We start from the raw sequence: 59,923 nt of genomic DNA on the forward strand, positions 1-59,923 counted from the left end.
TACAGCTACAGACTACAGTTACAGATACAGACTACAGCTACAGACTACAGCTATAGACTACAGCTACAGACTACAGTTACAGACTACAGCTACAGACTACAGCTATAGACAACAGTTACAGACTACAGTTACAGACTACAGTTACAGACTACAGGCCACTATTAGAGTTACAGACTACAGTTACAGACTACAGTTACAGACTACAGTTACAGACTACAGTTACAGACTACAGGTCACTATTAGAGTTGGGGCCGAGCTTAATGGTACATGTCACGAGTTTAGCCTTTAGCAGCTAAGTACATCCGGTCTTGCCCTGTTCATGGACCATGCGCAGTTGAGCTACCCCCATGAGACTTTGAGAGTCCCCTTGAACTTTTGACTGGGATCAAAAATATTACTTTGTCACAAACTGCCAAATTTCAAATGTCTTTGACAAGCCCCATTCAAATTTTAAAGGGAGCACTGTAGACCAGTTTTATATCATAGCTGTACATCTTGTACATCATAGTGTCCAGTTTGTCAGTGGGCACAAATGTTTTATTGGGTCCGACTCAGTTTGACATCACCTTTGAAAAATGCACACATTTTTATGCATTTCAAAATTATCACTAACTTATGGAAAAAAATATTGAAAAATTACTCCATAGCTCCCCCTAACCACAACAATTACATTTTTTGATAAAGTTTCTCATAGACATTTGAAATTTGGTACACATATTCCTCCACATCATACTGAACAAAAAACAAATGAGCATATACCTGTATCTCCAACCATGCAGGTGTGACAATGTCAGAAACATTAGAATGAATCGAATAGTATATATAGACGCTGATTTTGGGGGGAGGGGCCGATGTAAGTGGGGGTGAGAGGTGCTCCTTATGGTTAGCTATATGAGCCTCTACAAGACATGACGGTTCTCGATAAATATACAATAACGTGATACAAAACTGCACACAATAACTTGACAAACCATTTTACTTTTTATTGAGCGAAGCTTATAAAACATGTTAATATGTTGTTTTAAGTCAATATAACATTTTCAAAACAATAAAGGGTAACATGGTGATCTAAATATTTTATGTGTTAGCAATTAGTACCACATCGAACTAAAATACCCCTCTATAACCTGCCCTAAGTATTTATATAAATGCAGTCAGAGCTAAATCTTGCTCAAATTTGGACCTGGCCCTGGTTTCTTTGACACGCTCTGGCCCCGCCCCTAGCGCTGTAGTATAAAGCCTCTGCGGCCATAAGCGCCTGAGGCACCGACATGAGCGCGTGGTGGAATTTCCTCAGGCACCCGCTTTGGGCCGCGTGCACTCTAGTGCTCGCGCTCGTGGTGCGCGTGCAGAGGACTAGGCGATGGGACCCGCGCACGTGCCCCGTGAACCTGCGCGGGAAGACGGCCATCGTGACGGGTGCAAACACAGGTGCGTGCACGTGTACACCCTCGCGCGAGTAGTACTACACTTGTGCATGCGCGTACTATCTCTCCCCTTGGTGCGTGCGACTGTTTACTGATAACCTGCTGCTAAGTGTCTGAGCAGTTTTATATATTGTACAGTGTAACAGTATCTTATTTGAGTAAAAGTCGAGGTTGTGATTAACTGAAAAACTGTTGGCTGCTACCCAGACTGTAATGTTATTTGAGAGGGACTTATTTAACAGCACAAATCAGCTCACCTGTTGTAGTTCTGGATAAGTCAGCTCTTTATTGGGTTACAGAACAGAACTAAAGATTGTGTTAAACCAAAGCTCAGATTAAAGTCCAACTTGAGTAACAGCTTCAGATAGAGCAGAGCCTTCAATTACCTTCACACCACAAATGCTGATGCATCAGCTGCAAAGTGTCAATAGAAACTTGGACTTTTCAGAACCTTGAAGAATCAAAGACGTGAGGGGACACAGGTGTTTTACAGAAGCTTAGATGAGGTTTTGGTCTGAGTTTGGTCTTGGTCTAACCAGTGTATAATGTGGAGGAGCCAGGGGCAAAGTGATTGCAGTCGTCAAGTGTGAGACTTGGGAGTCCACAACACGACCGAGTCCAAGACGAGACCAAGAACACAAAAAACTATCTCAGGGCCGGTCGCAAGGCCAAGACCGGTCTGGAGTACTATGACACTTAATAGTACTTGTGTACTTGCAGGTATCGGGTTCCAAATCGCTCTGGACCTGGCTCGCCGGGGGGCTCGGGTCATCCTGGCATGCCGGTCTCTGGAGAGAGGGCGTGCTGCTCGAGACCAGATCCAAGTCCAGACCGGGAACCACCAGGTCCTGCTCCGGATCCTGGACCTCGCATCCTTGCACTCGATCAGGGAATTTGCCCAAAAGATACACGAGGAGGAGCCAGAGCTGCACCTGCTTGTCAACAACGCCGGAGTGTCAGGTAAGCGGGGGTCAGGGATCAAAGGTCAACATCAGGGTGTCAGATGAACAGGGATTAGGGATCAAAGCTCAACAATGCTGGAGTGTCAGGTGAGCAGGGTTCAAAGGTCAATAACACTGGGGTCTCAGGTGAGTGGTGGCCTTGGTGTCAAGCAGGTCAACGGTGGTTGGGAGTCAAAGGGCAGAAGTATCAGTAGTAATCGCAGTGGCAGTAATAGCAGTAGTGATAGTCACAGTGGCAGTAGCCGTAGTAGTAGTGGTGGTAGCAGTAGTAGTAGTATAGCAGATATTTACACTTTTCAGCATATTGGCTATCGGCCTTAAATCTACAGCAGAGGCCAAGATTTTGTTTGGGTCGGTGCTTAAACAATATGCATAAAACGCTTCAGTGCAACAAACTAATAATAATAATAATAATAATAATAATACATTTTATTTATATATATATATATATATATAACGTATAATATATATTTTATATATATAACTAACGGCACTAAACATGAGTACACAGCTCTCTTATAGGTATATGGTAAAAAAAAATGTCGTCATGGAGCCTTAAAAGTGAAAACAAAACTTTGGACAAATCGAAGCAGGAGCAGAGCTTAAAGCACTAACTATATTTACATAAGTTAAGTAACCATGTGCTTCAGGCTTCTGTCTTTTATAGGCCTCAAACATAAATAATATGGTGAAAAATACTAAAGCATCACCTAATGTCTTTGTCGCTGTCTTCTGAACTGCATTATTTTTTAAGTAGGCCTTTTTATACCTGGTAATAACTTTATTAAAAAAAATTATAATAAAATAAAAAAAGATAAAAGATCGGTATAAGAATGAGATCAGTATCGGCAAGTGTAAATATTAAAAAAATCTGGATCGGGAGCCAAAAAAATCACCTATAGTATTTCAAATGAAGCTCTTCGAGGCTAGCAGTTATAGGAGCTAATTTGAGGCCCAGTTACATATTTGGATTTCTGAGCTCGTGTAACATGGCAATCAAAGAGCTAATCAGGAGCAAGGCTGTTGAAAGTAACGCCCCTTTCCGCCCGCCCCCTGCATGTTTAGCAGGGGGTATGGAACTGAAGCGTGCCCATGCTCACTTCCTGTTTGTAATACGGCATATAAAGGATTAGACACGTCTTTTTATATTGACCTTATTCTGCCACACCCACTTTGCTTTAAATGGGACTATACCTCACTTTCTTTCTGATGGCACCTCCGGTTAAGTGGGAATCCAACAAGTCAGCACTGCACTGATTCTCTGGAGCCTTTAAAACGGCTCCATAGTCCTATAGAACTGATTTACTGTCAGGATCAGCAGCCCCAATCAAAATAATAATAACGCGAATGACAATGGTGGCACTGATAGCAACTTCCCAAATAAGGTGAGTATGTGGTCTATGGTCTCCCCCCATATGTCAGTGCAGTATGTCATGTATGTACAGTAATACTGCAGTTACATGGAAAGGAGTGAACGGAGTGAGTCAATTCAGTGTTTTCACAGCCTCTCACTGGAATGCATCCAATTACCTTATCTCACAGAAAGCATTGTCTGCTGCACACAATAACATTTCCTATTTCTGAGGAAGTAAACATGTACCAGTGTGTCAGCTGAATGTGTATCAGATGCCCTCCCTGTGTGTCAGATGCCCTCCTTGTGTCTCATAGTATTGGTAATAGTAATAGGAGCACCAGTAGTAGCAGTAGTAGTAGCAGTAGTAGCAGTAGGTAAAAGGAGAGGGAAGAGATCTATTGAAAAGTATAATATTGCAGTTGTTTTTGTAGATATTAAAATAATAATAAAATAAATACCCAGTATCTTTGCTGTTCCTAGCACTGCACTTTTCTGGACTGAGATGTCTGTTGTCTTTCCTGGGATCTGCTGTAGCCACTCACTGCCCCGAGTACTCTGATGACCATGGGCACCACTGATGCCTTTCCAGGCCTCCTCTAGTTCTTCTTTGAGCCCCTGTTTCTTTACATTATGCCTCTCCATGTATGCTTTCCCTGCCAGCATCTTACACACTGCAGTTATGTGCACAGCCTACACCTTGGGTCTTGTCTGGTGTGGTAGATCTGGGCCTGTATTGCTCTGGTGCTCAAGGCCTGCTCCTCTGGGATGAAACCTGCCATGCATGGTCAGGAGCTTAATTTCTTAATGTCTGTGGCCTGTATCTCCTCCTTTTTGGCCAGCTTATGATTCCTGCTGGGTATCTGATTACTGGCAGGGTGTAGCTGTTTATTGCCTGGGTCTTGTTCTTGCCATTGCGCTGACTCCTTAGGACTTGCCTTGTCTGAGGTATCTGGCCATGGCTGCTTTCCTTGTTTCCTCTTCAAGGTTGCCATTTGCTTGTGGGATACCAAGGTACTTGTAACTGTTCTCAGTGTCTGCTATTGTTCCTTCTGGGAGTGAGACCCCTTCTGTGTGGACTACTTTCCGTCTCTTTTTCACCATCCAGCTACACGTCTCAAGCCCTAGTGGTGTGGAATGACAGCATCATTACAGCTTGATGTCATCCATGTAGAGGAGGTGACTGATGGTGGTCTCATTACTGAGTCAGTATCCATAGCCAGTGTTGTTGATGATTTGGCTGAGGAAGTTCAGACCTATGCAGAACAGCAGTGGGGACAGTGCGTCTCCTTGGTCTATGCCACATTTGATGGTCACTTGTGCAAATGGCTTGCCATTAGCCTCAAGAGTGGTTTTCCACAACCTCATTGGGCTCTGAAAGTCCTGCTGATGTTGTACAGCTTCAGGTATTAAGTGATTTGTAGTCAAGGCGTAAGCTTTCTTGTTATCAATCCAGTGCACAGGTTGGTCTGACAGGCTCTGCGGTCTCAGGTGACTGTTTGATCTACCAGGAGCTGGTGTTTGGCTCCCCTGCTATCTCTGCTGATGCCGTTCTGTGCTGTGCTTATGTGTTGATCCATGTACCCACTCATCTTAGCCGCAATGATGTCTGACATGAGCTTCCATATTGTGGAGAGACAGGTTATTGACTGATATTTGGATGGGACTGTAACCTTTGAGTGATCCTTCTAGTTCAGGATCATACGCATATTTACACAAAGACATGAGAATATTTTCTTCACAACATAAATACACATACATTTCCATCTCAGTAGTACCTTTTCCTGCAGTACTTTGTGTATATGTAGTACATTTACTGCAGGACTTTGCTTAATTGCAGTGCTTTTACTGCAGTGCTATGTATTATATTTTCAGGTATGCCTAAAAATATGTCAGAAGATGGTTTTGACTTGACGTTTGCCATCAACCACCTGGGCCCCTTCTACCTGACAAACCTCCTGCTGGGTAAGACCTGGTTTAAGCCTGGTTTACATCTGATTTAGACCAGTTTTGACTCGTTTAGACCTGATCTAAAACTAATTTAGACTGGTTTAGACCAGATTTAGTCCTGATTTAGACCTGTTTTAACTTGTTTAGACCTGATCTAAAACTAATTTAGACTGGTTTAGACCTGGATTAGACCAGATTTAGTCCTGGTTTAGACCTGTTTACATCTGGTCTCGACCTGTTTAGACCTGGTGTAGGCCTGATCTAAAACTAATTTAGACTGGTTTAGACTTGACTTAATCCTGCTTTGGTCCTGGTTTAATCTTAGTTTAGACTTGGTACTTCTGAGTGTCTTCTTTCTCTTCTCAGACCTGTTGAAGTGCGGTGCCCCGTCTCGCATCGTCATCTTGTCATCATCCAGTCACAGCAGGGGACAGGTGGACTTCAGACACTTCAGGGGAGAGCATCTGGTTCACAAATCTGACAGCGTCTACTGCCACACCAAGCTCCACAACATCCTCTGGAGCAACGAGCTAGCACGAAGACTACAGGGCACAGGCACGCCTCCTCTGCACCATTTCCTCTGCACCACCTCTGCATCCTCTGTGCCAGGATTCAGAGGTGGTGCAGAAGATGCAGAGCATGCACAGGATGCAGAGGTGCATCCTCTACCATCTCTGCATTCTCTACACCACCTTTGCATCTTCTGCACCACCTCTGCACCCTCTGCATCATCTCTGCATCCCCTGTACATCTCCTCTGCACCACTCTACATCCTCTGCACCACCTGTGTGTGTTCTGCTCCGTCTCCTGTGCACGAACTGCAGAATTGGACAGTACTTTTCTGTATATTTGCTGTAGGTCTGTGACTGTACTGTATGTGTGTTGTAGGTGTGTCAGTGAACAGTGTGCACCCCGGGGTGGTGATGACAGAGGTGATGAGATATCACTCGTTCAGACTGCAGCTGATCTTCAAAACCCTGGGATTTTTCTTCTTCAAGGTACCAAACCCACTGATATTAAAGAGGTGCTATTCTGCTAAATCCATGTTTTCTCTGTCTACCATGTCATAACATTATTCCGTCATCAAATACATGCCTCAAGAGATTTTCGATGTCACCCATGCATGTTTGAGTAATCTAACAATCTCTCCTGGGCCCTATTCAAGTTAAAGTTAACAGTACATGTTTGTACAATCAGAATCAGAATCAGAAGACTTTTATTGCCATAGTCTGTGAACACAGTTCACAAACTAGGAACTTGATACAAGGCTCCCCCCTCATGCCTACATCATGCTCCCACGCGACAATGCTCCATAAATCTACAAAACTGTAATCAGCAACTTGACAAACTTGATGTGATGTGCAGTAGTTTCATTAGTGAGATGGATGCTGATTGTGTTGTGATAGTGCTCTGAAGGGGGAGTGACTTAGTGTGGAGAGCAAAGGGAGGGGAGACTCAGAGCATTAAAAACGAAAGTGAAACTTTTAAAACCTGTTAATACATTGTTTTGGGTGAAAATAACATTTTCAAAACAATAAAGGGAAACATGGTGATCTAAATATGTTTGGTGTTAGCAGTGAATACCCCATAGAAGTAAAATACCCCCTCTTTAATACCCCGTAGTAGTGTAATGCCACTCTTTAAATTCCAACCCCCCCATAAAAAGTGTCTCTTTAAGTGAGCCAATGTTCCATCAGACACCAGAGGAGGGCGCTGTGGCTCCCTTGTTCTGTGCCGTATCAGAGGAAATGGAAGGTGTCAGTGGGAAGTACATCGACAGTGATCTCAACATGACCCTCCCCTCAACCATCGCCAGAGACTCCGCCCTCGGACAAGACGGATACGAGTACTGCCTGAAACTCACCTCCAACCTCTGAAAACCTGGACTGAAACTTGAGTGAACCAGGACTGAACCAGGACTGAACCAGGACTGAACCAAGTCTGTTTTCATTATGTACAGTATTGCCAAAGACCAAACTGGATTTTTGTAGAATATATGTTTATTAAATCATTTTGTGAAGCATCTGTTCAAATAGAGACTGTCCACATCTGCGGAGCGGGGTCTATTTAGCTGTAAAAGACACAAAACATCATGTTGACTTTTTATTTGTGATGAAGTATTTTTAAACGTATAATAAAGAAAAAGTGTTTAACCTTTCTGTCGTTCCTCCACGATTTCATGGATAAACTCTTCCAAAACTGGACCCATGTGATCTAGTTGTCGTGGAGACAAGCGAACGGTGACCTCCACGGCCTTCTCCTGGGAAATACAAGGGTCAAAAGTGAAAGGTCATCTGACAGTTTAATGTTTTGTCAAATTATGACCTGGTCTGGTGGGATAGTACCATAGAGTATATAAAGAAGAGTAAGATGGGAGTGTGATGTCATCCACAGCGCTGAACTCCATTAAAGCTCATTGAGGCTAGTGGCTAATCTGTAACCAGGGACCATATTTGGAAATACGAGCCCGAAACTAAAGAGCCAATAAATTGCAAGGCTGTTGAAGGTACACGCCTCTTCCTGTATGCAACATTGGTTTGGCAGGGGGGAGGTGCTTAGCAACACTGTCAATCAAACCTGTTGCTAACACTAGTGGGAGTGACCTCGGAGAAGGAAGGCACACGATTGGTTTGTTAATGATGTTCATATCTTGATTCATGGACAAAATAGTGAAATAAAAACCACAAGTTGATATGAACATTTTAAGGTCAGAATAACGAGCCTGACAGCAACAGTTCGAGAGAAAGGGTCACGTTTTTTCAATAGAAAGTGAATTGAAGCCATAGTCGATGGAGCAGAATCATGCCCTTGCTCACTTCCTGTTTGGAACACGACAGCTGAGGCATGAGCTATGCCCATTTATATAAACAGTCTACGGATGCCATCTCTGCCAGAGGTGGCAGTGCTCACTTTTAGTCAGTTACATTTACTGAAATAACTTTTTAAATAAACTGTTCTTTTCTATCAGCATACTTTTACTCTCACTTGAGAATATTTTTTATTGAAGTAGCAGTACTCTTACTTGGCTAATATATAGTATAGTGTAACAGTACTCTTACTTGAGTAAAAGTTGTGGTTCCTTTTTATGTCGACAATATGAAATGATTTGAATATTGGTGTTTCTTGCTCCTTTGGATATGATTTAGTTTGGCATTTTTGTGTCCGTTTGAAAATAACACTTTCTATGACTTATTTCATGTTTTGTCACATCCACCAAAATTTAAAATTAGACAATTACTCTTTAAGTTACTCTTACTTGAGTAATTTCTTGGACCACTACTTTGTACTTCTACTTGAGTAATATTATTTTTGAAGTACCATTACTCTTATGTGAGTAAAATGTTTGAATACCTGATCACCTCTGACCTCTGCTAAATATTTGCCATAGTTTTACATCAGATAAGTGGCAGTTTGTGAAGAAAAAGTACAAAAATACAGAAAGTAGTGCTGTTCTAAAACGGAGTCCCTCTCCCTGTGTCATCAACAGTCATCAGCTCCATCCACCTTCAGCTGTTGTCATTTATTTGTATGAGTCTAATCATAACTACTGTGTCATTTAGACAGGTTTTGGCCCTTGTTTACATTACAGTTGCTAGGTAACAGTTATGGAATTACCTCTATGTGTGTCACATCTGCTGCACATGTCCAACCATTTTTGTAACTTGACAAACCTATCATATGCTCTTTAAGAATAAATAATAAATAAGAACAGACAGAAGCAGAGACAGAGGAGCAGAGCCGGAGGAGCAGAGCCGGAGGAGCAGAGCCGGAGGAGCAGAGCCGGAGGAGCAGAGCCGGATGTGCAGAGCCGGATGTGCAGCGCCGGAGGAGCAGACAGGAGCAAACAGGAGCAGGGCCAGAGGAGCAGAGCCAGAGGAGCAGAGAGGAGCAGGCAGGAGTAGGTTTCTCACTGGGGTTGCTCCGTGCTCGATCTCTGGCTGTTGAAGGTTCACTTCCTGAAACTGTCCATCTTCAGATCGAGGCTCCATGTCCTTCTTCCCCTCGCGTTCCTGAGGAAACGAAACCACAACTTAATCAGGACTAAACCAGGACTAAGCCAGGACTAAACCAGGACTAAATCAGGACTGTTTAAAGGTGCACTGCGGAACATTTCTGATGGGGATCCGCCATCTGATTGTGTCCGAATGTTCCACCGTATGGCGCTAAATCGTTTTTATTTCTCATAGATACCTTGAAAAAACTGTATTCTTACTATGAATGGGCTCACTTTTCTCCCCAGATCTGATCTGTAACTTGGCCTGCCATTGTCACCTCTTTGTTTATTGGAAAGCACCATATACTGTATACATAAACGGACATCGCTAATCTGCTTCAGGCTCCATCAACTCTGGCTCCAATTCACTTTGCATTAAAAACTGTCATCCATCTCTTTGTAACTGTTGCTGTCAAACTCGTCATTTTGGTCTTAAAATGTTTGTATTAATCCGCTCTACATGATCCTGGTGTTTTTGTTTCACAATTTTCAAATCAAGGTATAAATGTTAATAACAGACAAATCAGGCGCCTTCTTTCACTGAGGTTGCTCCTGCTAGCTTTAGCAACAGGTTTGATTGACAGCGTTACTACGTGCCTCCTCCAAACCAGCGGTGCAGGTAGGAAGGGGCGATACCTTCAACAGCTCCTCCAACTCCTGATTGGCTCTTTGGTTGCTATGATGCTTGTAGACAGAATTCCAAATATGGAACTTGGCTCCAGATTATAGCTATAACTGCTGGCCTCGATAAGATTCATCCAGAGCCGAATATTGCGGGTGACGTCACACTAACTTAGTCCACTTCTTTATAGAGGCTATGGAAAGATCTGTGGAGAGGAAAGCTCACTCACTGTTGAGAACAAATGTTGTTCAGTGTATATATATATTTTTTAAACTATTTATTTACATGATATTTCACAATAACAAACTGAATACATATCTATTGATAACCCAAATATAAAAAGGAAAAGGAAAAAAAATATATATATTCATATACATACATATACACATATGAATAAAATAAATAAATAAATAAAATTTAAAAAAAAAAACGCACACCAAACACCAAATAAATACACACAAGGGGGACAATATCATACCAGTAGGAGCCTTTATAACATAAAATATCAGTAATCTGGTCTACTTCAGATTCACTTCACAAAGAACCACAGGAAATCTATTGCCCATTTACTTTTTAGTCCATACCTATATGTGTTATTGTCTGCCATTCTGGGCCTAAAAAGTCACGCAAGGGCGACCAGTCCTTAACAAAAGAGTCTAGCTTTCCTTCAAGGACATTGTAAAGCCTTTCATAGGGCAAAATTGATAGGAGTTTTTCACACCAGAGGGTGAGGGAGGGAGATTGTTCCTGGATCCATACCTGGAGTATAGAGAGGCGTGCAGCGTACATAATAATATTAAGCATTTTTGTTTCTTGAGTATAGTTGTTTATATCTAATATACAAGCCTTAGGGTCTTCAGGTACTTTTAATCCAAGATATTTTTCAGTTTCCTGAAGAACTGAAGACCAGAATGAAAGAATAATTGGACATGACCACATTAAATGAAAGTAGGTTCCTGCTTCCTTTTTGCATTTTAGACAAAGTGTTGTGCAAGTGTCGTATTTACTCCGAGTTACAGGGGTCACATGCATTTTATTAATAATTTTATACTGTACTTCATGAGATTTATTTGATTTAGTGATTCGTTTTGCATGGTTTAGTACTTTGATCCACTGTTGGTCATCCAGTTTGACACCAAAGTCATATTCCCAACTTTTCTTAATATTAATTACTACACCTGTATTCATATTAATATGGTCATATATATTTGTTATAATTTTATCTTTAAACACAACAGCTTTTATAAAAATATAAGAGGAAAGCTCACTCACTGTTGAGAATAAATGTTGTTCAGTGTATTTTTGACAAAAAAGAACATCTATGAATGAGTAAATTTAAGATAGATAAGTTTAATCCCATACTGTGGGACATTCCAGGCAAGTTCCACAGTGTAGCTCTAAACGCTCTCCCTGCTATGGAGTTCAGGAGCTTCACTTATGTCTCAAAAAACATGGAGGCAAGTGCAGTTTTGTCTGTTGAAAATGTAACACCAAAGAAAAGATTAAACCAGGTCTAAACCAGGTCTAAACCAGGTCTAAACCAGGTCTAAACCAGGTCTAAACCAGGTCTAAACCAGGTCTAAACCAGGTCTAAACCAGGTCTAAACCAGGTCTAAACCAGGACTATTCTAGGTCTAAAAGTGGACTACAAAATTTCCACTGCAGTTTTAAACAAGAAATGATCCAAAGGAGGACAAAAAGTGGATAAAAAGAACTTTAAAGTCCAAGTAGCTGTACAACTGAAACACTGGTATAGCATTTGTACTGTCACTAAAGAAAGGTACTACTATGGGTATTAAAGAGAGGGTATTTTACTTCTATGGGGTTATTAAAATGGAGGTATTTTACTTCTATGGGGTATTAAAATGGAGGTATTTTACTTCTATGGGGTATTAAAATGGAGGTATTTTACTTCTATAGGTATTGAAGAGGGGTGTTTTAATTCTATGGGGTATTATAGCAAAAGACGAAGTTTAAATCTGTCAACTGGACAAGTGTTGTAGGAGTTAAGCTCATAAAAGTCAGTTTTGCAGAATGTTAAATTGTGAGTTAAATTCCCAGACCATTTCAGGTGTCTCTGTAACTAAAACATATTTTTTCCTGGTTGATAAAAGATAAAGGTTCACATGTTGACCAAATGACGGACAGTTGTTTTTCTTAATTAAATGTAAAAGTTCACAGGACTAATCTTCTTTAGCCCAGAGCATGATCCTGAACAGAGTCCCTTTAATCCACAATCCTCAGGTTTAGTCCTGCTGAGTCTGAGGCTGTCTGTCCTGGCTTAGTCCTAGCTTAGTCCTGGTTTAGACCTGGTTTAGACCTGGTTTAGACCTGGTTTAGACCTGGTTTAGACCTGGTTTAGACCTGGTTCAGTCCTGGTTTAGATGAGATGGGGAGAGAGAGGAGGAGAGGATGAAAGAGAGGAGAGAGTAGCCTTACCTTCATGAGCATCATCTCTCTGGGGCTGAAGAAGGTGATGTGTCCTTCAGACGTGTCCAGGTGCAGTGACAGGAGCAGTGACAGGAGCAGACAGGTGACCAGGGATTTGCGGAAACTCATCCTCATCTCAAACACACATTTAGACTGTTTTTAGAGAATCCATTTTGTCTTCATTTAATATTAATATTAATGTACGAAAAAAACACGAAAACACTCTGTGCCACCTTGTAATGTTATACAGGAAGTGCTTCAATGTGTTTTTAAACTCCATACACCATCACTAGAATCATTTAGATAATTTCAGCCCTGGACTCGCCAATCTCTACTGAACTAAAGAAAAATTCTAGCTGTTAACTTGAAAAATACCTTTTTTTTTGGAGCATTTTAAACTTTGGAGATATAGACAGACTAATAATAAAAGGTTACTCCAACATGTTTGAATGAAACTAAGCACAACTCCAGGTCTATTTGAACCTTGAACCTTTAAAGGGATCTTTCAGAACATGGGATGGTTGTGAATCTCTTGTGTGGTTTCTGTTGCATTCTCAGGTAGATGAGTTCTTATGTAACGCACAGGTGAGGAACAAGACCTTGTGTCAACCCAAAACACAAGAATCTGCTGCACTGTTTACACTGGAACACACAATACTACAGCATGGAACCTACAGCCAGTACAAGCAGGGCTCACTCTAATAGAAGTAATGCCAGTAGCAGAAGTAGTACAAGAAGTAGTAGCAGTAGTAGTAGTAGTATGTAGGTGACTTCATTTACACTCACAGGTAGAATTGGTTTACAGCTGTAGTTGGCTTCCATACAAACATTCAAGTCACACAGATAACAAATACACACTTAGAAACAGGAAATATGAAAGCGCCCCACAGTGGTGATCAAAACATGAGTAGCAGTAAATGTAATAGCAGTCGTAGTAGTAGTAGAAGTAGTAGCAGCACTAGCTGTAATAGCAGTAGTTGCAGCAGTAGTAGTAATAGTAGTACTCACTTGTGTCCAGTTGTTGGTGAAGTGTTTTGGACGACGCTGCAGCTGTCTTTATATCAACCTGTCTCTTAATCCCCTCCACCCTCCTCTGTTTCTCTCTCCCCCTCTTTCTCCCTCCTTTAATTCATAGAATCCCCCTCTTTTTCCTGTTTCTCTTCTCTCTCTCTCCCTCCCTCTCTTTCTTCCTCTTTCTCTTTCCCCCTTTCCCTCCCTCTCACGCCCTTTCTTTCTCTCTCTCTCTCCCAAATGACTAAACTCTCCCTCTCTTTCTCTCCCTCTCTCTTCCTCTCTCCCCTCTCTCTCCTCCTCTCTCCCCCTCTCTCTCCCTCTCTCCTCCTCTCTCCCTCTCTCCTCCTCTCTCCCTCTCTCCTCCTCTCTCCCTCTCTCCTCCTCTCTCCCCTCCTCTCTCCCTCTCTCCTCCTCTCTCCCTCTCTCCTCCTCTCTCTTCTCTCTCTTCCGCTCCTCTTCAGACCAAACACTCACGTTCCTTAGTACGTTCCTTAGTGCATCCTTCGTTGCCCTAGAAACAGAGTGAGTAGAGAGTGTGTTGTCCAGACCTTCTTCTGCGCACGTCCGATGTAACTGTTTACGAGGGACTGAAAAATCCCCACCTTGTCCCCGTAGAGATGTTATTACTTGTCCTGGGATGTTCCACAGAGTTACATTAATCTTATCAATAGATACAAGCAGGCAACGCCACCAGGCCAGGTTACAGGTCAGATCTGTGGAGAGGCGAGCCCACTCACTCTTGTTTTGTATGTCTTTCATGTCTTTAAGAATTTGTCTGCCTTAAACATATGTAGTTGAATAAATGTGAGATGGTAAATTTAATGCCACACTGCGGAGCCTTTGTTTTACTCATCAGTGTCTTTGAGTGTTTAGGAAAGCACTATGTATTATTATTAGTCCAGTTTTTCCACTATTCCAGGCTAAGCAGGAACACTATTGCCATGGAGACAAACAGGTGGTGGACTCTTTACAAAAAGTTACATAAAAGAAAGCAATTGTAACATGATGAAGTCACTGTTGTTGCCGTTTAGGAGCAGAATATAAAGTCCAGTTTGAGTTTTTTGTTTGACAGAATATTTTATGACCTCCACATTCATCTGCTGCTCCGAAGTACAAGTATCTCAAGTTCACAGAGTACACACAGAGTACTGCAAACACTTCAAATAAGACTGAATGATTTTGGGGAAAAATATCCAATATTTTCGGATGAACATTGTAATTGTGATTAAATTTGTGATTTCTGTCCATGTTTTAAATCCGTCCAGAATAACTGACAAAAAATAACATGTTTGTACAGATTTAAACTACAGTGAGACCGCATGGAGACACAGGGAGGGCATCTGACACACAGGGACATTTCAGAACATAGAGGTCTAGATTGCAGAGGTCTAAACTACAGGGTTAGCGTTTTTTATGCAGAATAAGACCCCATTGATGCACAGGGAGGGCATCTGACACAGCGACATTTCAGAACATGTTTGAACAGATCTAAACTACAAGGTTAGCAGTTATTATACAGAATAAAACGGGATTTTGCTTGTAGAGGAAATGATGGAAATTGAAATATGTCAGCCTTTGTGACGTCAAAAGACTTTTACCTCCTCCACATTCATCTGCTGCACAGAGACACACCTCCGAAGTACAAGTATCTCAAGTACACAGTGTACACACAAAGTACTGCAGTCAAGAGTACTGCAAACATGGCTCTGACGCATTCACACGTTTTATGAACTTTTATGATTTTCCATCACTTTACCATCTGTGCTGATGAAAAGTCTTTATACGGAACATTACTCAAGTACAGGGTGGCCCAAAAGTCACTGACAGTTGAAAAAAATTCATTCATTTCTTTTATTTTTGCAGAGAATTTAGAACTATGCTTCCGACATTAATATGAACAAATATAGCACCAAGGAACGAACCCTCACTGTACAGTGGTACTTTGAGTCACATGGGTCAAATTCAGAAACCCAGGGGTGTCACATTGACATTTTAATACCAGAGATGCCCCGAGAGTCAATGCCATTAAAGGAATAATAAGTCGTTTTCAAAGACAGAGTGCAGTATGTGATCTCCACAGACCTGACTAGTCCTGATTTCTTCCTGTGGGTTTATCTTAAAGAAAAGGTGTTTCAATGCTTTCAAATGTTATGCAAAGTGTGTTGGATAGAACTATTCAATGTGAAACCAAAATTTTTTTAAATTAGGTCATTTTTACTTCTCCTAGTTTAAGTAGAAATAAGTTCAAGTGTAAGTGAACAATTATAACTGTATATATTGCCAAAAATCTCGAAAGATTCAGTTTACCTACTGCTAAAATTTGGTTCCTCCTCTGTTCCTTTCCTCTGACTCTCTCCCCTGCTCCTCTGACTCACTCTTCTGCTCCTCTCCTCCTCCGACCCTTTCCTCTGGTCCTCTGACCCTTTCCTCTGCTCCTCTGACCCCCCCCCCCCCCCCCCCCCTCCCCCCCTCCTCTGATCATCTGATTCTCTCCTCTAAGTCTCTCTTCTGGTCCTCTCCTCTGGCCCTCTCTTCAGCTCCTCCGACCCTCTCCTCTGATCTGATCATCTGGAGCTGCCTCTAGGGCTCTCCTCCTCTCCTTTGCCCCTCTCCCCCTCTCCTTTGCCCCTCTCCTCTGCTCCTTTGCCCCTCTCCTCCTCTCCTTTACCCCTCTCCTTTGCCCCTTTCCCCCTCTCCTTTGCCTCTCTCCTCTGCTAAATGAATCAGTCGTTGTATACATCTTTTCATCTCGCTTTAGGACTAGTTAATGAAATAGATAAACGTACCGTAAACAGCAGTCCCACGTGTCCGCAGGACGTGTCTCGCGGTGTTTGGGGCTCTTCTCGCGGTGCTTGGGCTCGGGCAGCGGCTCAAACTTGTCTCTGGCGCAGCTTCGGTCACATTCTGCGTAGAGAGAGCGGCGCTGCGGCGAGCTGCGCACAAACTACTGCAGAAATGGTAAGAAAAACTACGGATAAACAGCTCGGAACAGGCTCGACATGGGGATAGGAGACGGGGTTTGGAGCCTTTAGTGAAGTGTTCTGTCCTGGTTAAGTTTCAGGGAGCTTTTGATGCGTACATGTGGAGAGAGCGCGAGGCCTGCGGAGCCTGCACAAGTTTAGCTGCTATGTTGCTAACGTGTCTGTTTTGTTCGGCTTTAGGGAAGTTTAACATTACTTCTCGTGTAAACACTCCTCCAGTCATACCGTAATGTCCCCTGGATGCACAGCGAACTAAACCCGCTTCTCAAAGTAGCGTCTGTTTCTATTTCTCCACGTTAGCTTTAGCCTAATGCTAACTTAAGTTCCGTACGCAGGTCACGCACAGGCCCAGGGCAACACGTGGGTAAGTGAGGCGCAGAGGAATGTGGGATATCTGATGTTATAAGATTTTTTTATTTTTAGAATACAGGGATCAGGCAATGACCCCGCGCATGTTTCCTTGAGCTGTTTAAGGACACGTTTTTAGATTTGTCACATTATTTGTGCAAACTGAAGCACCACGTGGAGCTGCGTAAGCACGTGTTCAGCGTTAGCTTTGCATTTGTGCATCAGTGCTTATCAACCTTTAAAAGTGCCACCTAAGAAATGATTTGCCTTTCTGAATACCTCCAGGACAATTCCAGATCTAAACTAGGGCTCAATCTAAAATGGTTCAACAGGGGCTAGTCCAAAGGACATGTACCACTGGTCTAGACGGTGGATTTCACACTTCCATGGGAACAACAGTGTAATGTATTGGGATTGGGAGAGATTTGTAGATTGTTTATCTAAGCAATTTTGAAGGGGCTTGTCAGATTTTCAGCTTTTACATGACAATTACTTGCAGAAATGTTGAGCACCCTACACTTTCACTTCATCCACATGTATTCAGGTGTAGAAATTGTACTCAACAATAACTTTACTTGAAAATAATATTACTCAAGTAGAAGTTCAAAGTAATGGTCAAAGAAATTTGTTGACCAAGTAAAAAATGAAAAGTACTACTCAAGAGTAACTGTTGGGATGTAACATCTGATTTATAAGTTGAAGTGAATGTAGAATTTTTCCATTCTGAAATTTTTAACATTCAGATGAAACCGGATTTTAAAGGTCCTATGTTATGGCTTAAAACTCACAAGTCAATTTTACCTGTTATAATGTTGTCTCCTCAAAAACATACCTGGAGTCGTTTTGTTTCATTCACACATGTTTGACCAATCCTTTATTAGTCTGTCTTCATTTCCAGGGCACAAAATCTCTGTTCTACTTTGTAATGGCTGCTTTTTTACCTTTGTAAAAAACTGGCAATTACAGGGCTGAAATTATTTGAGTGATTCTAGTAATGGTGTAGAGTGTTTTCTTTTAAAGAGACAAACTCAGCCTAAATATGCAGGGTTTGTGTGTTAAACATTTGTGAAATGAAACCACTCCAGGTATGTTCGTTATGAGGAAACATAACATGGATGTGAAAATGGCATAATCTGTCAATTCACTGAAATGGTGACCTCTGTTCTGAACAACTGGACTTTACACCAGACCTATTGTGCCATGGGGCAAATAAATGGGCACAGTGGGCAGTTTTAATTAAACTTGAAAGTCAGATTCTTGGGTGTGTTTGCATCGATTTAGAATCAGTGATGCATCACCCTTAGTATTAACCCTTGTGTTTCTATGTCCAGGTGTTGTTGCACGTGCTGTTTGAGCATGCGGCTGGCTATGCGCTGTTTGCAGTCAAAGAGGTGGAGGAGATTGGGATGTTACTGCCTCAGGTGAGTGGGGCTAATCCAGATGACCTGCTGAGAGGGACTGTTTCACCCACAGGACAGGACTGACCAGTTACGCATGAATTTTTCAGTTGTCCTTCACACATACAGCAAAATTAGTATCATTAAGTAAAATTCACCAATGTGGTCTTTTTTTTCTTCTTTTTTTTTCTGACAATTTACATTTCTGGCGAGCTCCCATTGTATCTCCCCAACCACACTGCAACATCTGGGAGGGCATCTGACATGCAACAACATCTGCAGATTAACTAGAGACATTTGACCTGCCCCATCTCAGTCTAGCTCTACAGGGTAACAGGAGAATGGGAGGGCATCTGACACACAGGGTTTGTTGTCTGACTGCTGCCTCTGTGATGTCCCCAGGTGGAGGAGAGTGTGCTGAGTCTGGCTAAGTTTAACAGTATTGTGAGTCTGGCTGCCTTCTTCCCCTTTAAATCTGCTCAAGCTGCTCTGGAAAACATGAACGCCATCTCAGAAGGTAAGGCTGTCCTGCACCCGTCCCAGAGCTTTTAATCATGTTATAGTTGTTTATCCATCACCAATTACTCGCCTGAAGTTGTGTTTCGTGCATGTCTTGGTAATCTTTAATCACTTATTTTCAAGATGCCATTTGGTGATCTACCCTGTTTTCACCTCCACCAATACACGCCCACTGTGTGCTTCACACACGTACTCCCTTCTCCAGTTTTATTTTCTTTGATGTGCATAGGACTTGGCAGTGTCACATAGTCATTTTGGTACAAATGGGCAACAATGGGCTGCAGTGTGAAGTGCAGCTATCCATACTAGGGTCTGGCAGCATGCAGTGCTTTGTTGTGATGATGTTCGGCTCCCATTGGGCACTAGTTTTCTAACACGGAAGTCAGTGGACTTGTTAAGACGTTTTACATCAGTAGTGTGATGTAAAAGGAATTAAGATAAACTTTAACATGATGATCCACAGTTGTCATAGATTACAACTTGAGCAAACACAAGCACTTTGGGGCTGATTTAACTGCTCAGTCCTGGAGAAGGAACAGTTGTCGTCACTCAATTTTAGTGGATTACCAGATTATGTAAAACAAACACAACATCTGTTCTTCTGAACAACTGGACTTTGATGCAGTGATCTGTATATAGTTTTATATTTTATTAATGCTATTATGGGGATAAAGGTGCTCTATTCACTGACCCAAATTAACAACTTTTCACAGCGCTAGCTCAGTGTGCCGTTCAATTCAGCCTGTGTCTTTGCCACTCACTGTGCTTTTTTGTTTGGCTTTTTTTCACAATCTGACTCCTGTGCTTTCATACAACAAAACTCCACTCCCTAAACTCACTCATGGATCATAAATACACAGCACTCTCCTGTTGTGCATGCACCATGCAGAAACGAGCTCTGCACTGATTCTGTGTGCTCCGTGTGCTTCCGTTGTGTCCTCTACATTGTAACTCAGATGGTCTCCCTCAGGTCTGGTTCAGTCTTCCCTCGTATTCTCTTTAGGCCTTGTTCATGCTGATCTGAAGTTGTTTCTGGAGACAAATCTTCCTCGTTCTGGGAAAAAGAAGCCGATGTTGGGAGTGTCCGATGCAAAGATTGGCGCCGCCCTGCAGGAGGAGTTTGGAATGTCCATTCAGACCGGAGGAGTGGTGGGCGAAATACTCAGAGGTGAGGGAGGGGCCACACACGGTTAAAAGTATCAAATCTCATACCAAAACATAGTCTTGAAACTAGATACTCATTTGAGCAGGTTTCGATTCTAAAGTTCCCATTCACAGGACAGAAATAAACTTTTCCTGAATAACTTTAGCATGATCTTGAGCTGTATAAGTCCACATAGGTTCCATAGTGGTCCATGAGTGTATACAAACCTACCTGAACAACTGAAGGATTACACAGATATAAGGCCACATGGGAATTGAAAAGGTACCGTATTTTCCGGACTATAAGTCGCACCAGCAAAAAATGCAATAATAATGAAAAAAAAAAACATGTCACACTGGACTATAAGTTGCATTTTTGGGGGGGAAACTTGTTTTACAAAATCCAAGACCAAGAACAGACATTTTATCTTTAAAGGCAAGTTATAATAACAATAAAATGGAGAACAGGCTGAATAGCAGTACAACACGCCAACATAACATTTATAATTATTCAGCTACATGAAGCATAGACGGCCAACTGAATACGTCTCTAGTTATGAATAACTTAATATCTTACGTTAACATATCAAAACATAAAAAAACAAGCTAACGAGTTTACTCTCATCTCACTCCAAATCACTAAATCCATTGAATTCGTCATCATTGGCGTCACTTCTGGACTGCGCCACATGGCTTTCATACTGGTACACAAGCCTAAATGTGAAATTATATTAACTATATTATATTTTAATAATTTCACATACAAGTCATACCCCCAGCCAAACTATGAAGTGACTTTTATAGTCCGGAAAATACAATACTGCCATTTAATGTTGAAAATCACATTCTATTCTCTCTTCTACATGTATATGACCCAAACTGCACTCACAAGACTACACCTGCAGGGGGAGCTCATGCAAAGACCAACTGTTTATACAGCGAAAAGGATTAGGAAACGGTTGCGTGTTGAATCTACATTTTTACAAATACATTGACTCCAGTCTTGAGCTAACTCAATAACGAGCAGATTAATGACCATTTGTTTAACCTTGTACAGGAGCTGAGGTCTGGGGTTGTGCTGATGAATTCTTTTATCCTGAATCTCCTGATGGTTCATACTGAAAATCTGAACAGCCTCTAGCTCAGAATCTCATAAGTAGAGATGCATTATCATGGAATTTTCATCAGATAACACAAAGATGTTTATCTCTGATCATGCATTTTAAATGAACCAGATTTTTTTTTTTATGTATAATTTTATTTTTTTTTGTTTTTGGGCTTAAATGTGATTAAAGCACACCATTAGTAAATGATATTTACAAATAGGAAGCGGCAGGATTGGGTTCTAACTTAAAAGCTCAATATAAATTAATTCCCATGTCCTGGTAATGTTTCATATAACAAAATAAAACATTTTACAATGTGGCAAGAATGGTTCATGTAGATCTGTATTAGAATTAGAAGTTTTCATGTCAAAGGAGCAAATGGTAAAATTGATTCTGAATTATTCACCTGTCTTGTCCCGCTCTCCTGTTTGTGTCTGTCCTCCATCTCTCATCTGTGTCTTGTCTCATCTGTTATGCTCACCCTCTTCTCACCTGTTTCACCTGTCTGTCCCGCTCTCCTCAGGTGTCCGTCTGCACTTTCATGCCCTGGTCAAAGGTCTGACCGCTCTGGCTGCCTCTAAAGCTCAGCTGGGTTTGGGTCACAGCTACTCTAGGGCAAAGGTCAAGTTTAACGTCAACAGAGCTGACAACATGATCATCCAGTCCATCGCTCTGCTCGACCAGCTCGACAAGGACATAAACACGTTTTCTATGCGGGTCCGGTGAGTGCTCCTGTTTCTCTCTCCTCACCCCTCACTCCCTTAAGTCTTTCTTGTCACTTCTGCAGCATGTCTTAGATCTCTCACATGCGTAGGACCCTGTGGGCTCCATTTTTGAGGACTTGCCTATACAGTTATGAATAGCTAAGCCACCAGTCCAGTTATTGTCATATCCACCCTGATCCCTCATCTCCTCCTAAAGCTTACCGCAGCCTGTGCCTCGTGTGCTCGCTGTATAGAAACAGGAGGAACAGCGCCCCCTCTGGCTCTCTGCTCCTCGGTGCAGTCTGAAGGAGCGTGACAGTCCGGAGGGAACATGAGCTTTATGCTGGTCCAAAAACACTTAAGACTTCCTCTTTAGTATTGTCTAAACTCAAAACATGCACAAAAGGTCAAATCCTCCAGTTAAGTCCCATAAACTGTATAAAGAAGTGGACTGAGGGAGCATGGCGCCTCTCCACTGTTTTAACTTCCTTCCTCTCCCTTTGTCGAGAATGATACAATTACTGCTTCCCAGAGCTAATAAAAATGGTAACTGATAACACTACATACTGCTGCCTGGTGTCCTTCCTCTTCCGTGCTCTCAATCTTCAAACTGTATAGTAATGAGTTCTGTCCCCCCTTACAGCGAATGGTACGGTTACCACTTCCCAGAGCTGATAAAGATAGTCCCTGATAACTCAACGTACTGTCGTTTGACTCAGCTGATTGGGAACCGGAAGGAGCTGTCAGAGGAGAGTCTGGAAGCTCTGGAGGAGGTGGTGATGGATGGAGCCAAAGCACAGGCCATTCTGGAAGCTTCAAGGCAATCTATGGGTCTGTACTGTGTTTAATATAAGTATAGAGTGTAGGTCAGTTCTATACAAGTATATGCAGCTATATAATGTGTACTCTAAGTCTATGGGTCCGTACTATACTCGCAATGACAGACCAAGTTCTGATGTCGTTTTGCTGAAACATGCCCCTTATTTGCCCACCCGGACTGCAGTGTCCTTGGTGTCTAACACAGGGGGGCAGAGCAGCTCTCTCATAAACCTGAGGTGAAGGTTCATTTCCTCACCCCGGAGCCTGTCGGGAGAAACAAGTTCCAATCAAAGCTTAAAGCTTGTTAAAAGTGCAAATTATGTTTGTCTAATTCTAAATTGGTCTAGTGGGTGGTACCTCTCCTAAATATTTATCATAGTTTTACAACAGTTATGTGGTAGGTTGTGAATAAAACTAAAATACAGGAAGTATGAGTTGTAAAACAAATTCCTCTGCATATGTCACATATATGTAAAACTGCCTTCCTTGTGCATAAATTGTCTGCATTTTTCTGACTGTTTAAACGTTGTTTTAACAAAATCATGACCATCAGAACTATTGTAAAGAAGGGCCAGAACATTTCTAAATGACATTATGGTAGATACGTTATGAAAATGCCTCTGTGTCACATCTGCTGCCCATGATCAACCAGGAAGTTCAATTTTATATATATATATATAATTACTTCAATGACCAAAAAAATCTCACCTCGTTGTTTTTCTAGACTTGTAAGTTATTAAATATAACTTTAACCCTCATTCTGTCTCTCTTTCTGCTCTCATCCATTATTTTCAACCTTTCTCTTGTCTTCAGGCATGGACATCTCCCCCATCGACCTGATAAACATTGAACGGTTCTCGAGTAGAGTGGTGTCACTGGCTGCATACAGACTGGAGCTGCAGGAGTACCTCAGGTCAAAGATGGGACAGGTGGCTCCCAACCTGGCAGCCCTCATTGGAGAAGTGGTGAGTGTCTGGGGGTATTATTCAAAAATCCATTATAAATTGCTTTTTATAATATATTTTTAGACACCAGAGTAATAGATTTTAAAACATTTCTCCAAATCCCTCGACTGTCCAGTTTTACAAATCAATTTCCCAAAGGGTCATCTGTCAAAAATTACAGGTTACATTTTCTCCTTTTTAAAGGTCCTGTATTACACAAAATTGTCTTGTACCCAAAACGTTATAAACATGGCTAAAAGCTCACAAGTAACTCTTTTAGTCTGTCTACATCTCCAAAGCTCAAAATGCTCTGTTCCACCTTGTGATGTCATGAAGTGAGAATTTTTATGATAACAGCTTCTTTTACTTTTAGTTCAGTGGAGATTGGCAATTTCAGGACTGCAACGATTAAAATGATTCTAATCAAGGTGCATGGCGTTTACAAACACAGTGGAGCACTTCCTGTATAATCCCATGACATCACAAGGTGGAACAGAGTGTTTTCTGTTTGAGAGAAGACCTCCGCCTAAATATGCAGGATTCGCGTGTTAAACATGTCAATGACACAAAACACAACTCGAGGTCTGTTTGTGATGATTATAACATAGATCAGGCAATGTAAGATGGGCCCTTTAAACTTATAATATTAATAAAAAGTTCTCAAATTGCAAGTTTATAAATGAAGTATCAAAATCTGTCTAGACAACCAAAAGTGTATGATAGGTGTGTGTTAAATCTTGTGTTGGACTGATGATGTAATGCCAAATCTGTCAATCCCCTGAAATGGTTTGATGAGAAACAATCCGGTGCTGATGGTCCAACCCCTCCCTCCCTTCCTCCTCCCTCACCTGTTCTTATCTCTCTAACCTCTGGCTCTGTCTCCCCCCACAGGTTGGAGCGCGCCTCATCTCTCATGCTGGCAGTCTCACGAACCTGGCTAAATACCCCGCCTCCACGGTGCAGATTCTGGGCGCAGAGAAAGCCCTGTTCAGGTACATGGCCCCTCTCCTCCGTGTGGGCGTGGCTTCTGTGATGGCAGGGGGCGGGGCTAGCACGACTGGTTGGGTCATGGATGGGACTGCCCCCCATGATCCCTGGTCCCTGTGTCAGTGCACCCCAAAGTCTGAGAGGCCACTGTGTTAGAGGGTAAAAGGATGGGGCAGACCAGTGAGTCATTGTTTTGACTATCTCCTGTTTATGTACCTTAACTTTTACACTGTTCATATTTTTTTTTTGGACCAATATTGAAAGGATGTAGTTTTCCCATATGTGTCAAAGACACTATTTAATCACTCCTGGATGAAAGAGGGAATACAGAGATGGTTTCAACAGCGGTCAGTGCTTCAGCGTTTCGGCTCCATAGAGAGGCTGTGTTTTTATTAAAAATCCTGAACAGGAATGGTGGACTTCAATATAATCTACCCGCTGTTTAAAGAAGCATTCTCAGTCCTTGGACAGACTAGGCAATTGGATGCAAATCAGGTAATTCAGGTAAGACTGCCAATATACAATGGGGTTTCTCTCTAATCCTGCTCTGCCTTACTAAGTCCAGCCACAATGAAAGGAGTTTTAAAGTCCCGGTGTTTCAGGCCAGTTCTATCAATGGAAAATTGTTTCTGTATGGAGCCAAAATGTCATTTTCTGAAACAGTCCAAATGGCCACAGTTGAAACCTTCTCTGTATATAGATTCAAGGGGCCCATATTTCACCATTTCTGATCTATGTCATGTTTCCTCATCAAAAACATAGTTGAAGCTGTGTTGTCTCATTCACACAAAACCCTGCATAGTTGGGCTGAGTTCTTCGTTCAGACAGAAAATGCTGTATTCCTTGTGATGTCATGTGGTAATACAGGAAGTGCTCCACTGTGTTTTTAAACTCCACACACCTTCACTCATTTGTACAGTTTCTGCTCTGGAGTTGCCAGACTTGACTAAACAAAAGCTAAAAGGAGCTGTTCACCACTTCATGACAGATGTAGACATACTAATAATAAAGGGTTACTCAAACATGTGTGAAAAACACAACTCCAGGTATGTTGTGAGCTTTTGCTGTTAGTGCCTCAAAAACAGTCAATTCTACATAATTTTAATATTACTATTTGGCCTTGTACTTGTTTTAATCACAACAAACAAAATGTACAGGAAGATTTGTGCCATTTAAAAAAAGTTACATTTTTGCCAATATGGACATTCAAATGTACTTTTTAAAACGAGAGTACACAACCACTTGGACAGGTCAGTGACAAGTCATACTCAAGTTTTAAGTAGTTTGAACTGCAGCAGTTTAGATTTCAGTGATGTTTCTCAAGTCGATAGAACTTGTTTAGTTGGTTTAAATGTGAGGTTTTGTTCTCAGAGCCCTGAAAACCAGAGGAAACACACCCAAATACGGTCTGATCTTCCACTCCACGTTCATTGGTCGTGCGGCTGCCAAAAACAAAGGACGAATCTCCCGTTACCTCGCCAACAAGTGCACAATCGCCTCCAGGATCGACTGCTTCTCTGGTACGAAAAGATCAATTCAACCAGTCCTGACAGAGCACCGACCTTTTAACCAGGGCTGCACCTTTCAAATCTTGGTCTTGATTTGTTTCATCTCCAAACAAAGATTTTAAAATTTTGAGTTAATTAGGTGGGATAATGCCTGTTATAAATAAGTTTTATACCGACCAAGAAGCAGCTTATTAAGAAAAGATAAACAAGCTGAAAATTACAGAACGTACACTGATATCACACTGTGCGGAACTTTGGAACAGAATTCTCCAATTATCTTTGACACTTAAAACAGTGTTGGACACAGATTTCAACAAAATAAAGGTGTTTTCTTAGTTTCAGTTTTTTTGTTTACAAATAATTCTAAAACATACACTTGTGTTTGGCATGTGGTGTACATTAGTTTTGGCCAACTGTAAAACAAGGTCCCTAGTGTGATGTCATTTCCAGCCAGGAAGTAAAATTTAAATGTAAAAAAAATGCCAAATTGGGAGAAGAAATGTAAAACTGTTTTAGTAAACAGTTAAGATTACTCGTGAACCTGTCATGGGCACTTTGTAATATTTCAATGACGAAGGGCAAAGAATTTTCCTTAAACAATGGTTCATTTTGTTTGTTAAAATGTGATACAGGAATATGAAACTTGGCTCTAAAATGATCCAGAACATTTTTTACATAAAGATGTTCCTCGTTTGCCTCATTTTTAATCATGTGACAGTTTGTTTAGTGGGAAAGTATTAAACGTTTCACTTACAGCTCCAAAAATAATTGATGACGTGCTGATTAACCTAAAGCAGACCGTTACATTTTGAGAACAATGAAGGACAACTTTGACAAAAATGTACAAAATTTCGATTTGGAAATAATGGTTTTGTAAGAGGATTCAAGTCAAATTTGCCTCTTAACTTAAACATGGAAATGACCCCCTCATACATGCATAGGTTAATATTGTTTTAAATTTTAAAACGGGTTATTTAAATGTGTGACCTGTGCAGCCCTGAGTCTATTTAAATCTGCTGTGATGTGTTATTTTTCGTCAACAGGATTCATCCCTTGGGTTGATGTTGAAGCTTGTTTCTGAGCAGAATCGTGTTTAACTCAAATCTAAAACCTAAACGCAAGTGGTCGTTTTAATAAGTTCCATATTTTCCAGAGGTGCCAACGAGTGTTTTTGGGGATAAACTTCGGGAGCAGGTGGAGGAGAGACTTTCCTTCTATGAGACTGGAGATATGCCGAGGAAGAACGTGGATGTGATGAAGGAGGCTGTGCAGGAGGTGAGGAGGAGGGGGAGGAGGAGGGGGAAGGATTATAACTATAGACTGAGAATAGAATGGAACACAGTGGCTAGTGTGTTAGCCGTGTTCAAACAGGAAGTGAGCATGTGCGCGCCTCTGGCTCAATCGACTCATTCTGACCTTACATGTAGATTTTAACCTCTACATGATCCTAGGGTTTTTATGTGACATTTTGGTCTGTTATTAATGTTCATATCTTGAGTTGGGGACAAATCTGGTGCATTCTTTCGCTGTGGTCGTTCCCACTAGAGTTTGCAATGGGTTTGAATTACAGTGTTGCTAAGCACAGGAAGAGGCGTTACTTTCACAGGGTCTTATTCTGTGTAACAGCTGCAAACGATAGTTAAAAGTTTTACCAACATTTTTGGACTAGTTTAAAGTTTGGATTTAGGTCTTCTGTCAAATTTTTGCTGGTGGTATTAATGTTTATATTCTTAAATTTGAAATGACCAAAATCTTGATTAGACAAAAAGTCAAAGAACTTTTCAATCAGGTGATTTTTAAACTTAATAAATGCTGTGAATGATGAGCTCCTCTCTCCTGACTCTCTGTGGAGGCACATACTGATTTAATGAGCCTGACACAGCACCAACATTATTATTAGAATTCAAACATTTTAAATTTAAAAGGACAGTTTTTAATTCATTGTGGGCTCCCCTCGCAGGCCGGAGAGGTGGCTGCAGAGATCAAACGCAAACTGGAAAAAAAGGAAAAGAAACGAAAGAAGAAAGAGAAGAAACTCCAGGAACTTGAGGAGAATGGGACCAACGGAGAAGTGGAGGTAAGGAAGAAAACGGAAAAGCAGAGGTGAGGGAGAGGGACTGATGAAACATTGAGGGGGAGAAGTGGAGGTAAAAAAAGAGGGAAACAGAGGGGGGGGGGGGGTGGAGGGAGCAATGGATAGAGGAGGAGAGAGATTTGTACAAAGAGGAAATCTAAACACATGCCAAGATTACTCCTGTCCCAATCACTGCTCAGCTTGTATGAAAAAACAGAAGCAGTCAGATTTGGGGGCTACGGTAAAATGTGAAACTATAATGCATGACAAAACGTTGGAATAGCCTCATCTTAAATGACTAGTAACTCGTCAGTCTGAGATGCACTTATCTTACTTACACAGTAGTGTAGTAATATCCCTGTTTGAACTTTCAGCATACACGCATGATGTTTTTTGGGTCATATTTGCCTTTTTGGAAAGACTGCCCCCTCATGGTCCAGTCTGTGTGGAGCAGACAGGATAGTGCAGGATTTATGGTCGGAGCGTCTTTTATGTTTGTAGCATGTTCATATTGTAAAGACTGTCCCTCCTCATGGTCCAGTCTGTGTGGAACATGCTAAAGCAAAGAGCCCCCGAACCATTGTCTGGTCCCATCAGTGGACCAAGTCACTGAAGAGGGTCTCACACTTCAATCACTTTGTTCTGTGGATTATATCTGTCTGCATTTGTGTAATTTTTCATGTAATACTTACTGTTGTTGTGTTATGCAAAATGTACTTTTTGAAGCTTCTACCATGGTTATGATCCCTCAAAAACATGCCTGAAGAGGTTTTAGATGTCATCCAGGCGTGTTTGAGTAATCTAACTTCTGGGCTGTATTTGAAGTATTTGTAGAATGAGTCTGTACCAGGCTCTGCCCACAGGTCTACATCACCAATGCTCCCACAAGATAATTCTCCATAAATATACAAAAACAAAATGATGCACTACAACCTGACAAACTTGATGTGCAGTAGTTTCATTTGTGGGATACATGCAGATTGTGTTGTGATGGGGCTCTGAAAGAGAAGTGACTTGGTAAAGGGAGGGGGGGACTCTTGTTTTGGGCCTATACAGCATTTTATACACGATTTACCTTTTGTTAGTGGTTGGTAGCCCCATAGAAGTGAAATACCCCCTCTTTATTATTATTTTTTTCTTCCAGCATGAAAACGGAGAGACTGAGACTGAGCCTGTGGTGAAAAAGAAAAAGAAGAAACAGCCCAAGCCTGATGCTCCAGAGGAGGGACAGATGGAGGAGGAGGGCGCTGAGAACGGAGCAGCCCAAGAAACTCCAGCCAAAAAGAAAAAGAAACGCAAGTCTGAGCCACAGGAGGGTGCTGGTGAACAGGAGCCAGAGGAGCAGAGTGTAGAGACTCCAGCTAAAAAGAAGAAAAAGAAAAAGGAGGCAGAATAAAGAGGGGGTGGAGCCAAAGAAGAGGAATGAGGCGGCGTAAAGACTTTTATTTCATTTAAACTTTTTTCTTAAACTTTAAAATTTTTGTTTAAACTTTGTTTGGTATTATGTGCCTTTATAAATATACCTGTAAATATTACATTAAAACATGGACAAAGTTTTTGATTTTTATTCATGTGGTAGAATGTGTAACAGGGAGTGTTCAACCAGCAGCTCTCTGCCTCATCCAAGCAGCTTTATGTGTTGTGCTGAATAACTTAAACGTGTTGAATTTGCCCAACTGTGTACTCAAATGGATAATGGTTTATAGCCATCTGAAAGTACCCACCTAAGGCTGTGGGTCTTAGTTACTCATTTGCTGAAGTGAGTAGCTCTGGCATTTTGGTTTGGTGGTAGTAGCTCACCGAAGGAAAAGTCTGATGTATTGTCTCAGATGGAACACGATGGAGGACGATGCATTTTGAAGTCATATTTGACCTGAAAATCATGAAAAATATTGACGGGTGGAAAAGAGCCCTTCTTGAAAAGTTGTATCAAAACAAGTATAAGAGCACATGACAACAAAGGACTGTTTTGTGTTTAAATGATCCATTCTGTTACTAAAACACAAGTTGACAAAAAAGGTCACATCTTGAGTTGGAGACTTGTAACTTCACAAGAAATATTCTATGTGAGACCTGAGCTTCAACGATAAGAACCTTTATTTGTCCCACGGGTGGAATTCCACTGAAATACATTGTTTTTAGGCCTGTAGTTGACTAAAAGCTGCTGATCGATTTGTCTCAAAACCATTCTGCATCTCCGTTTTTCCCAACTGCACTCATGAGACTACACCTGCAGGGGGAGTTCATGCAAAAAATATTTATGCAGAAAAGTCTGTAAATCATGAGCTTAATCTGACTTTTTACAGATAAATGACAAATACTAAATCTCCACATCTCCTTTCTGTTCTTGTCTCAAAGAAATACTTAAACTCTAAATAAAACTTATTTCAAGGCAAGGGAAGTAACCCAGAGACACTGAAGAATGGGTCAAATCCTGAGGTCACATTTCCTATGGGATAGTGAACAAATATTTAGATAACAGGTGTAATTCTTAAGCGAAAGTTTGTTTAAAACTAAAGGTGCACCTAATCATCTCCTGGAATGTTCCGCAGTATGGCATTGAGCTCATGTTTATTATTTGTGATTAAAACTACATGTGATTTTATAGCTCAAAAGCATCAACACACATCTATTTTTCCAAACATCTGACTTATACTTTCATGTTTTATCACATTCACCAAAAGTATAAGAAGAGCAGATCTGCAGCCTCTCATCAGTTTGTTTGATGAACACTACTCGTTAGTAGTTCGTTGCTTTGCTCTTTTGATATTTTGGATTCTTGTTGAAAGTGTTTTTTTTTCCTCTGCTCAGATCCTGCCAGCCCTGCAGCTTAATTAACTGTAAATAAATACTGTTTTGGCCACCTTTCTACTTTTGGGTCCTGTATCAGTTACTTTTATTCAGTAACTAGACTGTAGTACTACCACAGTCTAAATGTACTATACTGAGGTACTGTATCAAGATTAGTATCTCAGTGGGACTCTCCTGGTCAAATAATAAAAAAAAAAACCCTATCATTTCATCCAGATCAGTTCAAATAGTAAATCTATACAACAGGTTATGTGTTTGTTCATAAGCTGCTACATGAGGGGGACGATGAAAGAGCCTCCTCTGAGCTCTGAGCTGGGACCCTGTGACGCTCTGGGACCCTCTGATGCTCTGGGACCCTGTGTACTGGGTGCTTATCTGTCGTGTTTTTCATGTTTTGATGCCGTGTTTCTGAAGCGTGTGTTTGGCGTGTGGTGTCGCCCCCCGTAAAGACGCGCTCCCACATCCTCTGCACAAGCCCACCACAGCTCCACTCAGCTCTGCAACTATTATGTAACTAATTCAACATTTCAATCAAAATTATTTCAATGTGACCACTTTTTTAGACAAACCCCATGGGTTTCAGAATGATTAGGGCCGTTGACATAGTGATTAACAATTTAAAACAAAATATATCTTTTGAATGGAGAAAGAAGTCCTTCAAATATTTAGTTTAACATTTAAAAAGTCCACACATGTATACAAGAGGAGGGGAGGGCATCTGACACTGCATCTCTAGTCTAATTTCTCAAGAATGTCTGTAAATACTTCAACTTAAACTAACACATACAGACTTTAACAGACTATATTACACATGTACACAATACAGTGAGTACATGTACTACAGTATATGTGGTGTATGTATGTGTGAGTGTGAGTGAGAGTGTGTGTGTGTGTGTGTGTGTGTGCTTGGGCTCTGGTCTGTTCACGAACTTAAACTTACTCGACCAGTCAAGTGTGGACTCGTCATCTCATTCTCATTTTACTAAATTTTATAAACAACACATCAAATACATGAAGTAATATTTATGGAATTATATAGTAAAGAAAAAAAAGAATTTAAAATATATTAAAAAAAAATTGTAGTTACTTAACTTTTTCCTTTGCTACATAATTGCATATGTTACTTAATATATTTGATGTGTGCATATATATATATATATATATATATATATATATATACACACACACTTTATATATACACACTTTATATATACATGTTATAATCTTTACGTGTTATTTGAAGTGTTATTTGTATGTTTGGTCTTTGTAAAATACTGATGCAGTTCAAAGCGCTCGTGTCATGTGACCGAAGCCTTTTTCATTCACACAAACTCGTCATGTCCTTCACGTTTTTTTTTTTTTATTTCAAATAAGCTCAACATTTTTTGTGATTTGACAAATAAATGTCAGAGGGAGTTGTTTATCCCCGTGGTTTTGTGTTTGCCTCTTGGATCCTTTAAACATTACTCACATTTAAAGTGTTGCTGATCCAAAGTGTGAGGACGTGATGAGCCTTTGACCTGAGACACTCAAAGTGGAGGTTCACACTCAGAGGCAGTGGAGCAGCAGATCTGCTCCATTTATATCCACCTCAGGCCTGTGTGTTTTTGAACAACTGAACATGTGACAGAGTGTGGCTGCTCCCTGTGTCAGTAAACATAAAGAAAGAATGTTTGGACTTTTATTGATGTTTCTGGACAAACTCTTGCCCCTGAGGCACTCACACTCATCTTCATCAACATCACGCTCATCTTCATCGTTCTGAAACACTTGTAAATGTTCCTCAGAGCTTGTACTTCTCTGCTCTGTCTGCAAACCCTCTGGGGATGGAAAGAGACTCATTTTCGATGCTGGGTATAAGTTTTTACTATGATAGATTACAGTTACTTTGTAGTGTAACCTTCAGTGTTGAATGAAGTACTCAGTTTTATTACTTAAATGAAAGTACAGATACAGAGGTAAAAAGTTACTCAAGTAAAAGTATTAAAGTACACAAGCGCCGTTTGTGTTAAAATGCAGTGGTGTTGATTAAAATATTTTGGCCACACTAAAGACACAAATCAATATCTTCTTTTTTCTTATTCATTTTGCGTGCTTATTTTTGTTTGCTCAAAGCCGAAGCTTGAACTCAAAAATTTCAGTCAGGACGTTAAACATGGTAAAAATACTCCCTCAATTCATATGAAAACTACTTTTTACTTTTCAGTCCAGTTAAAAAATGTAGTGGAGTAAAAAGAACAGATAGAGCTCTCAAATGTAGTGAAGTAAAAGTAAAAAGTATCCACTGTAAAATGTACTTAAGTAAATTCTACTTAAGTATAGTACTCTACTACTTTTACTTCGTTACTGCATTACTGTGAAAATACTTGTAATGAAATGACAGTTCCTAACACGTCTACAGTGTGAGCTCATTTCAACATGTGCTGTTTACCTCTATTCAAATGTCTTTAATAAAACACACACATATTTCACTCATTTACAAACAAAAGGATGTACACTTATGTTTACAAAGTCCTAGATTAGACCTGGAATAATCCTGTTTAGACCTGGTTTAGACCTGGTTTAACTCTAGATTAGACCGGTTCTAGACCTGGTTTAGACCTGGTTTAACTCTAGATTAGACCGGTTCTAGACCTGGTTTAGACCTGGTTTAACCCTAGATTAGACCGGTTCTAGACCTGGTTTAGACCTGGTTTAACTCTAGATTAGACCGGTTCTAGACCTGGTTTAGACCTGGTTTAACTCTAGATTAGACCGGTTCTAGACCTTGTTTGGATCTGGCGACACTGAAATCTACACATAAATGTTTGTAGGAGGAGGTTTTGTGTTTTTTGGCTCTGCTGTTCATCTGGTGCCCTGGTAAACGGTGAGGTCGCACCTGCACCCCCCCTCCCCACATGTGTTTGTATGTTTGTGTGTCATGTGTTTTCTTTGACACTGACAGAGCGTCGCCGACTCTGAGGTGAGTAAAACATGACAAACTCTTTATTCTAGTGAAGGAAGATGACCACTGCTGAAACCTTTTCTACACTGTATGATCTAATGAGGGTTGATGGGTCAAATGCAGGGTATGATCTGGGTGTGATCTGTCTGAGCTCTCATGACTGATCTTACGTCTGCTTCTCCTTCTGACCATGGTATGGTGTTGTCTATTTTGAATGGAATCGTTGGACTTTTTTCTACAAACAGCTAAAAAAAAACCTTAACTGAACTTAGTGTTTCTGGGTTAAACCTACATTTGACCCATCCCTCTGTCTCAGGGTTACACCTGTCAAGAGCAGTGAACCAGGTCTGGCCCAAACCTCGCTGTAAGGGCAGGATGTTACTATCGTTTATAACATTTCATTGATTTAATTTCTTCCAGTGCAGGGTGAGGTTTGTCCGGGCGCCGTGTGTCAGACGTGCTGCTGTGCATTTGTCCCGACTGTTCAGTTTATGATCCTCATGAGCAGAACCTACAACCCTCTGTGTCCTGGGACAAGACACTTCATCCTCTCTGTTTGTGTCCCTTGTGTTACAGTGACGTTTGGGCCAGATGTGGCCCACTGCTCCTGACAAGTTTAACCCAGAGACACTGATTTTATATACAAACAGAAGACATCAAATATATGAAGAAAGATATTATACAGGAAAGAAAATATCAATTTGATTTTAAAATATAAAAAAAAAGTAATGTTTAGAGAGTTATTTAACTTTTTTTGCTACATAATTCTATCTGTTACTTATTATATCTGATGTGTTCTGTGTGTGTATAAAATGTAGAACGTAGTAAAAAAAACACCCAAGTAAAATAAATAAATAAATAAAGGTAAAGGTTCTGTGATGTGCCGCTGATGATTATGAACTGGTCAAAGATAAAATGGCACCTGCTGATGAGCTTCTACTTTTACATGTTATAATCTTTCAGAGACACTGAGGGATGGGTCAAATGCAGAGAACACTTTGGGGGTGGGTATGAAATGTATATGTCTGTAGGAGTCTGGATTTTGAACTGTTTTTGAAGCTTTTTAAAAACTGTCTCACTTCACCTGTGCGTGTGTTGTAGGACGGCCCATCTGTGATTGGCTGTTGGTGTGTCTCTCTGCGCTTTGATTGGTCCGTTAACTCGTGACTTTGTCCTTTCTCAGACTCAGACTAACAGCAGCTTTGAAACTGCTCACTGAGGAGACAACACCAGTGAGGACCAGTGAGGGACAGTGACAGGAAGGAGAAGCAGAGGGACACAGGAGGACATTTTGGACATTTTAGATCTGAAGATGGAGGTTCTTTTGTTCTGGATTCTTGTGGTCGCTGCTCGGTGGAGATCAGGTGAGGAACATTGATACATTTAAATATTACTACTACGATGTTCATACTTAGCCTCTTTGGTCCTGTTCTTGTCCTGGGTTAGTCCAAGTCTAGTCCAGGTTTAGTTCTGAGTTTAGTCCTAGTTTAAAAAATGATTCATGTTTTTAACTTAGAAACAAGCTTTATATTGAAATAAAACACATGTCTAAAGTGGGCTGCAGTGTTATGAACAAAAGCGGAAACACTGAGCAGATTTGCTGGTGGAAAGATTGTGTCAGGGCCCAACATCTCACTCAAAGGTCCAACATAACTACATAAATACTACAAAAGTGCTACATACAACTACTACATACATTTAAAGTAAATGTAACAGTTTAAAATAAGAGGAGACAGCCCTGGAGAATCAATCGTCTCAAATCTCAAATATTCCCTGTGTCACTGAATTTTCCATTTCAGAACTGTAATAATGGTGTTTTATTTTGATGTTCAATTTTTCATTTTATTATTATTATATTTTTTTAAGAAAACTTATTTAAAATAATGAAATACAAGATGTTTCTCAGCACTTTTCTGGTGGTCTCATTTTTCAAAGTTCTGTCCTGATCTGTGTGATCCGTGTGATCCGTGTTGTGGAAGTGTGAAGAGTGTTTGGAGCAGGGCCGGGGCCTGGCACAGACAGAGCTTTTTTTTAATATGTCCATTGTATTTTATATGTGTATTTGTGTAGCACCTTGGAAACCATTTTGTTTCTGAAATGTGCTGTGTAAATGCAGCATATTATTATTATTATTATTATTATTATTATTATTATTATTATTATTATTATTATTATTATTATTATTATTATTATTATTATTATTATTATTATTATTAATATTATTATTAATATTATTATTATTATTATAGTTAAATGTTGTAATTCTGTGTCTGAATGTCGCCTCGTCCTCGCCCCTCCTCAGTGTCTCAGTGTCCAGAGCACATTTTACAAACAAAACTGTTTCCAAAGAGACCGGACAAGGAATGACATAAGGTGTAAATGCTGCTTATCGTATTTATTCATTAAACTATACCCTGTCTCTCACCCGTCTCACCCGTCTCACCCGTCTAACCCGGGCCGGCGCTTGTCACATCGGGGCCACTCTCAGATTCAACCAATGTCTGGAACACAAAGTTTGTATACATACCACCGGTAACAGCCTTTTGGAGCTCTTTGGACCGGGTTTACTCCTGGTTTAGTCCTGGTTTATTCCTGGACTAAGCCAAGACTAAATTAGCTAGAAAGTATCGGCATTCAGCAGATACTTTTTAGCTGTAAGTATCTCAAAAATGCTTCTATCAACTGATGCCAGAACACCATTTATTTCCTTTAAACAAAAATAAAATAAGACAGAACTTATCCAAATGTGGTATGTCCTGTTATTTATCTCAAGTAACGACAGAACAACTTTGTCCAAATAAAAGTTTAAACTTTCTGAGACTTCTTGTCCTGACTACAACAGTAAAACATTTTCAGTATTGGTGCCAATATCTGACAGTATCAGATGGAGTCGATACCCGGTCTAACCCTCTCTCTCTTTCAGTCCCTGGTCAGGACTTTGCTGTAGAGCCTGTCCGGTTCCTGTACCCGGTCCTGGGCCAGGACCAGACTATGGACTGTGACTGCGACAGTTTTCACTGTGAGCAGGTCACGTGGTTCCGGACACTAACTACAGAGGGCGTCATACAGGTCAGTCCCACACAGCATTACCATTAGATTTGTGATTTAGGAAGGGCATCTGACATACAGTGTTGGTACAGATCTAAACTACATAAATATGTCCATTCAAACTGTGATTTTGTTTTGATAGTTTAAACAGAGATCGACATGTGTTTGTTTTTATTTTTCATGTCAGATGCGATATCGATTGTTTAGAATCTAGATGAACCAATAACTAATAAACTCTGTGAATACTTTGGGGCCATTTTGGATTATTTTCACTAAATTGCGTAATTTAAATTTACTACAAACTCACACAGAGCCCTTTTTTTTTTTTTTTTTACCTCAAACCTCTAAGAGAGCTGGAGTCAGGTTTAGTGCCGTTATCTCCTCACACTAGTGTTAAAATAAAGCTGTGCTCTTCTTCAAACTAAATATGGGCCTGTGCCGGACATTTAACGCTGATATTCAATACATTAACAAGTGCAAATATCGGTCTGATTATGGTTTTAATAGTTTGAGATGACATGCAGATATCAGCCTGACTGTGGTAAATATTTCCAAAGGGACGTCGCTATATAACAGTGTTTTATGATTATGAGACAAAAACAGAAGGATTATTCAGTATTCTGGAGTCCAAACAACAGCCAGAAACAACAACGGTCAGAACAAACTGTTCCACATTTAAAGATCAAATATATTTACTGGTGTATCCCTCTTCTCTCCAGAGACCAGCGCGCCGTACTCGCACAAAATTACACTTCACTTATTATTATTATTCTTACAAAAAAGTTTATCACAAATGATTTGAGTCCATCATAAAAGAGCTCAAACATGTCAGTAAATGTCATAGTTCAAGTATCACAGAAAGTGAATGCGATACTCGTGTTTGAGAGATTATTTCTACTGTCATCAGCTTTTGAGTTTTGAGTTTTTACATTTACATAAAAGCACAAATACTACAAAACTAAAGTTAGCAACACTTTCACATTTACAAAACAGAAAACACAAAAGATCAGAACATACTCACAAAATGGCTGACAATTCAACCAAAATGGAGTCGCTTGTATGTGCATATTTTTTTTCTTGTTAACCTCTCAAAAATGTGTGTGCGTAAAAGAAGTGTGTGCGCCAAAGCATTTGTTATTACATCGATGTGGCAGTTACATTTACTCAGTTACGTTTACTTGAGTAACTTTTTAAAGAAGGTGTTCTTTTCAGAGTACTTTTCTAGTAGTATACTTTTACTACTACTACTAAATAATATTTTTAGTAAGTAAGTAAGTAACAGTACTGTTACTTGAGTAATATATAGTACAGTGTAACAGTACTCTTACTTGAGTAATATATTGTACATCTCACCAATCTATAATTCGATCCTCAGACCCAAAGGAAACAAGGGAAATAATGAGAACAACAGGGCGAGGGAGTAGGGCCATTAAAGGTTGAATAGGGCCATTTAGGCTGAAACTGGAGACAATAGCTGTTTACAGTTTCAGTGTAGTTAGCTCCTCTCTTCATATAGATATAAGGCAGTGTTCAGCAGTAATCTGACCAGGACTGAAGAAGCAGCTTGGATGAGCAGCAAAACATCTTCACTCCTACAATGTTTTGTCCAACTGACAGATTTAACTTTGGCTTTTACTATGGATCAGACCTGGACAACTGAGGGATTACATAGACAATATATAGTACAGTGTAACAGTACTCTTACTTGAATAAAAGTTGTGGTTCCTCTTCAAGTGACTTGAGCTTTATGTCGACAATATGAAATGATTTGAACATTTGTGTTTCTGGCTCTTTCAGATATGATTTATTTCATGTTTTGTCACATTCACCAAACTTATAAATCAGATGTTACGTCCCGACAATTACTCTTGAGTAGTACTTTTCCCATATACTTTTTTACTTAAGCAATTTCTTGGACCACTACTTTGTACTTATACTATATAAGTAAGTAATATTATTTTGAAGTAACGTTACTCTTACTCGAGTACAGTGTTTGGCTGCTCTACACCTCTGGTAAATATGCTCTGGCCATTGTTTTAATATGTTAAATTGCATTTCATACAAATGTTTTGTTTCTTATAAATTAGTTTTGCACTTCTGGGCCACCATAGTTTCTGTAGAAGCTATTGTAGGCACTGCTCTGTCTAAGGCTTGGTTAGACTTTAACCTGATCTTTTTTTTAGCACATTTTGACCATAAAGAACTGACTTGGTTGAACTACAACAGGTGAGCTGGTTTGTGCTGTTAAACAAGTCCCTCTCAAACAACATTACAGTCACAAGCTAGCTCGCATTAGCCAACAGTTTGTCAGTTAGTCACTCTCATCTTTTTGTGTAAATTTAAATTCCTAAACAGGACAATGAACAGATTGATAACTGGCTCCTGAAAATGTACTCTTTAAATCCATTTTAGATTTAGAGGTTTCAGACTTATACCTTAACATGTTTTTTGTCAGTGTTTGCTAATGAGGTACATGTCACTGCAGAGCAGCAGTACACTCCCCTAACACAGACCCTGATCTTGGTCCAGGTCTTGGGCCGGTCTAACCAGGCGGACCGGGTATCGTATGAATCGGGTATGGAGAAAAAATTTCAGATCTTAAAGAAGGCTGGGTCTGGGTACTCGCTCCGCATACGCAATACTTCTACTGCAGATCGTGGCGTGTACTCCTGTGTACTGAAGACACACAGAACAGAGGAGCTGTGGAAAAGGGGAGTACTGTTACTGCCTGGGGGTGAGTACACATTACTACTACTGCTTAATACTTACTACTACTGCTGCTACAAGTACTACTACTAGTACTGCTACAAATACTACTACAAATACCAATGGACCCTAAAACCTAAAAGGAAATCAATCTCCCTTTCTCATTCCCTCTCTCCCTCTCTCTGTGCTTCTGAAAGTCACACAGTTTGTTATTGTGTTTATTATTTGTTTATTTCTCTTAATTTCTTTTTTGTCTCTTTTCCAGAGTCTCCAGTGACTGAGCCGTCAAAGGAGGCACCCAGACCGCCCCCCGTCCCCTTGCACTGTTCCTGCCAGACTCACTCACACTCCACAGGTCAGAGATTAGACATAATTAGTATTTCTGATAATGTCCCAGTTATAAAAATACAGCATTTAGAATCCAAACAGAAATTAGTTCAGTACAGTAGCCTGTCACCATTTTACTGAAGCGGCTGCCTCTTAATTCTCTGTCAGACAGCTCTGAAAGTAAACATGCAAATCACCCTATCTTCAGTCACAGCAGGGGTACCTCAAGGGCCAGTTTTCGGCCCTGTACTCTTCTTGCTTTATGTCAGTGTGTCTGTAGATTATTGCAGTTTACTAATTTATTTTTCCAGGTTGTGGTTCTCTGATTCTGTGGCCTTTGGTTGGAGTAGCCTCAACTCTATGTCTGACGCTACTATGTACTGTCTACTACTACTACAGTGAGTACTGCTAATACTACTTTTACAAATACTACTACTACTACTAGAGAGAGTAGTGCAAATACTTCTATTGTTACTACTATAACTACTACTACTATGACTGTGCAACACTCTGCAAATATTACTACTAATACTACATACTACAGTGAGTACTGCAACTACTACTGCTGCAAAGATCCCTACTACGACCACTATTATTACCATTCTTATTTCTAGTACTGCATTCCGTGTGGCGTCTTGAGAGACTTGAGCCTGTATAGCAGAGGTGCCCAAACTTTTCTCATTAAGGGCCACATATAAAAACACAGACAAAGCTGAGGGCCGATTGAGGGCCACAGACTGGTCCCCAATACAGTGAATACTTCAAATCTGTGTTATTATTACAAGTTACTGAACCACTAGACCTTTATTCACGCTTACATCCTCAACAGGACACATTAAATATTTGATATGGGTTTGTTATAGTAGATTTTCAGAAATGTACTGTAAAAAGTAATGTTTAAAGTAATATGGGCCGATTCACCTGGAAGCTTGAGGACCAAGAAAAATTGGTCTTTGGCCCCCGCGCCATAGTTTGGGCATGCCTGCTGTGTAGTGTAATACATTTGCAAGTGTAAAGCAGTATTATTACTAGTGCTGCTTATCTTTAAGATACTACTACGATTCATTCTGAAAATACTAGGTCTACTTTCTTTTTCTTCCAAATTACTACAACTTTAATAAATATTATATACAGTGTAAAATATACAGTCAAATATAATATACAGTTTGACTCTTGTTTGTTCAGGACTTCCCAAAAAATGCCGACATCGCTTCGTCAAGTGAGTACAGCACTGTGTTTACCTAACTATTCATATATATATATATATATATATATATATATATATATATATATATATGTTTTCATTAAATACATTTTCTTACTTTAATTTTAGGAAGAAATAAAAGCAGACTCGGGAATGACTTCTTGAAGTTGTGGTAAATCTTTATAGCATCCCAGCTGCTGGAATGAAACAAATCATCTGCCATTTTCTGTTTGAGTTTAAATTAAGCACATCATAAGAGCTACAGTTAGAAAAAAAGCTCTTTCAAATCTTCTCACAGATACAAAAATTAGTGTACAGCTACAGTTCAAAGTAAAAGTTATATTTTTGTGTTTTGTGAAAAATTCAGTTCAGATTCTTAGGATTAAACTGACTAAATGAGTACTTTGTAAGCATAACATTTTTATTAAATCTATTTGACTTTAGATAAATGCTTTCACTTTTGGTTTGCTGCACTGTACATTTATATAGTACAGTACCGATTGTTTGCAGCTCAGATTTTGTGTTTTAGTGATTCACATTTTTAAAAATCTGCACGTAAACTTAGTCCTGAAGGTCTAAAACAGCCAATAAACAACAACAGAGATAAACAGACATTTCCACAGGATCAAGAGAATACTGTTTTTTATAATATGTAAAATATATTATTTTTCATACATGTTTTTTATAGATTTGAATGTACATTATGTAAATACAACACTCTTTGTTTGGATTTCTGTTTAATTAGCAGTTTGTTGACAGCATCATTGTTTATGAGAACTTAAAATAAATAAATGCTTCACTGTGCTGTAAAAAAAGTATCAAATTCAAAATTTTTTGCTCTTCATTTGCTGATTTTGTTCCATTTGACTTATTTTCAGTCCCTCCTGTAAAGAATTTCTATTCTTCAAAAATGTTTTTTTTTTTTTTAAATTGCATTTTATGACTTAATGATTATGAAGAAGTACATTACCCACTGTTTAGACACGGTTTAGTCTCATTTTAGGATGTTACTCATAATTTAAGCCTAAATCCAGGTTTAGATCAAAAAATCAAATATTAAGTTAGGTGCTACTTACTGAGTTTTCAAAAGTATCAGAAAACAGATACTAATCGATACTAAAACTAGTACTGAAACTAGATACTCATTGTTCACAGGTATCGATACTAAAAAAAAGTCCCATTGACAGGACAGAAATGAACCTTTCCTAAATATCTTTAGAATGATCTTGAGCTGTATCTTTCACAAGTATAAGACACATAGACTAGTGTACACCCATGGACCACTATGGAACCTACCTGGACACTGAGGATTACACAGATATAAGGCCACATGGGAATAGAAAGTACTACCATTTTATGTTGAAAATTTGAACATTCTATTGTCTAAAGAAAGTGTGTTTTTATTATCATCCTGGTATCAGATTTGGTATCGAGTATCGACTCTGCTCCTTTGTATCGAAATCCGGTTTGAAATTTTAGCATCGTGACAAGAAATGGTAGTTGTTGTGAGACGTTTGACAACCGCTGACATACATCGCACAGAAGAGCTGACACTATAGCGGCACCTGTGTGTGTGACCTGTGGGAGGAGGGGTGGGGTGAGGGATAGGGTGGGGATGGGGGTGGGGGAGGTGTGAGGTTGCGGGCGCTGTGCTGTTTGTGTGGTGGTTGGATCCAGGCCAGGACAGGTCTGAGCTCAGGGGGGTCTAAGGGGGGGCTTCCTGTATCTCTCGCTCACTATCACTCCTCTGTTCTCTCTCTCCGCTCTCTCTCTCTCTTCACACAGAGACAGAGAAGAGCGTTTAGAGACGAAAGTTTTCAAGTTTGAAGTTCAGAGACACTTCTTCTGAGCGAGAATAAAAACGACCACAAAGAACCACATGGACCACAGACTGAAGACACAAGTATGAGAGATATACACATGCACCACAAAGTATGTGTGCTAGAGAGAAAAAGAGAAAGAAAGAAAGAAAAATAGGAGGAGAAGAAAACACAGCAGACAAGTGTGAGAAAGAGAAAGGGGAGGGAGAGAAAGAGAGGAAGGACAGAGAGAGGAGGGAGGGAGAGTGAGGGAAAAAGAGAGAATGAGGTAGAGGGGGACAGAGAGAAAGGGAAGATGGAAAGAGAAGGAGGGGGTAAGAGAGAGAATACGCAGAGAGAGCAGAGCTCAGTGCTCTCATACTGTGACTCATAGTGAGATGGAACCCTCGTTTCCTCTGAACTTCAACAGAATCAAAACTTCAAAATCACAATGTCATTTGTGTCTGAAGAAAGGTCAGCTTTAGTTTGGTTTAGTTTAGTTCAGGTAATTTTCACGCACGTCAGTTTAGATTTAGTTCTGGTTACTTTACTTTACATGAGCCACGAGAGTCGATCAGCTGATCCAAGAACTTATGACAATGTGCTTGAAGCAAACAGAGCCCCGTGAATACACGAGCACAGGCTCACTCTCCCTATGTGCGGTGTTCTTTCACCTGTGGTAAATACATCATGAGGATTGTAGAAATGCCGGAGGAGAAAAAGGGTTTGGAATGACACACAGACCCAAATGCAGGCTCACCTGCGCAGACAGACAGAGTCACCTGCGCAGACAGACAGAGTCACCTGCGCAGACAGACAGAGACACCTGCGCAGACAGACACAGAGACACCTGCGCAGACAGACATAGAGTCACCTGCGCAGACAGACACAGGGTCACCTGCGCAGACAGACACAGGGTCACCTGCGCAGACAGACACAGAGTCACCTGCGCAGACAGACACAGGGTCACCTGCGCAGACAGACACAGGGTCACCTGCACAGATAGACAGAGTCACCTGTGCAGACAGACACAGGAGGAGACGGGCTGATATTAAGTTGATTCAAACTGCTTCGCCAGACGAATGTGTCAAACAGCAGCTCTGCAGAGTCCATTCTTACAAATATAAATAATCTCAACAAATATATGTGATCTCCTGTTTCAAGCGCTCACGGACAAGCTGTTTACTGTGGTCTAGAGTGTGACTGTGGGTTCACACTGGCCCAAACACTGCTCTTGGAGCAAAGGCTCTTTCACATCGACCCAACTAGAGGAAGTGTGAAAACAACCTCGGTTTAGTTTACTTTGGTTTGGTTGTTCACAATAGTCCAAGACTTCACCTCTAACTGGCATGTGCTGCAGACTTTAAGGACCTATAGTACCATGTAGTACCCATAGTCCGTATAAAGAAGTGTCATGATCCTGTATTTTCTGTCTCCCCGTGTGCTCCCCCGCTCCCCTCACCTGTCTGAGCCTGGCACTGGGCGGAGTTCCTGGCTCCTCCCGCGCACACCTGGAGCGCATCTGCACAATTACCTCCACCTGCTGCGGAGCATAAGTGGAGCCAGGACCAGACACTCAGTGCGAGATCGTTTGTGTTTCTTCATCCTGTTCGGTGCCGGATCCTACGCGTCTTCACCCTGCTTGCTGGACCGTCCCTGCTCCGACCCTGCTTGGCTTATCTCTGCACTCCACGTTACTGGACCCTGGCTTGCACTCTGCTCCCTGCCCTGGTGCTGCCCGCATCGTTGTCTCCGCTGCACTCTACGTTCCGCTCCTGGATCCTGGCCCGCACCTGGCCTCCTGCTCACCACCAGATCAACCCTGGTTTCTGTAATATTATTTCACAATCTGTAAATAAACACCGTAAATCTGGCCCGAGTCTGCACTCTTTGGTCCGCTACACCCACCGTTACGACAAGAAGTGAGTGTGAGGTCACCCACAGCGTTCGGCTCCAAATGAAGCTCATCGAGGCCAATGTCCAGTGACGTGCATCTGTCAATTTTGGGGGGGGGGGGGGGAACTTAAAATATATATGTTCATATTTGTCATCTGGTATGTATTATAAACCCCCTTTCTGTTTGAATCCAATATGGAACAATATTTTTTCAGTTAAAAATATCAGAATTTTCGCATGTCCCATAACTCCGGCTCAAACACAGGGAGGAGGGCGCCTCACTGTCCTGTATGTGAAGCAAATAATGTGTCACTGACCCTCTGCATATAACAAATAAAACACTCTGACCATATGCTCTGCATTTCCATATTAATGTATGTGTGATAATATATGAAATGTATTTCTGAAACGTGTTTAGTCGCACAGATTAATGATAAAACCGCAGTAAAAGTTCTCAGTGAGGTAAACAATACGCCTGACTCACGGCAGAGGGCGCTGCTGAGCCCTGGACTATTGCACTTCTTCTTTGGTCTTGAACTCTTTTAATTTACAATCCACCTTATCAAAATGAAGATTACATTCCCTAGATAAAAAGTTTCGCAAATCTGGATTTTCAATCAAAGCAAGAGGATATAACTAAAAGAAGATCTACATCTGAGTAGAAAGGATTCAGACACAGGAAAGAACTTTACCCACTCTTTTCAACGGAGTGATTCACTCATAAAACTGTGTGGATGTCCTACAGAAACAGCCTTTTCTATTTTCAGCGAGTGACAATGTGCACTATGTAGTACAGAAGAGGAGCGGCTTGTGAAGTGAAGGAGGCGTGTTTGTGTTTTGAGGTCGTGAGACAGATGAGCCCCCGCAGTAGACCTGTATGTGAAGGGTGTGTTACAGAAACACACCTGTGTGGAAAAGCTTGTATCTCAGATGTAGATGGAGCTTTTGTTTTACCTGCAGTGATCTCCATTGAGTCGGAGAGACTTTTAAAACTGAAGGACAACAAGGAGGACTTCTACAAAAAAGTCATAGACATTTTTGTCCAGAAGAATAATTTAATGGATTTTGTGTACAAATAAAGGTAAGACCATAAACCTTTATTTTGGCTTGAAATAGGCTCAATTGGGATGTATTTCGACCTTAAATAAAAGATTCTTCACATGTTTGTGTAAAGGATAGCATAACTCATTGTCTGTCAGTCAAATTATGTTTAAGGTGCTCTTTTGGGTCAGTCAGTGCCTCATCAGCCATGAACCTCACCCCCATCACTGAGGCCAACACTTACAGCCGCTAAGGTGAAGTCCAGCTCCATATTTGGAATTCTGGCTGCAAGTATCACGGCAACCAAAGAGCCAATCAGGAGCAAGGCTGTTGAAGGTTCCTGCCAACACCACTGGTTTGACCAGAGCCTTAGCAACGCTCTCAATCAAACTTGTTGCTAATGCTCGTGGCGTTGGGGAAAGAAGGCGCCTGATTGGGCTGTTATGAATGTTCATGTCTTGATATAAGGAGAAAATTGTGAAACAAAAAACCTCAGGATAATAATAATAATAATAATAATAATAATAATAAATTTTATTTGTATTGCACTTTACATTTCAAAGAAATCTCAGAGTGCTACAGACACAGAAAAAAAAACATACAAAAACACTACAAATCAGAAAAGGCAATAAGTATAAAAAGACATTACAATTTACATTCGCAAACATTAAATAGTTAATAGTAGTAGTACTAACAGTTAAAAGTCATAAAACTTAATAAGACTGTAGAGATGGTTAAAACCATAAACTGTATATATATAAATGGACATATCTAAACTGCTAGCCGCCACGGTACAAGTAGGACGTGAGCATGGGTGCACTTCTGGCTCCATCAACAGTGGCAGTTACAGAGAGAGGGGCCACACTTATTCAGTAGAAAGTGAATTGGAGCCAGCAGCACACCCAAGCTCACTTCCTGTTTGTAATGCAGCAGCTAGCTGGTTAGCTATGTCTGTTTCTATATAAAGTCTATGGGTTTCTCATAGACAAAGACCCTGTAGTGTCTTGTTCTCTGCTCTGTGTGATGAAGCAGTGGTGGTTTCACACCGGTGCAGGCCAAACCCTGGTCGAGTGGTCCCTCTGAACAGAACAGCAGATAGTTTCACACTCTGCCTCTGCTCTGTACCCCTCTGTGTGAGATAGAAATAGTCTGTGGTTTCATGCTTGTGTAAACAGACCCAACGATCCAGTCCCCTGCTGTAAACCTCCTTTATTTGTTTCCCTCTACACTCGGAGCTCTCGGATCTCTGCTCTCTTCTCTTGGCTCCCTGTTCTCTGCTCTCTGCTCCCGACTTTCTGCTCTTGGCTCTCTGCTCTTGGCTCCCTACTTTTTGGTCTTTGCTCTCTTCTCTCTGCCCTCAGATCTCCTGTCTCTGCTCTCTGCTTTCGGCTCTCGACTCTTGACTCTCGACTCTCAGCTCCCGGCCCCCTCTATGTCGACGTTGTAGTGGTAGTAGAGTCTGATTCTGTGCTCTGGTTCACAGTTGGTGGTTTCTGTGTCTGTGTCCTGCTCTGGCCTTTGTTCTCACTGTGTGCGCCCTGTAATATCTGCTCTGCCCCCTGCTGGCTGTGGTAGAACAGTACGCGCTGAGACAGACCCTGTATTGGAGTACTGTCTTTTGTTTTCACTTCGGTAAAGGCGTACGAGTCTGGTCTCTGCTTTGAGGTTAAACCAGAATACACACATACTGAACAATATATTACATAAGTACAAGTAAAAGTACAGGGTCTGAGAAGTACATTTACTGTGCTTCCAACTAGTGCGCAGCTGTATAGAGACCGCACTACAAATCCAATATTAAAATACCCCAGAGAAGTAAAATACCCCCTTTTTAAAATGCTAAATCAGTTTGAACTAAACAGACATAGCAACAGTTTTGGACATAACATTCAGGAACATCAGGAGCCAGAGCAGAATCGAAGCAAAAGAGAGAATTTGTGAGAAGAGATGAGGTAGAGAAAGAAGAGATGAGGTGTGTGTGCTTGATATAAAACCACATTGAGAGCAGGTGGGAGGGTTAAAGGGGGTTTAGGGGGGCTCAGACACTTCACGGTCGCTGCACAGACCACAGAGACTAGTTCAGAGCTCTGCAAACAACTATGTCGTTATTTCAATTCCATGTTGTTACGAATTTGAAAATTTGAATTATTCAGGTAGTTCGTCTAGAATTGTTGATTATATTTTAGAATTTAGGATAGATGGTTAAATTTTATTTTATTATTATTATTATGTTTTAATTATTATTATTTTATTTTTTATTTTTTCCCAAATTTTAGTAACCAGATAAACCTCCCTGTGAACGAACCACAGAATGTGACCCAGTGGATGTGAGAGATCATGGAGTCAGTTCTATTTTATTTTTTTTGTTTGATTTCCAAAATGTCCCCTCTCTCTTGAACATGACATAAACTCAGGAAAATACAGATTATGTCAATTGTTTCCCAAGCGAGCAAAATGTGTCTTTAAAACTTTAAAGACTTTCTTCACAATGTTTTTTTTTATTATTATTTGAAACTACAATACTTACACAGAGCTGTTTTGTTTTCATTTAATAATAAATTAATTTGGAAAATAAATTCAAAACTGAATTGGACGGACAGTGTAACTAAAGACATTTGAACCGTGTGGAGTTCAAACATTTTTGTGGACTTCAATGTGTTTTCAGATCTTATTGTTTTATTATTTTTGTCAAAGTTGAATTCACAAAGTGTCTCCTCATGTCTGCTCGTGGAAACTCAAAGACAGGCTCCAAACTAGGACTGAAACTGGACTTAACCAGGATTATTTAGCCAGGACTAAGTCAGAATCTAACCAGGACTAAACCAGAGTTTAACCAGGTCTGGACCAGAATTTAACCAGAACTAAACCAGAATTTAACCAAGTCTAAACCAGGACTAAAACAGGAGTGAATGAGGTCTGAACCAGGTCCAAACCAAGACTAAAACAGGAGTGAATGAGGTCTGAACCAGGTCTAAACCAGGAGGATGGGGTAAGGTTAGGGGGGCTCTGGGGGTCTGAGGGGGTGGGCGGCTCAGTGCGGGGCTGGATGCACCTCTCTGATTGGCTGAGGAGGTTGCAAGTTATAAATGCACTGCTCTGATTGGTCAAACAGCTCCAGGAGGTGGGGCTGTTCGGTCTCTGGATCAAACTTCATCAAAATTTTATTCCTAAAGCAACGAGAAAAATATCAGCGTGAAATGGACTCCAAATCTGTTTTTATGTTTGGGATTCTGCTGTTTGGAACAGGTAAGAACTAAGGCACACTTTTGTCCTAGTTTACAAGGACTAAATAAAAAAAAATAAAAAAACAGAACTAAAACAGGACTAAACCAGGGCTAAAACAGGACTAAATCAGGACTAAAACAGGGCTAAAACAGGACTAAACCAGGACTAAACCAGGACTAAACCAGGGCTAAAACAGGACTAAACCAGGGCTAAAACAGGACTAAAACAGGGCTAAAACAGGACTAAAACAGGACTAAACCAGGGCTAAAACAGGACTAAAACAGGACTAAAACAGGACTAAACCAGGGCTAAAACAGGACTAAACCAGGACTAAAACAGGGCTAAAACAGGACTAAACCAGGGCTAAAACAGGACTAAACCAGGGCTAAAACAGGACTAAACCAGGGCTAAAACAGGACTAAACCAGGACTAAAACAGGACTAAAACAGGGCTAAAACAGGACTAAAGTTGTTCAAGTGTGTGTAATTACACTGTACAAAAATAATTCTTAAAGTGAATAGATTACATTTATCATTGACTGATTGAGAGCAAGGGCATCTGGCACAAAATTGTTGCTATCCACACTGAAACAGATGGAACAGAATAGAACAGAAAAAAGGATTCTTTAGTATAATGTGATTCAATACTGCCGTGTCCCCGGAGCGTTCACGTGTTGAAACCATCGACTCAAGATCTGACAGTCGGCTAAAACACATTCAACCAGACACAAAAAATAATAATAACAATAATGATAACAATAATAATAATAACAATAATGATAACAATAATAATAATAACAATAACAATGGCATTTTTATATTTGTGCAAAATGGTGAACACAAAATAAAAATGGATCTAAACTCAGTTGCTGATGAGTTAGTGTGTGTTTGCCGACGTGATGCAGATCACTTCTTTTAAACTGAGGAATCTGAATTTGAGTTTGAGAGGAAATTTACTTTTGTAGTGTTTTAAAAATACATTTTTGTGAGTTTTTATTATAGTCTTATGCTGTGTACTTTTACACTTTATATTTGCACATTGTATTGTACTGCACTTTGGCCCGACAGCAGAATGAGCTCATATTTACTCAGAGAAGTGATTAATTCTCTCAGCTACAACTCAAATTTTATACATAAAAATGACACAAATCTTCTCAATTTTGCAAATAAATTGTTCTCTCAATAAATATTGAGCCCCAAAATACACAGTTGTATCTTTCATACACTGAACCATAAATCCATATATGTAGGAATTATCAACATGTACAACTCAGGTGACCAGATTTTCAAAAGTCCAGACGGGGACACTGGACGCTCCAGTCATGATTTATTCACAGCTGACTGTCTTTGTGTTCAGCTCATTTTTAAGTATGTTTTTCTGTATTTCACCTAAACTAATAATAATAATAATAATAATAATAATTTATTTTTATTAGTGATGTGGCCTTTGTGAGCGTCGGCTCTTTTGAACATTTAACATGAATGTGTCGAACTGGATCTCACTTTTTCAAATCAAATCTTGTTCTTTCTAATTTGATGTATTTTTATGATTAACTGAATGTCAAAGAAGCCACAGGTTTTTGTTTTTTTTTTGGTTTTTTTTTATTCTAGTGCAAAGTTTTGTTTCTCTGGAACTCACTACCTAAACCCCTCCGTGACTGCTCTGACCTCAAAACTCACCTGTTTAAAATTGCTTTTAATGTTTGATTTTATGTTGTAAATTTGGTGATATTTTACTCTTGTATGTATTGCGAAGCGTCTTTGAGTGTCTTGAAAAGCGCTATATAAATAAAATGTATTATTATTATTATTATTATTATTATTATTATTATTATTATTATTAAATCTGCATCATTTCAAAGGGTAAATGCTCTCACTCTGAACCATTTTAAACAGTTAAATTTAGTTCTCACATTGGCTTCTATAAATAAATATAACAAGAGCCAGTCTTTAAAACGGCTCCTTGACACTACAGCCAAAACCATTTTTTTCATTGTTTAGTTTTTTGGTCAGTTTGGAAACTTTCATCCGGAAACAACACTGTCCACACTGCACCAGAAGAGTTTTCAATATTTAATTCAGTCAACCTGCCTCCATAGAGTTATATGGGACACTGTGACTTCAAAAGCCGTTTTCTCCAAATGCTTAAAATAGCACCTGCACACACCAAACTTTACAATCTTGTACTTAAGATTTAGACCAAATGTACAGGAGGAGTTTTAACTAAAAAAATGAGGCCAAAATGACATTTTCCATTCTCCAGAGATTTGTTTTTCTCAAATACTAAATAAGATGCAAAATCCCCTCTGTGTGTTTTAGTATCTAATATGACAACAAACAGAAGTAAGACTAAATGTCTCACTTCTTTTGACTGGCTCCATCTATTTTTGAGATTCAAATTTAACAACACTGGTGAATAATAAATGTTAAAACAGCACCACAAACTGAAGTAGTCAACATTTAAAAATAACTGGGTAGTCTTCATTGAATAGGTTGCATACTTTATGTTTTCTGATTTTTATATGCTGCTGTGCTGCTGAGCCGTTTGTGTCATTTACACATGTTTTGGCCCATGTTTTCATTACGGTTGCTAGGTAACAGTTATGTAATTACCTCTATGTCACATCTGCTGCACATGTCCAACCAGGAAGTCACATTATCAACATGATAAACTTCACCAAAACTACAAAACTAGGCAAAAGTTTGAGTTAAATTTTAAATCTTAAATAGTGAAGTGAGACTAACCTGTCGTATTCACTTTAAACTTTAATAAACCATCAAAAATGTGATAGGTTTAGAAAACATTATAATCTCACTATGAGACTTTTAAAAACTCATTCATATCAAGGTTTGTAAAGTTGGAGTTTAGTTTTTGGGATAAAATGAAAATCTTCACTGATGTTTGACTATTTGGATGTGATTTTGCAAAAGGAAAAACTTGTTTTTGAAATCGATTTTGTCACAAAGTGATGCAACATAAATGTCACAGATGTTTTAAATAGAACGTGCTGGAAAAACATAGATGTTGTAGATACAGACGTTTGAGGGTTTGAGTCTCCATCACATCATCTGTTGTCGTGTTCTTGGGCAATACACTTTCCATCTTGGAGCCTTATTTTAAAATGTACTTTTGCTCTTTGGCTTTTAACCTCCGAGTTATTTTATCAGTGATCATGATCGTTGTTTTTTCCTCACTTTAACATGTACCTGATGTTTCCCATATATGAGGAAACTCGTCCCTATACAGATACGTCACAGAAGCAGCTCTGGACGTCAAAATAAGTGCGCTGTGTGCCGCCTTTGTCTTATTATTTTATTGTCTGAGAATCAGGAAGTGCGTGTTAGTGTTGAGTAATATGGATGCATGAATGAATTAGGTAAGTGAGGAGTAACTTTGGACCAAACTAATTAAAATGAACTAGTTCTGTTTTTCAGCATTTTATAACGATCAAAATCAGGTACAATGGATCACTGGGCCCGAGTGTGAAAGTGCACGAGAGCCAGAGCCCTATTGGATTTGTACAATTTTGAGGAAACCCACAAAAATCAAGCAGTAAACAATAATGTATAGGCAAGTAAGTGGTCTTGGAAAATAGAGTTCAGTGAGCTCTAATTTTGAGTGAAGACCCCAAGAAAAAATAATGAAAGACGACTCAGTAGCACCACCTCAAAAATCAATTTTCTTTCCACCAACGGGAGCCCGGCCCAGAAAAATGTCATCAAGTCATCAAAATATTCTGATATCTCCTCCAACCATTTTTATCAAAAACTTGGTCAAAAGAGACAAAACCCATGTACAAAAAAGGTTTCCAGTTACATTTTAAATAAAATGTTGGGCGTAGTCATGGTGATCATGGTCAAGTTTTGGAAAAAATAAAAATAAAAAATGTTTCACAAACATCAGATTTGAATGGACCCAATGAAGCGCATGTGCACATTTCAGAACTGGGCATGCAATAACATGCAAATTAGGACGTTATCTTTTAAGATGGCTCTATAGCACCCCTTTCAAATTTTATAAAAAAAAAAAAAAAAAAAAAAAATCATAAAAGCCAATATATGTATTGTGGACTTGTGAAAGAATTTATAAAGAGACTCTTCATAATGAGGAACTATGTGACATTCTCATCATTACAACTTTTATCCTTTAGGCATAAAAAAATTGAAAAAAAAGATGATTAAATTAATAATAATAATAATAATAATAATAATAATAATAATAATAATAATAATAATAATAATAATAATAATTATTATTATTATTATTATTATTATTATTATTATCATCATCATTATCATTATTATTATTATTTTCTGTTTCTTCTTGTTGTTATTATTATTATTATTATTATTATTATTATTATTATTCCTTTCCACCAAGTAAACTCCTCTTGAAAGTATAAAAATCCCTGTAACTCTTGCAAAAATTGTGGATCTGGACAAACCCAATGTAGTGTTTGTGTTTTGACAAACAAAAGGACAAAAGTGTTTTTCTTGCTGATTTTGTTGTTTTGTTTAGTTCACCATATGAAACTGTAATTTTGCATCACTTAAAGGCCCATATTCAGCTGTTTTCTGATCTATGTTATAATGTTGTTTCCACATCACAGACCTGCAGTTGTGTTTTGTTTCACTCACACATGTTTCACACACAAACCCTGCACATTTAGGCTGAAGTCTTCTCTCAAATAGAAAACACTCAGTTCCACATTGTGATGTCATGTGGTAATACAGGAAGTGCTTGACTGTGTTTTTAAATTCCACACACCTTCACTAGAATTATTTGGATAATTTCAGCCCTGGAATTGTCAGTCTCTACTGAACAGAAGATAAAATAAAAACTACCACTTCATGACATCACAAGGAACGGGGCATTTTGAGTTTTTGAGATGTAGACGGACTAATAATGAAGGGTGAATGGACCTAAACACAACTCCAGGTCTGTTTTTGAGGAGGTAACAGCATTACAACGTGGCAAAAAGCTCAAAAGAGTCAGTTTTGTGTAATACACGACCTTTAGCAGGTACTATGCAAAATTGACTTTTTTGAACCATGTTCTAATGTCATCTCCTCATCAAGAAAACACCTGGAGCTCTGTTTTGTTTTATTCTGTTTCATCAATCAATTCATCCAAACTTGTCTGAGTCTCAAAAATGCTTACTTTGCATTTTGTCAGTTTAGTTGCGTCACAGGTAAAACACAAGACTTCTGCAGTTTTTAAGCCCATAAACCATCACCAGATTCATTCTGTGCTAAAATTGTGTTCACAACAAACGTGTGACTCTAGTAGCATAACATATTTAGTTCAGCATGTTGCCTTTTATTGTTTAAAAATACAAAATTCGCCCAAAACAGCATATTAAAGTTTCACTTTCATTTCTGAAAGTGAAACATGATCAGCTGCATCAGACTAATGAAACTACTGCACTTCACATCAGGTTTGTCTAGCTGCTGTGTACAGTTTTGTATCATGTTTTTATGTATTTATGGAGACTTGTTGTGTGGGAGCATGAGTGATGTAGACTTGTGGGTGGCTGTACGAGCACAGCCTGGCAGAGATCACTGAAATACTCAAAACATGCATGTATAACACCTAAAACCTCTTCAGGCATGTTTTTGATGAGGGAACAGTGTTATCACATGGGCGAAAGAAAAGTGGATTTTGCATAATATCTGCTCAACATTATCCCTGATCTTGTGTATCTTCGTCTTGTTCCTCCTCTCTTTCTCACAGCTGTGCTCTCTGCAGGAGCCTCAGCAGCGCCCTTTATAGTGAAGGTCAATGACAAGAGTCCGGTGGACATCACGTGCAAAATCCAAGGCTCGGGTCCGACTGTGGTCTGGTTCCGAGTCCCAGACAAGTCTAATCTGGAGTACATCGCGTCTCTATCCTCTGTGAACCCCGTGGTGAAAAAGGAAGGTCCGGTATTCCATTTCTTCAGCACCGAAAAGATCTCCGCCCATATCCTGGTCCTGAAAGCCTTCAACAGGAGTGCAGATGCTGGACTCTACTCTTGCTTGTCTCAAAACAGAGACATGATGTTTGGAGGAGTCACACGCCTCCAACCAGGTGAGGTCATGGGACTCCATAAAAACTTGATTTTGATCCTGATCAGCAGATGGAATTACAGCAAACAGCATAACCCTGGTCCTAACCCTGGTCCTACGCTTAACCTTAACCTGATTGTGAAAAAATATCTTGCCATAAATGTGTGAGCCTCACCCTCACACACACAGTCTGTTGTGTGGCATAACTGTATTTGGGGGTAAAAGTTTAAACCTTGGAAAAGTGTTGCATTTCATGTTACATTGTTTAAAATGTGTTGCCATTGTCGCAACAAAATGTTTAGTCCCGTCTGGAGATGAAATGCTGAGTTTTTAGGGAGTCCCGTGAGGTCATGCCCTGTCTGTCCATATAAGGTTGGAGCACTTCCTGTCTGTGACTTCCTGTCTGTGTGTAGTGACAGAATGGTGGTCAGATGTAGTGGACAGCAGACACCTGTTTGCCTGAGACGTCCACACTGATGTGTGTCTATTTTACACAGAAGGATCAGTCTGGTCTTCCTCTGAAGAGAACCAAATGTGATCGTCCAATCAGATGAGTTTATTTCAGTGACACGTGAAACAAAGCAGCTCATTGGTCACTATCATTTACAAACAAAATTACATTTCTCTTTCCTCAAAGAGTTTCATTCTTCTCTGAACGATTCTGCAGAAATCCTCCATGTTTCTCCGTCCCTGTGAGATTTTTTTGTCCTTTCTTTTTCCCTTGTAAGCAGCTATATTTGTTTTGATACGATGGGACCATGTGTGTCGCTGATTGGCTAATCTATCTGTCAGTCACAGCCATGTGAATGTATATATAATATTTCCACAGTGTATATGAACATGTCCAATCCTAAGTAATGAATAAGAGAATAATGACGTGTGCAGATGCTGTTCATGTGTGATCATGTGACTATAATCAAACTGTTTTTCAATGAAAACAGCAGAGGACCCTCCAACCACTGTAAAGACCACCATCACAAAGAAACCTGAGCCCCCAACCCCCAACCCCTGCACCTGCCCCACTCAGCCAGGTATGTACTGTACTACAATACTAATACTACTGTAGTAATACTGCAGTTCTACTGCCCCCTGCACTTGCCTCAATCAGCCAGGAAAGTACTGTACTGTAATACTAGAGTAGTACTACTGCCCCCTGTACCTGCCCCACTCAACCAGGTATGTACTGTACTGCAATACTAATACTACTATAGTACTACAGTACAGGTGAAGTATTTACAGAGAGCCCCGCCTCCTACTCTAGTACTAATACTACTGCAGTACTGCTGTAGTACTACTGCTCCCTGCATCACCCACATTCAACCTTGTATGTCTTCCTCCAAGAGCAGGGATATAGTACAGGTACATGACTGCAGTACAATCAGGTGTTGTACTAGTGTACCTCTGTATAGTAGGACTGAAGTGCTACTGCAGTATAGGTGAAGTACTCACAGAACGGCATGACCTGCCACACACAGGTAAAGTACAGTATTATGTAAATGTACATGACTGCAGTACTGTCAGGTACTGTAGTCTGGGCTGTTTAGATGTAGAGAATAGTAGTCTTTGTACTAAGTAAAAATATTTGTACTTCTCAGTGTCCGTGGGCCAGATGCAGTGCTCCGTCCTGATTTTGGCACCCCTTGCTGGAGTATGTGGGTTACTACTACTGACACTACTGTGTACTGTCCTCTACTGCAACAGTGAGTACTGCTACTACTACTACTGCTACTACTACAGCTACTACTAGCACTACTACTACTACTCTTACCACTACTACTGCCTTGTGTTCCAGGCGTGCGCACTCGCAGATGTCCTCACCATTACAAGAGAAAGTATGTCTCATTTTTTTATATTTCACGTTTATATTTATATTTATTTACAAAGAGGAGCAGAGTCTAGAGTCAAAAATAAGAACTAACATAAACACAGATCACAAACCAATCACAAAACTAACTTTCTAACTTTTATTTAAGCAGGACAGAGCAAATGTTGAGACTTTGCGGTGACATCACACTGGGGGTGTTCTACATGTTTGTCTAAAAAAATTTTCAGGAGCCTGTGGTCAATCCGAGCGTTCATGGTCCTGTTTAGGAGTTTAATTTTACACAAAAAGTTGAAAGTGACAGTAACTGAAAAAATGTTGGCTAATGCTAGCTAGCTTGTGACTGTAATGTTATTTGAGAAGGACTTGTTTAACAGCACAAAACAGCTCACCTGTTGTACTTCAACCAAGTCAATATTTTATGGTCAGATTGTGTTAAAATGAAGCTCAGATTAAAGTTTGACAAAGCCTCAGACAGAGCAGTGCCTACAGTTAGCATCACACCCCCAGAGAATGTTGATGACATCAGCTGAAGTAGCAGTTGTACAGGTTTATATTGTGTGGAGATGTTAATGCTTTGCCTGGGGTGTTCCACAGTATGGCATCACACTTCTCTAGTCTATATCCATGGAGACAAGCAGGTAGCCCCACCAGGCCAAGTTACAGGTCAGATCTGTGGAGAGGCAAGTCCGTTCACTGTAAGAGTCCATGTGTTTCAGGGGATTCCAGAGCAAAAAGATTTATTGGAGAAATTTCAAACTGATCCATTTAATACCATACTGCGGAACATTCCAAGCAAAGCATTGCAGTAACATCGCCATAGAGACAAGTAGGTAGCGAAAACCCTACAATAAATGTTACACATTGAGCCTTTAATTATGTAAAACTCTTGTTGTCCCACTGTTATTATTTCAAATGTTTCTTCACAATAACAGAGACTCTATTCTGTTGATGAACATTTGTTTCCAGATGAGTGACTCTTCACTCACCTCTAAACTTTGATGAATATTTGAAATCATAGTTTTTCTGTTTTGTTGTCAGGCCTCGGATGCCGGCTCCAGGGAAACAAACCAGCGGCTACATTTAAAACAGGACTTTACCTGAAAGTGTTTGACCCTTGTTTCCATTAGAGCACGCACAATGTTTCTTACACTGTAGATTCCTCATTCTTATCTGAAACATACAAAATAAAACTGTAAATAATATTTGAATTTTTGTTTGCAAATTTTGAAATGCCAGATTTCATACTTAAATGTAAAATCAAAACTCCAAACTCTGAAACAAATCATTTCTGTGGGTTTTGTCATTTTGAATCCTGGAAACTTTCTTGAAAAGATTTTAATCTCAGGATGATGTTTCCTCTGGACATAAAACGTTCACAGATGAAACTATGATCATTTTGTCATTTTGAGGTTGAGGTTTGAGACTATAAATATTTTCATGTTTTAAAAGCAGTTTTATATATTTACAGAATGATTTGTTTTATTTCTCTGAGAATATGAAATGTTAAAATATGTTTGTTCATTTTGATTAGTAAAAGTCTCAGGTTTGTGTCTTAACTGTGAAATAAAACATGTTTTTATCACTGTATTTGTTTAAACAAGTGTCAGTTTTACACTGAGAATTTTCTACACACTGAGATGAGAGGAACAGGAGGAGCAGAGGAGAGGAACAGGAGAGGAGGAGGTCGAGGAGCAGAGGAGAGAAACAGAGTAGAGGAGGAGGACAAGGAGCAGAGGAGAGAAACAGGAGAGGAGGAGGACGAGGAGCAGAGGAGAGAAACAGGAGAGGAGGAGGACAAGGAGCAGAGGAGAGAAACAGGAGAGGAGGAGGATGAGGAGCAGAGGAGAGAAACAGGAGAGGAGGAGGACGAGGAGCAGAGGAGAGAAACAGGAGAGGAGAAGGACGAGGAGCAGGGGAGAGAAACAGAGGAGAGGAGGAGGACAAGGAGCAGAGGAGAGAAACAGGAGAGGAGGAGGACGAGGAGCAGAGGAGAGAAACAGGAGAGGAGGACGAGGAGCAGGGGAGAGAAACAGAGGAGAGGAGGAGGACAAGAAGCAGAGGAGAGAAACAGGAGAGGAGGAGGTCGAGGAGCAGAGGAGAGAAACAGGAGAGGAGGAGGACGAGGAGCAGGGGAGAGAAACAGAGGAGAGGAGGAGGAGCAGAGGAGAGAAACAGGAGAGGAGGAGGTCGAGGAGCAGAGGAGAGAAACAGGAGAGGAGGAGGTCGAGGAGCAGAGGAGAGAAACAGGAGAGGAGGAGGACGAGGAGCAGGGGAGAGAAACAGAGGAGAGGAGGAGGACGAGGAGCAGAGGGTAGGGTGTGTGGGGGGGTAGGGTGTAGGGGGGGGGGGGTAGGGTGTGGGGGGGGTAGGGTGTAGGGGGGGGTAGGGTGTAGAGGACTTAAGTTGCCGCATGTACCTTTTGCAAAACTAAATCTATTCGTACAGAGATAAGACTGACATGACAAATACTTATTTTGTGTTTTTACACGTCAGTGTCTCTGTGGAGCGACCCCAGTGCGCACTAGATTTAGTCATTGTTGCTTGATACTAAAATTCACAAAAATAAAGTTTGTTTGTTTGTTTTTAATAAACTAAAAAATAAAAATGAATTTAAGCTGAAATGATAAACTAAACTAAATCGGCTCTTACCCGTGAGCCACGTCAGTATGTCCTGGTAAACCGCGCCCCCTGCAGGACGTTTTGTGTCCTACTGCAGAAGGTACTGGGGAGAAGGAGGGATGGAGTCGAAGGGGGAGGAAAGGAGGAGAGA

At 40.2% G+C, this 59,923-nt stretch overlaps 5 protein-coding genes and 2 non-coding genes across 8 annotated transcripts; 6 read left to right on the forward strand and 1 right to left on the reverse strand.

The window, feature by feature from the left end:
* The first annotated feature begins 1,271 nt into the window (after positions 1-1,271).
* On the forward strand, positions 1,272-7,601 carry zgc:64106 (uncharacterized protein LOC393348 homolog). The gene is made up of 6 exons (XM_033967001.2): positions 1,272-1,431; positions 2,148-2,387; positions 5,616-5,705; positions 6,057-6,245; positions 6,579-6,688; positions 7,388-7,601. The coding sequence occupies exons 1-6, from the start codon at positions 1,272-1,274 to the stop codon at positions 7,565-7,567; spliced, it is 969 nt and encodes a 322-aa protein (XP_033822892.1). The 3' UTR covers positions 7,568-7,601.
* Positions 7,602-7,672: 71 nt separating this feature from the next.
* mlnl (motilin-like) lies at positions 7,673-13,928 on the reverse strand. The gene is made up of 5 exons (XM_033967000.2): positions 13,745-13,928; positions 12,746-12,871; positions 9,602-9,700; positions 7,845-7,950; positions 7,673-7,761 (listed from the first exon to the last, which is right to left on the reverse strand). Exons 2-5 carry the CDS (start codon positions 12,869-12,871, stop codon positions 7,754-7,756), a joined length of 339 nt encoding a protein of 112 aa, XP_033822891.1. The 5' UTR covers positions 13,745-13,928; the 3' UTR covers positions 7,673-7,753.
* A 2,627-nt stretch (positions 13,929-16,555) lies between these two features.
* nop56 (NOP56 ribonucleoprotein homolog) lies at positions 16,556-31,145 on the forward strand. Its single transcript, XM_033966883.2, has 12 exons — positions 16,556-16,708; positions 18,411-18,500; positions 18,879-18,993; positions 19,999-20,163; positions 21,768-21,966; positions 22,592-22,779; positions 23,581-23,732; positions 24,603-24,703; positions 26,070-26,218; positions 27,360-27,481; positions 28,167-28,283; positions 29,425-31,145. Exons 1-12 carry the CDS (start codon positions 16,706-16,708, stop codon positions 29,674-29,676), a joined length of 1,653 nt encoding a protein of 550 aa, XP_033822774.1. The 5' UTR covers positions 16,556-16,705; the 3' UTR covers positions 29,677-31,145.
* On the forward strand, positions 22,933-23,049 carry LOC117371727 (small nucleolar RNA SNORA26). Its single transcript, XR_004541478.1, has one exon. It is a non-coding gene; the product is annotated as a small nucleolar RNA SNORA26 (small nucleolar RNA).
* Positions 28,020-28,086, forward strand: LOC117371720 (small nucleolar RNA SNORD57). The gene has a single exon (XR_004541472.1). It is a non-coding gene; the product is annotated as a small nucleolar RNA SNORD57 (small nucleolar RNA).
* A 4,165-nt stretch (positions 31,146-35,310) lies between the features above and the next one.
* Positions 35,311-46,309, forward strand: cd8b (cd8 beta). The gene is made up of 7 exons (XM_055221846.1): positions 35,311-35,399; positions 36,959-37,104; positions 39,613-39,817; positions 40,055-40,144; positions 40,428-40,514; positions 41,302-41,335; positions 46,231-46,309. Exons 1-7 carry the CDS (start codon positions 35,348-35,350, stop codon positions 46,307-46,309), a joined length of 693 nt encoding a protein of 230 aa, XP_055077821.1. The 5' UTR covers positions 35,311-35,347.
* A 2,932-nt stretch (positions 46,310-49,241) lies between these two features.
* On the forward strand, positions 49,242-58,453 carry cd8a (CD8a molecule). 2 transcript variants are annotated; one of them, XM_033966894.2, is made up of 6 exons: positions 49,242-49,302; positions 55,015-55,350; positions 56,270-56,359; positions 56,924-57,028; positions 57,121-57,160; positions 58,192-58,453. In XM_033966894.2, the coding sequence occupies exons 1-6, from the start codon at positions 49,254-49,256 to the stop codon at positions 58,235-58,237; spliced, it is 666 nt and encodes a 221-aa protein (XP_033822785.1). In that variant the 5' UTR covers positions 49,242-49,253; the 3' UTR covers positions 58,238-58,453. The 2 variants fall into 2 exon arrangements, with proteins under 2 accessions (XP_033822785.1, XP_055078081.1); XM_055222106.1 differs by having other exon boundaries at positions 56,273-56,359.
* Positions 58,454-59,923: the final 1,470 nt, after the last annotated feature.

This window comes from Periophthalmus magnuspinnatus, chromosome 5, assembly GCF_009829125.3.
Source record: "Periophthalmus magnuspinnatus isolate fPerMag1 chromosome 5, fPerMag1.2.pri, whole genome shotgun sequence".
NCBI classification, from domain to species: domain Eukaryota; kingdom Metazoa; phylum Chordata; class Actinopteri; order Gobiiformes; family Gobiidae; genus Periophthalmus; species Periophthalmus magnuspinnatus.

Excerpts from the sequence above, each read along its gene's own strand:
- zgc:64106 (XM_033967001.2), top strand. The coding sequence starts at position 1,272 with ATGAGCGCGTGGTGGAATTTCCTCAGGCACCCGCTTTGGGCCGCGTGC. Across the intron at positions 2,388-5,615 it reads CAACAACGCCGGAGTGTCAG|GTATGCCTAAAAATATGTCA; the intron begins GTAAGCGGGGGT and ends TTATATTTTCAG. Across the intron at positions 5,706-6,056 it reads CCTGACAAACCTCCTGCTGG|ACCTGTTGAAGTGCGGTGCC; the intron begins GTAAGACCTGGT and ends TTCTCTTCTCAG.
- mlnl (XM_033967000.2), bottom strand. The coding sequence starts at position 12,871 with ATGAGGATGAGTTTCCGCAAATCCCTGGTCACCTGTCTGCTCCTGTCA. Across the intron at positions 9,701-12,745 it reads GAGAGATGATGCTCATGAAG|GAACGCGAGGGGAAGAAGGA; the intron begins GTAAGGCTACTC and ends TCGTTTCCTCAG. Across the intron at positions 7,951-9,601 it reads TCGAGCACGGAGCAACCCCA|GAGAAGGCCGTGGAGGTCAC; the intron begins GTGAGAAACCTA and ends TGTATTTCCCAG.
- nop56 (XM_033966883.2), top strand. Across the intron at positions 18,994-19,998 it reads CATGAACGCCATCTCAGAAG|GCCTTGTTCATGCTGATCTG; the intron begins GTAAGGCTGTCC and ends TATTCTCTTTAG. Across the intron at positions 23,733-24,602 it reads CAGCCCTCATTGGAGAAGTG|GTTGGAGCGCGCCTCATCTC; the intron begins GTGAGTGTCTGG and ends CTCCCCCCACAG.
- cd8b (XM_055221846.1), top strand. The coding sequence starts at position 35,348 with ATGGAGGTTCTTTTGTTCTGGATTCTTGTGGTCGCTGCTCGGTGGAGA. Across the intron at positions 35,400-36,958 it reads CGCTGCTCGGTGGAGATCAG|TCCCTGGTCAGGACTTTGCT; the intron begins GTGAGGAACATT and ends TCTCTCTTTCAG. Across the intron at positions 37,105-39,612 it reads CTACAGAGGGCGTCATACAG|GTCTTGGGCCGGTCTAACCA; the intron begins GTCAGTCCCACA and ends ATCTTGGTCCAG.
- cd8a (XM_033966894.2), top strand. The coding sequence starts at position 49,254 with ATGGACTCCAAATCTGTTTTTATGTTTGGGATTCTGCTGTTTGGAACA. Across the intron at positions 49,303-55,014 it reads GATTCTGCTGTTTGGAACAG|CTGTGCTCTCTGCAGGAGCC; the intron begins GTAAGAACTAAG and ends TCTTTCTCACAG. Across the intron at positions 55,351-56,269 it reads AGTCACACGCCTCCAACCAG|CAGAGGACCCTCCAACCACT; the intron begins GTGAGGTCATGG and ends CAATGAAAACAG.